Source organism: Prinia subflava, chromosome Z, assembly GCF_021018805.1.
Source record: "Prinia subflava isolate CZ2003 ecotype Zambia chromosome Z, Cam_Psub_1.2, whole genome shotgun sequence".
Lineage (NCBI taxonomy): Eukaryota > Metazoa > Chordata > Aves > Passeriformes > Cisticolidae > Prinia > Prinia subflava.
Genome location: NC_086283.1, coordinates 32,380,909 through 32,452,748, shown reverse-complemented (window position 1 = coordinate 32,452,748; position 71,840 = coordinate 32,380,909). Strand labels below are relative to the sequence as shown.

At 40.9% G+C, this 71,840-nt stretch overlaps 1 protein-coding gene across 3 annotated transcripts; it reads left to right on the top strand.

Annotated features, from left to right (window-relative positions):
• Positions 1-31,449: 31,449 nt before the first annotated feature.
• On the top strand, positions 31,450-63,323 carry LOC134564337 (3'-5' RNA helicase YTHDC2-like). 3 transcript variants are annotated; one of them, XM_063423135.1, is made up of 30 exons: positions 31,450-31,785; positions 32,440-32,530; positions 32,898-33,091; positions 34,687-34,886; positions 35,491-35,657; positions 38,086-38,188; positions 39,408-39,564; positions 41,736-41,843; positions 42,908-43,056; positions 43,463-43,598; positions 43,938-44,064; positions 45,087-45,152; positions 45,948-46,126; positions 46,298-46,394; positions 46,470-46,557; positions 46,662-46,742; positions 47,672-47,754; positions 48,683-48,788; positions 48,924-49,043; positions 49,844-50,116; positions 50,620-50,746; positions 51,213-51,418; positions 52,096-52,291; positions 53,387-53,496; positions 54,924-55,213; positions 55,611-55,788; positions 57,156-57,359; positions 59,226-59,408; positions 60,517-60,616; positions 62,707-63,323. In XM_063423135.1, exons 1-30 carry the CDS (start codon positions 31,611-31,613, stop codon positions 62,721-62,723), a joined length of 4,311 nt encoding a protein of 1,436 aa, XP_063279205.1. In that variant the 5' UTR covers positions 31,450-31,610; the 3' UTR covers positions 62,724-63,323. The 3 variants fall into 3 exon arrangements, with proteins under 3 accessions (XP_063279205.1, XP_063279206.1, XP_063279207.1); XM_063423136.1 differs by lacking the exons at positions 31,450-31,785; positions 32,440-32,530; positions 34,687-34,886 and having other exon boundaries at positions 32,939-33,091; XM_063423137.1 differs by lacking the exons at positions 31,450-31,785; positions 32,440-32,530; positions 32,898-33,091; positions 34,687-34,886; positions 35,491-35,657 and adding an exon at positions 35,664-37,624.
• Positions 63,324-71,840: the final 8,517 nt, after the last annotated feature.

Sequence of the window (71,840 nt, the reverse complement as noted above, 5' to 3'; positions counted from 1 at the left end):
ATACCTCAGGTCCCTTCAGAAACAAATAGATCTTCAGTGTCCTACCATCCTGGTGGTTTATCTTTTCTGCTCTGCGAGCAGTGAAGAAATCACATAATGTTTGGTTCACCAGCATAGCCTGGTAAAATTAGTCTTTACCAAACCAAAAATGCTGGCTGTATGGGCAGACTTGTATTTTTGGTAGGCATGTGTTTTTTTGTTGCAGAATACAAGCCATCTGGGCTGGGAGTTAGCTACTGGAACAAAAAGATGAAATGCCATTATCTTTCAGAACAGAGTGGCAGGGTGGCACGAGTAGCAGAACACAGACCAGAGAGCTTTGCAGGTGATAAAGGAAGATGTAGATAGCAAGAATTCTCAGTGCAGATGGGCAGGGTACACTATTCAGAGTGGTTTTTGTCAAGTGAATTGGTTAAAGTTGTTTTAAACAGCTTGGGTACAATTCACAAAGTGAAATTTTATGGGCTTATGGAATCTTTCATGTACCATCAAACTAAGCTGTCCTTTGTTATTCTTTAATATGCCATGTATTCATTCACTCCAGAAAGGGTTGTTTTAGCTTTCTTATTCTGCAATTAAAGTGTTACTTACATAATTTGAAAACTATTATGTGTGCTTATATTACCTGTCTAATACAAATATTGCACAATTAATTTATTTATGTTTACTTTCTGTCTAATTGTTGCAGTAACACCAACTCCCCAGCATGCTTATTACCTGGGAATTTTCGTGATAATTTTGTTTAACTTAACACAGAAATTTCATGCTTCTTCTTGTTCTAAGTGCAGCTGAACAGGGAAAAGCTACCATGGGATGTGTGTTGTTCTGCAAAGACTAATCTTAAACACAGATTTATTAACTATAGGTACTTAGTTACTAGGTCAGGTATCAGCCATCATATCTAATGTTTCCTTTTTCTGATTAGTATTGTAAGAGAAGGAATTGTATGTTAATTACCACAGGATACAAGAGTTGTCTGTCAATTCCTGGTTGAATTTTCAGTTACAAGTGGAATCTCAGTTTTGACTCCAGAGTTTCCATGCAAAGCTGAGATTTGAGAAGTGCATGATCCAGGACAGCATCTGAACAGCCAGAGCTCTGGAATCTGTTGGGAAAACAGTGGGCAAATTTAGGGATTAGGGTTAAACCCAAAATAAATTACTGGAAAAGCCTTCCAGTCACCTTCCCTTCCATTTTTAGTAGGTATATTTTAAATTAGGACTATTGACATGAACTTTTAAGAAAACTTTGGTTAAAAATACAGTCATAATACAGTAATAAAACTCCAGTGTTTCCTGATCCATCTATGACTGACAGGTGACTTCTGTGCCAGCTGAGTGTTCAGTCTAATAGTAGATAGTACAATCTATGAAGGACACTTGGGTCCTTCAACAGACAGAGCTGCTGTTGTTAATTGCATGAATATGGAAGCTCTTTTGCAGAACAATGAATTTTGAGTAATAGAAATGTAGTGCACATTCTCTGTAGAAACATGTGCTGTATTTAGCTCTGTGGAAAGAGGTGTATTTATATGATATAACCAGCTCTCTTAATTCTTTGGCTCTGCTTGCCTACAGAGGATTGTTTCCCGTGTTCTTGGCAGGCCTGGGAAGAGGCAGAACCAATACTCTGCCTCCCTCAGATGCCTGAGACATTTCAGTGCCTTCAGGTCTGTGAGCTGCTGATTTTTTGCTCTGTGTGTTCTGTAGCCACACGAGAGCAGAGATGCCCAATGTTGTATATAGCCACAATGCCCTGCCTGCTGTATAAAATATTGCTGGTACCAGTATCTCAGTGCAAGTCTGTTGGAAAGCTTGCAGCATGTAGCTAGATAAAGTACACTAGATGAAGTTGTGCACACTGTTGATGGGAAAGTCACTGAATTAATCTTTAATTAATCTCCCTCTACCAGTGGTAAAGAAACATGGTAATTATATCAGTATAAAATGTAATTATTATGCATTATTTTCTATTTAGATGTTTCAAGGCTGGACTATTTGCATTGCAGAAAGACAGGGAAACCAATTCCAGGTTTCCTAAATGTGCTTTTCATGCCTAACATCTTTACAGGGTGTTAGGGTGTTGACCTGAAACAACAGATCAGTTGCTGCCTTGCCGCCCTTCTGGCTGGTTTTCCACTTGTACTTTTGCTTATCAAACTTTTCTTGGCGGCGGGGAGATATTCTCCTAATAGTCCATGATGTAGTTTATTGTTTTTGCCTGGTAATGTACTGAATAAGTAATAACCTCTGATTAGTAAGCACTGCCTTAGAATGCTGATTAATATTTGAGAGAGAAAACCAGCTCAAAAAAAAGGAAAAATAATAGAATGGCATTACAGGTTATTACAAACTTAGGGTTTGATGATTGCGTGTTTGATTCAGAGTTTCAATCTAGTCTGTAGCTCTGAATTCTATTCTGACTTTTCTATTAACTAGAGTGTATGCTTGGACAAGCCGCTTATTTGTTTTTAATCTTCATTATACTAGAGATGAAATTTTACAGTTCTGCCCAGGGTTATTAAATAATCTAATGACTGCTCTGGATTATTTTGCCATAGGAAATGGTTGAATCTAAAACGTAACAAAATATTAATAGGAATGGGACGTTTGTAAGGGAATCAGAAGCAGTCAGGACAAAATGAGAAGCAGTTACGGACTAAATTAGAAATTTTTCTTCTACTTGTTTTATGGTTTAAGCCTATCTCTGTGCATAGGGAATTGGAAAGATTGTTCATGGGGAAACAGGAACCCTACAGCTTCATGATACAGAAACTTTCTCAAATTTCTTAAACTTTCTCAAAGCATTCATTGTTTGTCACTTGCCCTAAGATAGTATCCGTACACTCATTTCTAATGGAACACCTTGTGATTAATGTGTCTGAAACTTGAATTGAAATAAGCAATCTTGAGATAATAAAAAAGATAGTGGTAACATAAAAAATAACTATACAGCTAAAAGATTTACTGTTGGCATTCAGTAAACAAAACATTAAAGGTATTATGTGTTTCCTCTTTTGCTCTTTGATCTCTGCTGCTTTTCAATCTGACAAAAATTACTGATACTCATTCCGGGGTCCTTAGCTATTGTAAACTACACTGGTTTTGCAGTGTACTAAATAACACATGTAAATTCTTCCAGTTTTCCTTCTGAATCTTGTAATTCACCTATATGCACAGGAAATTTTACTGCTTTTTTTCCTCCTGATATTACCATCACATGCAAGATGTGCAGAAGTGGCAGTAGAGGTTTTGCTTTTTTTCTTTCTGGAATGATGGTCAGGGTTATTCATGTGTCAGCAGTGTGCCCTGGCAGCCAAAAGGACTCTGTCCTGGGGTGCATCAGTATCATCTGCCAGTCAAAGGAGGTGATGGTCCTAATTTACCCCGTGTTGTTGCTGCCCCACCCTAAGTACTGTGTGCATTTTTGGGTATCTTCTCAGTATGTGAAAGGCATCAGACTGTAGGAGTGTGTCCAGAGGAGAGAGGAGATCAAGATGGTAAAAGATTTCAAGGAGCAGCTGAGGTCACTGGGTTTGCTCAGCTTGGAGAAGAGAAGGCTGAGGGGTCACCTCGAGCTCTGAGGTCACTACCTAGTATCCTCGAGCATGGGGCCGCTGCTGAGCAGCGGCTCCTTGGAGCTCTCCTGAGGATTTGCGTTGCTACCCTCGAGCCCTGTCTCGCTGTTGCTGGCAGTGGTGTGCCTGGAGCTCTCCTGAGGGGGAATCTGCAGCGCGTCAGAGCAGACGCGAGCATTGCTGAAAGCACTGCCCGCACTACAGCTCTGAGTGAGACGTCCCCAGCATGGCAAGCCGAAGCTGGTGCTCTGAGGAGGGACGTGAAGCAGTGTCCACGCCAATGGGAGTGCCTGGCCAGCATTCCATGCCATTCGAGCTAAGGACCCTGCTTTGGTGACACACAGGTGAGAAAAAATCAGTCTAATAATGGGGCAAGCACACTCTACCGGTGATATATATCTTTATAAGCAACTAAAGCATTTATTGAACTCCAGTCAAAGTAAGTTACCAAAAGAAGAGCTAAAAAACGTCTTAGAATGGACTTTGATTAATTTCCCAAATGTTGACCGGTCAGCTGTATTCACCAAAGAATTTTGGGACACAGTTGGAATTAAGCTCTTTAATAATATTTCCCGCCGTGATTTCGCAGCCGGGGAGCTCGTCCCAGCCTGCAGGGCGCTTGTAGAGGTGCTTGCTGTGAAGGAGCAACCCGCGGTAGCTGCTTTGTGGAGCACCGTTCCCGCCGCGAGTTTTCAGCAGGACACTCCTATACCACCTTCCAGCCGAACCTCGTGGCTCCGGTACCCACTGTCCCGCTAGCCCCTGCCACCCCGTCCCCTCTCCCCGCGGCCCCTGGCATTCCACCTGCCCCCAAGACCCCCCCCCCCCACCCCGATCCGCGCCATCCCGCTGCCCCCTGCTATCCCGGCCCCCACAGTATCGGCCCCCAGTTCCACCAGCGCCGTCACAGTCCCCCTCGTCACTTCTGCCCCATCAACCCCGCCCACTGCCATTCCTGCGGCCCTATCCGTCCCCCTCAGCCCCACGGGGCTGGCCGCCACCACCGCGGGTCCCCCTCAGCGCCAAGCCGCTTCCCCTCCCTCGGCACTCCCCGTGCGCGCTGCCGCAGGAGCCTGGCCACCCTGCCCGCCTGTGCCAGTCCCCGAGCTGGTGGCTGTGGCACCACGGCCCCCCAGCCCCAGTGTCTCCTCCGGTGTGCATGTGCCCGTGGCTCCCTTTGTGCCCTCCGGGGCTCCAGCATGATTCCCTGGTCCAGGCGTTCCGGCACGGTTCCCCTGTCCCGGCATTCCATTGAGATTCCCCAGCCCCGGTGTTCCGATGACGTTCCCCAATCCCGGCGCCGCGGCACAGGACCTCATAGACGCTGCAGCTGCAGCCTCGGCCAGTGCTGCCGCACTCCGCCTGCCGCCCGCCCTGGTGCTCATCGCGGCTGTCCACGTGTTAGAGACGGCACCCTCCTCCCTTCCCGCCACCGCTCCAGCCCGACCCCCCGGTCCCGCCACCCCGGCGGCTCCGCTCACACAGACACCGATGCTTGTGGCCACCGCGCCCAGAGTCGTGCTTCCCTCCGTGCCCGCAGCAACAGCCCAGCCTCCCACCCCCAGTTGCCCTGGAGTGCCTCCGTTGTTCGCCGCGCTTCCGCTCGTCCCCTCAAGCCGGGCCGTGCTGGCTCCAACGCAGCCCCCCATGTCCGAACTGCTGTGGCGTGGCCCAGCCGCTTCTTACCACCGCAGATGCCACGTTCCAGCCCACAGCCGCAGCCGCATTGCCCCCCGTGCCCCCAGTCCCGGCTGTGGCACTGATGAACACAGACAGGCAACTCCAGCCTAGCACGTGCACCATGATGCCGCACCACACGGAACCACTGGGGCGGCCCACGCATGCGCACTTGTTGCTTCCCCGAAACCAGCAAGCTGCGCCTCCACCCCCCACAGCCTTGGCCGTGGCTCTGACACAGCCTCCCGGTCCTGACCCGCCGCCTGCCACGGTGCAGCCCCAGCTGGCATCCCTGTGCCCTGCCGCGCTGCTCCCGCTGCCCCCATGTCACATTGCACAACCGCCAATGCTGCTGCCGCTGCCCCAGAGCTGATATTCGCAATTCCAGAAGTGTATTCATCCACGCCACGAGCCCGGCCAGTTCCTGCTTCGACAGCCCCAGCTGCAGCCTCTCTGTAAATAATCCCTGCCACAGCTCGGCCCGCCATGCCACCACCACAGCACCAGCCCATGGTTCCCAAGCATCTGCATTCCCCCAGCCCCCGCGGAGTCTACACACAACACCACTACAGCTGATTCCTGCACCGCCTTGGATGCATCCTTCTGCACCAAACTCCCCGCGCTATGCTGGTGTCCCGGACACAACCACATCTTTCAGAGACCCCTCACCAGTGCACGACCCTGCCCAGCTAACAGCTGATGTGTCTTTGCTGTCAGCTCCTCTGCTCTGATGCCTGCTGCCCTACCCCAGCCACCAAATCTCCTCGGTCACCCAGCTGCGTTCCTGCCTTCTGCACCCCTAGCACCAAGTGGGACTTCATTGTATCACAACTCGTCCATACAGTCCCAGACAAACACACAAACTGTGCAACGAGGAGGGAGAGAGTGGAATACGACAGCTGCTTCAATAAATACAGGACAGACAGAGAACTATTTTGCCCCTGCAAATGACAACCCTTTGATCCAAATACCAGAGAACCCCAAAAAACAAATAAATCTGTTCCCAAACAGCTCTACAGGCCCCCCTGTGTTTGGGACAGACTTCTCAACCCAAAATGAGACATTAAGCCCTGAATATTCATTAACATCAATCTCAAAAGTACAAAACCCCCAAAAGTGTTTCGACAATTCCCAGTTCACAGACTGGCATGAAGTCAGACGCCAGATTTGCAAAGAGGAAAGTCTAAATCTTCTAGCTATGCCTGTGTTATTCAGCCAGCAAGCCGAAGGTCCAAGAACATGGGCAGCTATCCCACCTCATGAGATAAAAGAACTACGAAAAGCAGTGAAAGACAGTGGCATTTGCTCGCCATATTTTAAACAACTGCTGAAAAGTACCCTAGAACGACACACGCTGACACCAAATGACTGTGAAAATCTTGCCAGCATAATTCTCACAGATTCACAATATATGCTGTGGGAACACAAATGGAGAAGAATGCTTACGGGGGTTTTGGCTACTTACAGGCAAAGTACTGATGCAACCCTTCACACCCTTACCATATCTAAGTTGACTGGTGAACATCCTGATGATCAGAATGAAGATCAAGTGAACCTACCCAGAACAGTGTTTGATGACATTAAAAAAATGGCTCATAGAGCCTTTTTGCAGATTCAGCCTGCAGGAAGTTTTGAAAAAGCCTACAATCTGATTAGTCAAGAGTTGTCTGAACCATTTACTGCATTTGCAGACCGAGTGATACAAGCAACAGAAAGGCAATGCGGCGATGATATAGCTCGCCCAATTATGATAAGGGACATTTTTGAAAATAATGCCAATGCTGAATGTAAAAGGGTAATCAAAGCCCTAGGAAAAGAAAGACCCACAGTACCTGAAATGATTGAAGCCTGTAACAAAATTGGAAGTCCACAGCAAGTGGCAACTATCCAAGCAAATGAACTTGGAAAAACTTCAGGAGAAAAAATTGAGCGAGCTCTTACAGCTCAGGCAACACAGGCAGAGGCACGAGATCAAAAACTGACTGAAATCCTAGCTGCTTTGCACCTGAACTCCCAGCAACAAAACAACACTATGGCTGTTATGCAAATTGCTGTAACCTCAGCACCTTGCTACTTTTGTAAAAAACCCGGTCATATTGTGAGAAATTGCCCAGAAATTAAAAGGGGTGCACAAGCACCACATCGCTGCCATGCCTGCAAGAAAGGGAAACATCATGCCTGGCAATGTCGAGCTAGGCATGACACAAGGCAAACTCACCAAAAAACCCCAAAGCGAGCATGCAATGCCATTGCGTGACGAAACAAATAGTGGCATCCAAAGCACCCGAGGCAAAATTTATGAATGCCTTGACTCCACAACCCTCCGCTACGTTACCAGTCAGATCCCAGGTAATGACCGAGACCTACTATCCCCAGGATCCTGGCACACATTGGCAGCCTCCAAGCCAACAACATTTTTGAAGGACAATGGCTAAACTGTTCGTTTGATAGTTGGAGCTTTGCACCTTGGCTAAAAGAACTTTGTAAAATAGACCTGTTCACTTTAATAGTAATAGTTGTAGTTTTAGTAGCAGTTCCCTGCATACTTCAGTGTGTGCAGAAAATTATGAGTAAAGCAGTTTCTAGTATTTTAATTGTTCATCAGAACGGGGGAGATGTTGGGAAGGATGAAATAGAAAGGCCTTGTAAATATGATGGTTTAGATTCTGGGAGTATGAGTTCAACAAGCGAGATAGAAATGAAAGCAAGCTTTGAGATTTAGGGTGTGAGGTACAGGGCCATCAGCTAGTGAATAATGATGTGCCAAGCTGAGGGCCAGCTCCCTTGATTAAACAATACCCTTCTGCTTGCCTTAGGTAATGGGACATTTCTATTGGCTGTATGTAAATGTTGTTATCTTGTATTAGATTGGTTAGTCCAACTCATACTATTCAACTTGGAAAGATATTTATTGTACAGTATTCAGAACCTCCTTCTCTTATCCCCTCTTCCCTTTTCCCTGCTCTTATCCCCTCTTCTCTTTTGCCTTCCTCTCTTTTTCTCCTCTTCTCCTTTCCCTCTCTTTTCCCCCTCTGCTCCTTCTCTCCTGGCCTGGTTTAGCTGTGCCTAGCAGCTACAAGCAAGGCCCTCACAATAAACCATGTGCTACCTCTGCTACTTTGCTTATAGAGATACTTTGTCGCCGACTCTAGGTCTCGGAGATACTTCTTCAGGTACCTTCCAACTTGAGAGATTCTGTGTTTTCTTTATACACAGTGTATGTTAGAATGTTTTTATTTTTCTGCATTTTAGGTGCCTTATCAGGAGCCAAAGAAAGCTGGGATTGTGATTCAGGAATTAGAGACCTTCAGAGTCCAGACCTCCACACTAATTTTACACTACAAAAGGTGTTGGAGTATGGTGGAAATAATTTGACTCAACAGGCTGCACTGCAAAGACTTCTAGTTCAGGCCTCAAATTTTAGCAACTCTGTTGGAGGAAACTGCTTAGAACTTGCCAACACTGTAAGTGTGTGTTACATTTAAGTCTGCTTTTAAGTTTTGTAGCAGGACTTTTTTGTTGTTGTTTGGTTGGTTTGGTTTTGTTATTGAAGAAGCATATCTATTCCAGTCTTAGAGCCGTTATGGAACCAATTTTAACTTTATTTATCAGAAAACCAATGTGATTTTAGCAATAATGTAGTGTATAGTGTTTCCAAAGCTTGATAATAACCAAGTTGTGTCAAAAAAGGTAGGAATCTGTGAGTGGTCAAACTGAAATTCCTAATACAGTTAGGAATAGTTAATTTAACAGAAGATTAGTTTATAAAAATGTCCTCCCAAATAATTTTAAGTGTGTCAGATTGCTTGAAAGTGTTGAAAGCAGCAGAATTCTTTGTGTTATTTCATTATTACCCACTAAAGTACTTGGTACTTTCTTTAAGCCCTTGGTGTGCTTTTTTATTTCTGCAGGCAAATACTATTCTCCATTTTAAAAAGCCCATATAACTGTGTGTGCTGGTTTTGACTGGAGAAAGGTGAATTTGCTTCACAGTGACTATTGTGGAACTGTGATTTGGATGACACTTTTGAAGGAGTAAGATGTTATTTTTTGCTTCTTCCCCATTTCTATTGGGAACATGTTTGAGTTTTATTTTTAAACCAGGCATCCTAGAAAAGACTACCTATTCTGTAGCAAGTTTCTGGTTTATGTTGCACAGACGCTTTGGTGGAGAAGTAAAACATGCTAAAAAAAGTGAAAAATTTCTAATTAAAAAAAATTACTCTCCATTGGCATGCATGACCTTGATGAAATAGACTCCTAGTTCATGTATCATAAGATAATTCAAGCTGTAAGGGAAACCTCAGGAGGTTGTCTGGTCCAACATCGTACTCAAAATGGAAGGGATTGCTGACAACAGAGGAAAATCAATTGTTACTGTGTATGCGCGGTAACACAGTCCTAGAGAGTGGTGAGTGTCTCTGAGCCCAGAGCGTGCTGCTGTAATATTGCTGACAATAAGGTGAAGGGTTGGGTTCTCGTTTGGATATCTGAAGACTGTTTATTCAGAAACACAAACAGGGAATAGCGAAGGGGTCCAGGGAGGTTCAGGGACAAAAATAGTTTTGAATGGCGTCAGGAATGAGTATAGGATCGGGCCAAGGGCGCAGTTATATCGAGACAAAAGGGGCAGATCTGAGGATCAAGGGCCAATAGAGATAAAGAGAAGTTGTGCAGGGGGGTAGCTAGGAACAGGAGGAACCAACAAGGTGACAGAAGTGGTGTAGTGTGGCAAAATTAGGCCAATACGTGTTAAGGGAGGGAAGAATATTCTGGAAAGGGTACATGCGTGGTGAACAAGGGCTGAATAGGGGTGACATCAACTAACCAATAATTTAACAGAAGTTAAAAGAGATTATCAGGTGGCTGCAAAGGCCCATGAGTGGGAGGCTTTTCTCGCTATAATCTAGAAAGGTGTTTCTTCCCCTATTTGCATTGGTCCCTCCTGAGCTGAGGCATAAGTACCCTGGTGGCAGGCCCCTGGGCCTCCACAATTAAGGTCTTCATGCCACATTATTTAAAAAGAAAATTATAAGTATCTTGACAATGCTTGCAGAAGCGTACTTATTTTATCCAAGTTCCTAAACATGAGCTGATGTAGGACCTGTTTCCATATGCAGAGTAAAAACATGTAGATATTAAAACTTTCCTAAGAGGGAAAAGAATTTAAGGAAGTTGATAGTTTCTTAAAGGAATTGTGTCCTCATTTTTCCTAGGGAGGATAATAAGAGATCAGCTGTGGTTCAATCATAAACGCAGCCAGAAGCATATGGGAACTGTAATGAGCAGAAAATGAGCAGGCACACATGTATTATAAAGAGAATATGGGGGAATTGAGAGATTATAGGCCACTTAGCTGCTTTGTTTGTATGTTCCATTATTTGTGGGGAAATAAGAGCAGTTTCAAGTGAGAACAGAGAACATGTAGATTTGTAAAAAAATAATCAAGTTCATCCAATATACTACCTCCTTTAAGAGGAGATAGAAGACAATACACATCATGTTTCTCCAGTAAAACATCTAATCCTGCTTAGAATGATGTTCTCATCATCAAGGCAAGAAACATAATTTAAGTGTAACTCCTAATGGTTGTACAGTGATGGTTCAGAATTTTTACGCTGTTACACATTTACACAGATACGATATGAAGCCGCAGTGTGCAGTGTTACTCAGAATGCACAGTGTGATGGCTACTGCATTGCTATGACACATAGAAATCTGAAAAATAAAAATGCAGGAGCCTTATAAAAAATACAGACTTCTATGTTTCGTGGCTTTCTGAATCAGGGGAGGACATCAGGAAAAGGTTTTTCACCCCCAAGGTGGCTGAGCACTGGAAAAACTCCCCTGAACAGTGGTCACAGGACTGCCCTGACAAGAGTTCAAGAAGTGTTTGGACAATGCACTTGGGCACGTGGTGTGACTCTTGGGGTGTTTTGTGCAGGGTCAGTAATTGGATTCAATGATCCTGACTGGATCTCTGCCAGCTTAGGATATTCTATGACTTGGTGATCTCTAAATTCCTTCTATGTTTGCTATAATGAAAGATGCCTGATCTTGTTTTAATGTTATACTTCTGCTTTAGAATATTTCTTCTATGCTTTTCAAAACCACAGTAGTCTCATCAGTTTCTCATTTATATGTAGACGAATACAGTAACATCTTCATTTGACTCTTGATGAACACTGGTGTCATGGATCATGTAAATTTTTGCTTTGGCTTTATTAAAATGGAGAGAAAAAGGAGCTGGAGAAAATTGAGATAATAATTTACTTTGGGTTTCAGTATTTATTCATCTTTCCACAATTTTTAATACTATGCGGCATGCTTGCTGCTGTCTAAATTTAGGCTCTTCAAAGAGATAAACATAGCCTTCACAGAGCTGAGATTTAATATTGATTCTTCCTTCTGTGTCTCTTTCTCAGATCTTTTACTGAGCTGCATTTGCCACAACAACAAGCTGCTCCCTGGCATTCATTCTTAGAAATGACAGATCTCAGCTTTCCCATTCTTATAAGCTGAATTCAGTTAATTAATCAAGTGTCAATTCTTGTTATTAATGTCCTGGTTTACTTTCTGGCAACTTTTTTGGCCTCCTTTTGATTTTAAACTGTGCAGTTAGGCTAAAGACATCCTTGTGGTGATTATGTGCTCCTAGAGCATAGATTATACCCCTCAATCAAGACAGAGATCTCCATGCTGTCAGTAACATTTAGGTTTTTCATCTGCAAAAGCTAAACGAACATCAGTCCACTTTGCCTTGCTTTTATAAGGGGATTTTTTTTTTATGCATTTTTGTAACTTTGGGAACATGCACCTCTACAGCATTTGATCAAAACATAATGCCTGCTCTGAAGCATTATTCTTCATCACAGGAGTGATGCAATTTTAAAAACAGTGCTGTTTGAATTTTAACCATTTATACTCATTGCATATGTCTCTATCATTGTTCATTTTGCATCATTTTACTATAATTTGGTTTAAGTCATGTTCAGATTCAGCTTTGTTTTGCCTGAATAATTTATTCTGTAATCTTTATAGGGTGGTAATCTTGTCCAGCATTTTCCAGATTTGTGTTTTTATTCTTAAATATTTAGAATGTGTTCCTCTTTATAGGTCTTTGCCTTGGTACCAACATTTATGACTAAAATATTAACCTTTTACATGACTTGTCACCACTTACTGATGATGTACCTATTTGTGCCAATCGGAGTACTCGTGTGTTTGTGTTTGGGTGTTGTAAATGATTTAAATCTCCTTCATGGACAGAAAAAATGAAAGGATTTCAAAGGATTTTTTTGTCCATGTGGATGTTTGGGGGCAACTATGGGATCTCAGTGTGCACCCTGCAGTTCCACAAGGAGGGATGCAATTCTGTTTCAGGAGATGAAGTATCGGTGTTCTCTGAAAACATCACATGGACAATATCTCAATATGATAGGCGTAGTTCACATTACAATTCCACTGAAATTACATAAGCAGAAGCCATAAGATTTGCTTTAATTCCCTTTTCATGTTCTCCTTGCCTGTGATTAGAATACACTTGATTTTTGTTAGCAGAACATGTGCATATAAGTGGTAGTGCATGTATGTGTGCTTAACGTTGATGTCTCTTGCCTAAATTCAGTGTGAAGATGAATGTATTTGTTGTCAGAAGTAATTACATTTACATAAATAAAAACCCATTGGGTCTGTTTCATATGTCATGATGATAAGATCTCTGTTATTTTAGTTGAAAATACATCTGGTCTGCTGAGAAAAGTCTCTGCACCAAGATCTTACATCTTTAAAATGTGACTCCAAGTATGTTGATAGTGGTGGTTTTTAAACTATCCATTCGCTGGTCTGATGAGATCCAGAACACTTTGATCTCTTTGATTTTTCCATCCAAAGACACTCTAGCTGTATTAGAACCTCTTTGACTGCACCTTCCTTGCCAGGGGTTTTTTACTTGGAAAAGATTTGATGAGAATATGGTTGACTTGCAGAGGGGAAGGGTACAGCTGTATTTCTGAGAAAAGTGTGGTAGAATTTCATTATGACCATCATTTAGGAGGCTGTGTTGCTATTTCCCCCTCAAAGCAGCCATGCCACAGATGTGGTTATTCTTAGTCAGAGAGAAAGGCTTATTTACAGAGTTGCCAGAATTACTTCCTGCAGCGTCTCACTCTTCTGGCCAACCACAAAGTGTGCATAATCCTGCTTTTTATCTTGTGCAGGGCTGTGAATGCAAGATAGATGTGTCTAGGTGGGAGGGTGTTGGTGCAGACTGTTCTACCTGCCAAATCTGCACTTCTCATCTCAGGAACTGTTTTCTGGGATGTCTCCATCAAGAACAAGCAGCAAAGTAGTACAAAAATGTTCTTCATGCTTCTTCTTGTAACTGATCTGGTATATACTCTTTCTTATCTCCCTCTGTCTGATGTGCATGTATCTGTACCTCATCTGGAGGTAGTAAAGATACTATTGGGCTTGAGAATGGAGTGTTTATTTGCGTCTGTGTGACAAAGTATGCTTTATGTACAGCAGAATTGAAGCAACTAAACTGGATTTAGTTCTGGCTATAGACTCTCTGTATCAAATGCGGATACCATCTCTATTGGGTACACAGCCCAAAAGTTTGTAAAGTACAAAGTTAAACTGAAAATACATGTAAAAAATCAACATATAGTTGTGTTAGCATTAGTTTCTCAGCAAGATCACTAGCAGATGAGAATTCAATGTCTTTGTTTTAGGAAGCTGACAATGGATATTCTTACTACAAAGCCTCTTCATTAGTCAGACTCAGTGAATGTTTGCCTTGCTAATTTTTCTTCCCGAAGAGCATTCAGCTGCAAGTTATGACATTCAGAACCACCATTTTGAGAAGGCTATTCTTTTTAGTTGGCATAGTTTATACTGAGAAATAGTATAACAAATAACTTCACTGCTTAGAAGCCAGGTGGATGGTAACTTTGAAAGGGATCAAAACATTTCACATTAGTATTTTCAAGTGAATTACTGTTTGGTCAGTTTTTGCACAGTACAATCTATCTGGACAACAAAGTCCTAGGAAAGAAAATACAAAGTAATACCATGTAACAACAAACTTGAGATATATACTTCTGTCTCCTTTACCAGACTAGTAATGCCAATGAGGAAAGAAAAAGGCAATATATAAAATACACCAAGTAACTTCACTAAATTTAAAACTTTAACAGCTCCAGCTGAAACACCCTTCAGGTGTCTGATGTTTACATAAAAAGTGGACTGTCAACCAATTAAAAATATAGTATGTTCAGAAAATTCAAGTTTGAATACATTCCTTAGACTGTGTACCAGTTGTAAGAAATATAGACCTTGAAATGCATAATCCCTTAATGAATGTTGATTCTTGGTATTCACTATTTTTAACAAAGGGGATACCTTTTTCTTCATCCTAAACTAAACATGTCTCTCTGGCTTTTCATATACATCCACCCTCCTGGCCTTCCCTGTAACTTATTCCTTTTTTAGTTATGATGTTCCAGGAGGACCTGTGGAAGACAAAGTTGGACTAAACCCCCAGAAAATTCTATACATCTGTGGAATCATTGACTAAGGCAAGTCCCAGGAGAAACAGAAAACACAGACTATAATCATATGAGAAACAGCACAGTGCTTCCAGTCACCTTTTTAGTTGGCATAGAGTATGTATTGTGCTGTATCCATATAAAAGCAATCATTCAGTTACATGCATGGATCACAAATCCTGTGACAGCCTCCTAATGGAGATGGATGAAGACTAAAATTAAGTCTAGGAACAGAATTTGGGAGCTGAAACTGTTTTCAATACAAACTAAAGCAATAGTGCAGGGACAACATGCATTTTACCAGGGTTTGGGGAGGAGGGGAGGGGGGGTGTGGTTTGGGAGTTTTGGAGATTTGGGAATTTTTTCTTGCCCCTGGAATTTCTAAAACTGAGCTGAATTAAAGAAAACACAGATCAAAAAGTCCAGACCTCAAGTGAGAATAAAATTCTATATTGAGGTCTTAACTTTCTTAGCTTCATGATAAGAACAGCCCAGCTATATGAAGAGCCAGACTGAAAGCAAGGACTAAGCAAAGCTTTATCCCAGTCTTGCTGACATTTTGCAGAGTACCTCTGTCATGGGTTGGCACTGGCTAGATGCTAATGCATCTATGAATAATATGTTTTTCTTAACAACTACAGTGGGATGTGATCAGGAACAGAGCAGAGCAGGCTTAAAACTTGAAAACAGAAAGAAAACTTTATTAAACTACATAAGAACTGAAATAGAAAAGAAAAAAAATCTAAACACACAAAAAAACCAGAAATGAAAACTTCCCAGAATATTTCTTCTCTTCCCCCAATTTTCACTCTTTACACGTTACTTTCCATAAACTCTGGGTTTTAAATCAAACAATTACCACTCAAAAAACCCTAATCTTCAATTTAGCAAGGGAGAGAGGTGTCTCTCTCACACTATAGACTGCCCTCTAGAAAACACAGATCTACTCTTTATGTGTTTCTATGTCACCCATGGCACTACCTGGAGAAGTCTGCCGTGGTGACACTCTCTTTTCTATGTCTGGTGCTCTCACTACTGTCTATGGGCCAAAGCTGCATATAGGGCTCTTTTAAGGATGTTTGCATGCTGGGCTCTCTCTGTCTTTCTCTTGGGGCTGAGGGTTTTTAAGAACAGAGATCTTCTCTGAGGGCAGAGGGCCCTACTACACCTTTTTCTTCTCTTCTCTGTTTGCTCTACTTTTACAGTGCTAGTCACTGCAGCAAAGTCGAGCCGGCTGCATCCACCCAAATACAATTTATGTTCAATAGACTCAAGTTCAGTTTATGAAAGTCTAGCCTAAAAAGCCACTCTTCTTCATCACTGCCCATCTGGGATTCTTTTCATCTTCCTTTGTCATCTCAGTCCTAGGCTGTCTCTCTCTCTCTTCTTACAAACTACCAGTCACAAGAATTAATGTCTAGAAAAGTTTTCTTCTGCCAAGAAAGAGTTAACAGTTTCTGGCTCCCAGCAGGGTCACGGGCTCAGCGCATCGCATCTCTACACAGCCGGGGACATTTTTTCGCTGCCAGCTGCTGCCAGTATCAATTCTGAAGCTCTGAAGTGGCAGTATCTCTCTTGCGGGGGGGGGGGGGGGGCGGGTGGGATGGGCGGGGAACGGGGATGGAGGGCACTTCCACAGTTTTCTACTTTTCTATCTTGAAGAGGCTCTGCATGGCTTTTCCCCTCCCCCACCCAGCCCCGCAAGCTGGGGGGAAGGGGAGAGATGTGTGCTCACTTTGCAACTGAAAACAAAAAGGGACAATCCCTCTGAAGTCCTTGCTTTTAACTCCATGTGTTCTCAGAGGTGTGTCCAACTTCACAGTGGCTACTCTAGGTGCCAGCAAAAACCTGACCACTGATTGGTTTGCCCACAATTTCCTGCAAAACTCACCCCCCTCAACCACGACAGCCTCTAAATGATGTCTTCTTGTTAGACAGCTGGATTGAGGCCAGACTTAGGACTGTACAGTATTGGGATCAAAATTCTTTTGACATTTGAAATCCCAGTAGCTGCAAAACTAGCAGAATAAATATTACTTCTCTCACAACACTTCAAAAGCAATTTTTATTTCCACCTGTTCTGTTAGAGTTGACATTTTATAAACCTCTTGCTTGTAGGATAAAAGGCTTGATCACTCCCTAGCCTGCTGATATTTGAGCACTCACAACAGCTTGTTCCTGATACTGCTTTCAACCCACACAGAATGCCCTGCAGAGACTAGAAAGCCCCTACATGCAGAATATTAACTCATGCTCAAAGCAAGTTTTCGGAGATCCTGACTGAATTGGTTCACATGACTTAATATATGGCCATCTTATGGATTAAACACGTTTTACCAACATCGGTAACTTGACTGGTCACAGAAAACTCACACTGATTTTGCCGCTTCATTTTATCTAATGTACTTCAGTAAGTATCTCTTTAAATGTTAAGCAGAGAAGTTGATGCACATTAGCAAAATCAAACGCTTGGAGAAAAAGTTGGATGAAGTGGTAATGACTGCTGTGGAGAGTAACAGAGACTATAGAAGAATAAATCTCCTCCCTTAAAAAGACAATGAATAAATTAATACTTAGTCTTTTTGAAAATACTGGGTTTTCTCCTCTACTAGCATGCAGATGCAGCCAGTAGATGCAGAAACAAGAGTGGGGGGGTGGTGCCAAAATACCCAGCAAGAAAGCTGTGAATGTCCTACTACTGTGACAACCCATTAAAAAGGGAAGGATCAGCCTGTACTTGCAAAGGTTTTGAGCTCCCAAAGCTATGTATCACTAAAACCACTCAGGTAACAAATCAAATCTAATTAGCTCCTTTTAACTGTTCTGTGCAGGGCTAGAGAAGGCAGTCATTCAGCATGTCCTCTTAACAGGCTGTACAAGCTCATTACAAAGTTAGTAGGTTTATTGGGTTTTTAACATCTTATTCTACTTTTACCAAGACTTTCTGTAAGACATTGACCTGGTGTAAAAAAAAATTGTGTACATAGACAACACCATTTTTAAACAAACTCTACAAACAAAATTAATTCCACTATTGTTAATGTGATAAAGTTCTGGCTGAACTAAACACTAGTTCTACCTTTTTTCTTCACAATCCTAAAATTATTTATCCATGTTTAAACGTTAAAACTGGAAAGCTAGCATATTTGTAGCTTAATAATGAAATTAATTTTTTCTTCACCCATTATTTCCACAGCTCATACCTTCATTTTTTAAAAGCAAACGTATTTCCTGCAGATTCAAAGTTATCTTTACACTTTGCAGTGTTACAGTAGAGTAATCCAAAACCATTTTAGTGACTTCCGCTGTGAAGATGAAATTGATTATGTGCTAAATGGAATTTCAGTACAGTCCACATATAATAAAGCTGCAAGGCAATTAAGTTTCAGAAGAAGATATTAATCCAGCTTGTCACCCATAAAACCCCAGCGTTCAAGGCTACATATGCAGACAGCACCAAAAAGAAAAAAGGAAAAAAAGCACACGTGTCCTCCACAATTCACAATTCACAAACCCTCTGAAACTGGAAGTGTTTATAACTGTAACATCAGATTTTGAAACTTTTCAAAGTAAACAGAATAAAACAAAGGAAAACAATTACTGTTTTTTCAGTTAACAGCTTTTTGTTAACTGTAGCAGGAGCATGATGTGTTATGGAATGAAGTTTTAGCTATCCCAAACTGGGCCTCAGATTTGGGCCTGCTAGGCCTCAGATTTGGGCCTGTGTAGAAGTAGGTAAGCTTGTGGTGCAGTTAGAAATTAGGCTAAGGTGTGTGTATAGACTGGATAGGACAATTAGAGTAGAATCACGGTAGCTGACTTAAACTGAGATAGTTTACATATTTGTTCACGCTGAATGCCAATAAAAATTCACCTGCAACTGTAAATTATTTTGCACTGTATAAAACCAGCCATTTCAAGAATAAAGGAGAGAACGTATGTTTTAACCATATTGGTTGTATCTAGCATTGATCTGTTCCAGCTTCCATATAGAGACCCTGAGTTCAGTTAGCAACAACACAATCCAGTTACAGCTGCAAAACTGAAGTTCTGCTGTAAACGGTGTTTAAGGCTGCATTCTGCTCTTGCAGTGCTCATCCAGCTGATCTCAAGCATTCAGAAACCACCCTTAATTGTGGACTGCTTTGCAACTGAGTTTGGAGGGGGTTGTATGAGGGGGGAGTACTGGTTGGTTGGTTGGTTGATTGGTTGGTTGGTTGGTTTTTGTGAAATTACCTCTTGTTGTAGAAGTATCAGAAGAATGCCAAACATTTGCAAGATGTTAAATTATTAAGTAACAAATATTAACCCCAAAAGAATCAAAAGCCATTTCAGTGCAAGACAACAAGTTAAAACTCTGGAGCTTTCTTAATACTTTTCTCTGGCTGGATGCTGCAAAATTTCAATATCCACATGTCAATGCTCAGAGATACTGGTTTAACATTTCATATCCAATAGTTCAGTGTCTTCTGGATTACAACCACCAAAGGTATATGCTAAATTATGCTTTATTGTTTTTATATCATCCTATTAAGAGCCTGAAAATTAATCAATATCTCAGGGGAGAGCCTGAAAATTAATCAGTAAATCAGGACATGCTTCTCCTCTCCATCTGTGCCTATACTTCCCTGCTACTATTTGAAGAGTTTTATTACAGTTTGATATACGGCAAAGCATTTGCACAGCTGAGACACCATGTTATTTCATTAGGAATGCAAACATCTCTTTTCCTCCTGCAATATGAACTAAATAAACACACGCTCACAAAATGCCTGCCTTTGCTGCAAGTATAAAGATCTTCTTTCCCTTAATGGCTTTGGAACTGGAAAAAAAGAAATCTTATACACAAACTGCTGCATGCTAGGCAAAGAAATTACTGATGAAGCTTCAAGCCTGCAAATAGAAGGGATACTAATTTTCAAAGACGAAAGTTATACTCAGTAGCAGCTGCAGAACTGCAAATTTCAGCCCCATTGCATTGAAAATAAGCTAGTTTTTAAAAAGAAGCTCATGCTAGTAATAGGTCATAGATCACAGCCAAGTCTAGTTCTAGTACACATGAAGGAGATGATTTTACAGTGCTAGCTTCTGTGTTTTCAGTTCTTTATACAGATGCCTGGGCATTTATTGCCATGTTTAACCTGCTGTGAAAGACATCATGACATGCAGAAGTCAGCTTCCAATCTCCACTGAGGCTGCAAGAAAGACAAAATAATTGTTGGCCACACTGATGAGCAAAGAGAAGTCCAAACAAGGCAAGAAGGAACAGGAAAAACAAGCAACTGGCCCGTATGAAATAACAACAAAAAATTCCTACAACCAACCAGACACAGAAGCCAGACAAACAGTACACAGAAAATGGCAAGATGAAATCTAGTGTAAAAGCAGCTGTAACTTTTTATCATTATTTTGTTACATTATAAAGGATGCAGTTACGTAAACACTAGGGCTCTAAACAACAATAAATCCCCAGCAGCTGTACTTTTAACAGGGACACTGTGAGTCCATAAAACTGACAGTTGTCTGTAATACTGTAATGTGGTGGTACATACTATAAAGACATCCAAATCCAACTGGACAAGCCTCCTCCTGCATAAGCCACTGCCATAAAAGAGATTATAAGCAAAACTGAGGAACTACAGAAAGCAAGAAAGGCATTCCATTTCTACAACTCATCACCCAGACTAGCAAATGAAGTAAAGTCATGTCAAAGATCATTTCTTAAATATTCCTTCACTACTTTGCCACATATACAGAGATGTAAAGGAAGACAGTAATGTATAACACCATGTTCTCTGATAAAGGCCACAGCAGTTCTGCCTCGAAGGCACAACTCCCTTCTGAAGCAAAATATTAGCAACCTTCAGCAATAAACTCACCATCTCCTGAAGGATTCTGAACCACTACCCAGGCCCTGGGCTTTATTGCCATTTCCTCATGAAATCCAGTGTGCTTACTCAGACAGATCCTGGTGTTTTCAACACTGTAGTTCAAGCAACCCTCTGAAACACCCACTTTGAAGAACATAGAATACAAATCTGGGACAAAACTTAGGGAATGTGGACTAGTGAATCAGAAATTAGAAGCTTGAGTCATGGTAACATCTCTCAATTGTCAGTATGAAACAGTAAAACATTAACATTCCCCAAGTAAGGTTTTTAAATTATAAATACACAGAGAGTTTACATGGTAGAAAAACACAACAGTACAGAAGAGCAAGTGTGTTCTGAGGAGACAGTGCACACTTTACAGGAACATCACAAATTTTCAGACATCAGACAAAATTCCATGAAGACTGTAAAAAAATGGAAAGAGAAGTAGTCTTAGCACAGTGGTTGGAAAGTACACATTTTCAAAGTTTATATTTCAAAATCACAACTGTCAAAATAATCATTAGACTGAGTGGGGGTGAAAGAGTGTTCAGGGAGCTGTTTAGATAAGCAAATCACAACCCTTGAACTTTCTTTTTAAAGTGACTGACAGTTATTACAGATTTTCAACAACTTAACTTTCTGGCTCCAAGGAGATGGCAGTGGGGATTGAAGTTTACTTAGCCTTTCTGTGGGGTCATATTTGTAGGTTACAGGTGTGAAAAATGAAAGTTCAATTTCAGAATATTTTTCAAAAGTTAAGTAAGGGAATAAAAAAGAACAATGTCCAGCGCTCGGGTGTTCCTGGTTATCAGTGCATGCACACACCAGTACATTAAGATAGTGTTACCTATATACTGTTACTTTACTAAGGTACATACATGTTCATAAGTTTCATGCATTATTCAAACATCCTTGGGAGCTTTTGACGTTGTAGAAACTTTTCTTTGTTCTGGCTTATCGACATGACATCCAGCAGATCGGGTCAAAAGATTTTTATTCCTTCTTGTGGCTTCATCTTGTTGTTTTACATTTCCTGGATAACAAATAGTAAACAAATTCTTCTCTAATTTTCCTCTGGTGCTCTAGTTTGTGTCACCCTTATCACTTGGAGAGGTCAGTCAGCAGATGTGGAAAAACAATCTAATTACTTTATACAGTTCTCGCTGTTACACAGAAGTATTTTAACACTTTATATTTTACTAAGGCCTACAGTAAAATACATTCACCACATTATTAGTTTTATAAGCTATAAGGTGTATTGGCGATTGATTGAGAGACAGGAAGACTGATTCTGTAATCAGAATTAGATTTTACTCAGATTTCTTAAAAGCTTATATACAATTTCAGAAAGATTAATAATTTTCCACTACAATAATCAAGTTAAAAATCATACAGACAACTCATACATTTTACAACTCTTTGCTTGCAGAAGTTGATTGATTCTCTCTTTCCATAAGCGGATTTAATCCCATCTTCTGTAATCTTCAAACTCTGTTTGTTCCTGCCATGGCATCTTGGTTATCAAACCAGCTATGCTAATCAAGTCTGTTTGACTCTGTCTTGTGTAATCCCACAAAGGTGTATACATCAACATAGTATAGTCACCACACTACTATTTCTATGAGCTACATGGTGCAAACTTGTAATGAGAAATTAGGTTATATTAGAAAGCAGCTAAAAAGGATTATAAATCGTGCTATATTACAATCAATACCACATATAAAGACTAATACACAAATATGGAAACCAATATTATAGGATCACTTTTAACAGAGGTTAAATGGCAGACTTACGAAATTCCCTCACTGTCCCAATTCTCTAGAAGCACTTACTAATTGCAAGCAATAGCATACGTTTCATTTTGTAAACGCAACTTTCCACAACCTCTGGCAAATCCTGCCTTTTGAAGTTCAGGAGTTTTTAAATTATGGCCTGAGAGCTCAGAAATACCATTGCCACAAAACCAACTCCTGATCAAAACACACTGCCAGTGGTTCCAGATACATTCACATTCCACTGTGGCTTATTTCCAATTATCTACTGCAAATGTACAAGCTCACCCTTTGCCACCAAAATCCATCAGCAGGGGTGATGCTTCTCAAACTCTCTGAGGATCAGCAGAGGAATTTAAACGAAACTGTGTAACAATAATATTGATTATGTGAAAAATATGGGATGTCAATTCGTGTTCTTATGGGTTATGGTATGTTAGAAATTCTAAAAACCACTGTATATATGTTATATGAGAATATAACCTTAGTTTCAGTCTGCCTTGGAATTCACTGAGACGGAGGCAGGCACTACCCTGGAATTTCCATTTAGAAGAGAGACAAAGGATTAATGGGAAGCCCTGGCCTTCTCTTTGGCATCAGAAAGAAGAACACCTTAAGCTAAGCAATCAGTCCTTCCCCCATGGGCAGCAGAGTCATCAGAGCACCGTCAGAATCATCATAGCGCCATCATCGTCCAAATCTCCGGAGAAGAACTCTTTCCATTCATAAACTTTGGTGTCCATTCACTCACGGGAAACCAGAAATTGACACCTTGCAACAGAGGAGGAAGCTCTTTTCAACTAAGCTGGAGATGACTATGAATTCGAATAACCAGCCCTGGAAACAAAAGGACTATGGGGAAATTTTGTGCCAAAGGCAGAATAAAGTGTATAAAATCTAAGCCCCAAACAAGGCCAATTTGTGAACTCTGGGGGACGGCAGAGTGCCAGATACTATGTCCCAGTTCACCCATTGACAAAAGGTATATTGTCAACGTAACTCTGCTGGGGGGCGTTTTGCCGAAATTCTGTAATTCAATCCTTTTTAATAAACCAAAAATCCTATTTCTAATTGGACTACTGTATTGGCATTTATAACAATTTTGGTGCCCTAAGCGCTGGGCCAGTTTTGGGAGATCTGCAGATCCCCTGTTTCTGACCAAGAGGTGCCCCGCTGTCACACGCGGCTCGGCAGATCAGGGTAAGTCCAGCAGAGCCAACTGGCCAACAAGAACCCATAAGAAAACAAAAAGAAACCCCAACAGCAGAGGGTAGGACAAGCTACCTTGGGGAAGGGCTCTGGGAACTCAGCAGGGACTCAAAAGGGGGTCTCTGGAACTGTGGTATTTTTGGTTTTCACTCGTAAAAATCAACGTGCACGAAGAACCCACGCGAGAAAAGGAGACTGTGAGTATCGTGTGGTTGGGTGGGGTGACCAAGTGTATGAAATGTGTGTGTGTGTGAATGAGACATGATATAATCATGGAGCGAGTGTGGACCTTAAAGACGCGGTTCCATTGTCCCGCGAGGGTCGTGGCCGGCTGCGAGGGAAGCGTGTGAATACCAGTGTGAGTGTTCTCCGGCAGGGGGTGTTGGTCACAAGGGGGCTGCAAGGAAAAGAACGTCCATTAGAGTTCAGGGACTGGTAAGCCTTCTAGACCGCGACCAGTAAAGATCCGCTTAATTTTTCTGTTGCATTAGTAGTTTGAGAGCCTGCCGTTAAAGGAATCTCCACAGGATGGTCCCCCGCTGGAGTAGTAGGTTAATGGCACCGAGTTGCTAAACTCGGGATTTTAGGTCTAATTTGTGTGGTGACCCGTGACTTCTCTGTTGCATTAAGGATGGAGTTGAATCTTAGCAAAAATCAGGACGATCTCTCAGGGGAAGCCTTGGCGCAGGCAGCTGCGAAGATCCCGTGGGGAAGCCCCTTGGGAAGGTTGTGGCAAGGTTGGCAGGATTGCCCGGTCAGGGGAAGGACATCTAGGGATCAGAGGGTTTATCTGTGCATGGTTTGGGGAGGAAAGGAAGTGAGATTGAATCTTATATGGCCTGTGTTTGGTACCTTTGATGAATGGGCTTGGGAGGCTCTGTGTATATATGTAGCAAATAAGGAAAGAGCCGAATGAGTTGGAATATGTTCTGTTGTGGAATAGGGCACAAATTATGATGTATCATGAGAAAAATGATGAGAAAAAGAAGCAGGATCCCTTGAGGAGCCCTCCTCTCGCTGCCCAGTGGCCATCCCTTTGTCTGTCCCTACCCCCACTCCTTCCTTGGGATCCACACAGGATCCAACCTCGTCCTCGGCCACCTTGGTGGCAGCGTTAGTGCAGCCTTCCGAGAACTATGCAAAACCTCGAGCTCTGCAGCCGCCCCAAACCCTCTCTTGCCCAAAGGGACCTCCGAAAGGGAACACTGTCCCCTTTTTGGGTCCTGAACAACACACCCATACCAACCCTGTATCCTGGCCTCCGACACAAACTTCTAGGGAAAAAGAAAAGAAGGATAAGAAAAGGGAAGGAGGGAGGAATAAATTCAATAGTCATCCACAGTTGGAGCTCTTGCTGGCACTTGGACCCTTGAAAAAGGTCCAAGGAAACCGGAAAGAGATTCCGGGTGGGACAGCTGGCACATTAGAAAAAGTGGTCCGGGGGGAAACAGGTGGAAAAAGAAACCCTCCAATGAAAAACAAAAGTATTTTTCCTTTACTTTGGATGGAAAACCATTACAATAACCATTAGGGGAAGTGAAAAGGGGACCTGGTAAGAAAAGAGTTCCATTTATGTTAGACAGTGGAGCAAAACGGGATGTGTTGTTGGAACAAAAGGTGAATTGGGGTGCATTGGAAAATGAAAGGTGGTGTTGGTACTTGCACAAGCCGGAGTGGGAGGAGAGTTCACGCGAGTTGGCTAAGGGAGGAAAAAGACAGGAACAAGGATTAAAGAAATAATTTTTCTCACTCTCTCTTCTCTCTGGTGGTGGTAGACGTATACCTTTTCTCTCGAACCGAGTACACTTGAAACCCCTAGCATTGTTTACTTAATTTTAAGGAAATTTCTTTATCCTCTGGAGGGGATCAGTGGAACGTTTTTTTTTGTTTGTTTATTTTGTATCTTATTGGAATGATCTTGGGGATCCCTGAAGGCAACAATCTAATATAATACCTCTGCCTTGGAAAAAGTTTTTTTGCTAGTACGGGAAAAAGGGAATTAAGCCTCCATGAAAAAGGGACAACTTGTTTAAGAACAGTGAGCAGCGGCGGCACGGCAACTGAGTCTAGTTCCTTGTTGCCAGGCAACAGTGAGCAGTGGCGGCGAGCACAGAGCGAGGGGAGGGGGGCTCTGGGTGGCGGCAGCGGCCGTGCGGCAGGGCACAGCGGGGCAGGCGGCGTTCCCTCTCTCTTTCCATGGCGGCGCGGTGCTGCCTAAGGCAGATGAAAAGTATGGAGTGTCCCACCATCCCTTGGCGCAGCGCAGGGGTAGCGGTGTAGGGGTCCGGAAAAAGAGCAGTATAGTATGGAGAGACAAAAACGGATAAAGACTGGGAAAACAGGACCAGAAATAAAACTGTGATTTACTAGAAAGGATATTAGGAGTTTTTAAAGGCTGTGGCTAGGCTGTGTGGGTTTTTTGTGTATTGTGATATTGCTGCGGACTGGATAGAATGGGTAAAACCCAAGAATGTAGGAAAGATTAAAAGGGAATATTGGTCTAAGCTCCTGTTTTTAGCTTTTGGGTTATCTGTGGATGGTAGCAAGTGTACAATGCCTGGAGTGCTAAATGAAGATTTAGAAGTCAGAAAATTAGTGGAATTAATATAAATAAATTATTGGATTTTGGAAGTAAAGGCTAGTGGTTGCATAGGTGACTCACAGATGCTAGGTTGCTAAACATATTTGGTTTTTGTGGGAAATAGGGAAGAGATGTAACCCTGATTGTTTGAAGGTAGTGAGACTGCAGAAAGATGTGACCAGACTTAGAAGATGCAGAGCTAAAAAGCAGGCAAGGAATGCTTTTGAAAATAGTTCAGTGAGAGAAACAGTAATCTGAAGAAGTAGTTGAATGAGGATAATGGAATGTTGGTAAGTCAGAACAGGACTGCAAGCCACACACAGTTTTACAGGCATTGAAGGCATCAGATTGTTTAAGGTGGTACATACTCTTTGAGGAAATTTTATGAAGGATGAAAAATGAATAAATAAATAAGAAGGTAAGAGGAATTGATTAATCAGGCATTTATGGAAAAGCATTTTAACAGTGGTAAAACCTTTTTAAAACAGTTGTAGCGCCCATGAAGGGATAACGGATAAAGGAATTAGAAATAAAATTATTTACAACACCCTGGTTATTTTTATTTTTTGTAGCCCGAATTTTTCAGGTCGCAGCCCAGGTTAGGATTGATTTGTGTACACTTTTTAAAAGGGTGCAGATTGGCTTTTCAGGGATGGCTCACTCTCCCCTCTTTCTGTTATTTCCTGTAAATTTGGCTGTTGCCCAAAGTCAGCCACCAAAAGTCACATCTATGCACAGATAATTTTTTTTTCATCTGCTTAACATGAATCATTTGCTGTGATGTCAATGTGTTAGTAGCTAAAAGCTTTCTGCTTTCCCCGCAGTCCTTAGTCTGTTTTCAATGTTTTCTGTCTGGTGGCAACACTGGTTTTATTTTTGATTACTGATTTCTCATGAGCAAATAGTTAATGCTATTCTTTTGGATATTATGCCTCCTTTCCCTGCCCCTCACCTTGGAGAATGCACACCTTAAGAATATACATAATATATATATGCCCACTATGTTTTCAGGCCCTATGGGAGAAAAAGGCAGCATAATTATTTTTTCTCTTATTGAGGCACTGTCATTTAAGCATAAGCCTGAAATAGCCTATAATTGGAATTCAGGCTTTATAAGATGAAAGCAGGACAGAAAGTGTCAGATTGCTGTGGAATAATATATGTTATATTATGTGGAATATGGAACATATATGTTAATTATGTGGAATAATATATGAAAATAACTTCTGGAGAGGCAGAATATAAATGGCATGCTTTATCCATCTTTCTTAGTAAAAAGGCTGCAGTTAAATTTGTTTTGAGGTAGCAGGTCCAGTAAATACCATTGCTCATCTTGTTTAATTTTGCAAGGGTATGGGTGCCAACTACTAGTAGTGTCACGAAGTATGTTCAGGATTGTTTTGATACCTGTATTTATAAAATGGGGGGGGATTAATTTCTGTTAAGCAGCTCCTGTGTTACATGTATTGGACATGGCAAATATTTGTTTACAGTCTTTTAAACCATGCATTTAAGTTTTAGTGAAACAAAAGGAAATGGATGGATATGTGACTGAGATTAAAGTTAGTCTTAAAATATAAATGTGAGAAGTGTCTGAGGCTGTGCCATTTCTATAATAATTACGTAATATATATACAGTAACTGGCAGAAGTAGAAAACCAAACATAATATAGCTGCTGGTGTTATGTGCACCTTTTGATCTTAACACTTCTGTATGCTTGGTTTACTTGAGAGGTCAAGATATTCCATATGTTGTAGAGGAGTAAGTTCTGTCATCTGTGGTATCATTTCTTTCGCTTCTCTATGCCTTATTAAAATATCCCCCAGGATTATGGTTGACGTCTTAAATTTCATCTCATTTTAAATACTAATCTTACCTAGTTGGCTCTTCTCCATTAGAATCTTATTACCTGGAGCTAGTCTGTGGGATCTAAGGTTATTTTTAGTGTTTATTGTTTACTGTCTGTGCAAAAACCCCAGTACAGGTGGGCACTTTCAGATGTATCTATAGTATATATACAAAAGTATTGTTGGTCTGTATTATCCTAAACCTTATTTAACAGTAGGTAGAATCCCTTCCTGTTGTCAGGCATCCACAGGGATGTGGGAGCCCTGTTCTGGCACCCTCAAGGCTGGTCAAGGATCATGGCCAGGGTTTGGGTTTGTTTTCTTTTTCCCTGCAGTAGTATAGAAAGCAGTTTTGAATTGTGTGTTGAGTTTGAAGCATTTATGGGTAATGTGGAGCTTCTGCCTCCAAGGGTAGCAGGTGCTGGACCCCTGATAGAAGGCTGGCACAGGTTTTAGCCGTCTGTTTCTTTTCTGTCCACAGCAGCAACAAAAATCAGAGAAAGGTGTTTTTAACCCCTCAGTTGGAGGGTTCCCTTTTTTGTGCCCCTTTTACAACAGGTGCCATTGTGAGGGCACCTAAGACAAAGTGGACTCGTGCCCCAAAGATAAGGAGGAAGAATCACATCCCCAGGAGACCAGAAGACGGAACTACACAGATGGCAGAGGAGGCTTCAGTTTGCTGCCCAGAGCCTGGGTGTCCCTGCAATCCCTATATCCATTTCAAGTGCAACTACTGTCTTGAGATTTGGGTGGTTCATTGTAAATAGAGCGGAGACCATTGGGGTTGTGTCGAAGGTGTTAGCACAGGATCATTCAGCTCTCCCTCCTGTTCTCTGTCATTTGCTCATCCTGGAAACTAGAGTTTCTCAATTTAGGAGTAAAGAGTACTAGAGAAAGCTGTGGGAAGAACCGGGGCATATCTAACCCTGGTGGGAATCATGATCTTCCCAGTCTTTATTCTGGATCCATTGCTGAACTCTATGGATGCCTTGAGCTACAATGAAGGGTTGCATTTTTCCCCTGGAAGTTCAACAGCCCAAGCTCTGTAGTAAGGCAAGGGAGGACCTGAGAGAGGTTGTTTTACGAAGGACAGAACTGATTGAAAGGCTTTTCCCCTGATGTCTGAAAAATAAATAAAAATTGAAGTAAGGGAAGTGGAAAAGAATGATAAATAAGAAATTATGTGTCAGTAGATGACAGGAGAGGCTACAAAAATGGGGCGGTGGCAATCACCCCGATAGAGCCCACACCCGCAGCCAAAGGTCTGGGGAACTATCAGTATACACAGTAGTATATTGATAGTTCCCCAGTATCAGTATACAGTAGTGTACAGTAAAGCAAGAGATGCTCATTTTCACTGCAGTTAATTTATTAAAACAATACCTCTCAATATAATTTGACATCAGTCTTGCTTCCCTAAATGTGTGCAAACACATGACTTACTTGATGGGATCATTAATAATCACAGCAACCAACAGCTGTCTGGTTATAAATTTACTATGATGCTTGAAAAAAACCTACATACTGGAATTCTTTGTCTTTTTTTGTAATCAAGGAACTGAAAAGAGAAATAAATCTTGTGCTCTTCCGTTAACTTGATCTTGAAGGCTCAAGAGGCTCAGCAGTGATCCTTGCATCATATTTCAACAGCTAATATGTCTTACAACACTTAAAATCTTTAAAAAGTCACAAATGACAACCTGAAAGACTATTTTGCAGTCAAATCTGACACAATCTAGCACAGCACAAAAGAGATAATACTGTTTCACCAACTTCAATTGCAGTTCTTTTTCTCTTAGAACTAGCATCTTTTGAGGAACCTAAGAGTGTAGAATGAGAGAGAAAATACTTTGCAAACTGAAAAGAAGTCAGCAAAAGTGCATCTATAGAGGGTAAAATAAGAATATCTAATTGTATTTAAACAGGCAGATATATTTTTGCATAAAACTGCTGCCTCTTAATTATTCTTATAAAAAATATATGGGCATTTGGATATATGTTAATAAAAGGAAATAATTCTTATTCCAGGGGTTAGTTGTTTTGAGCAAACATTAGCCAGAAGGTATTTCTGAGGCCAATCATGAAAACAGAAGTTTTGAAGACCTACAGGTCGTTAGTTCTCATATGCAAATCCACTGCTAGTAATTCTCATTACAAGAATACATATAAAGAATAAAACCTCCATGTCTAAGAGCTTAGGTAAGCACAATTCTGCTTCTGGTCATGTTTTTTCATATGCTGAGTGCAGACTGCAACTCTGTCTTTAGCAGGACTGCAGCAGGCAGTGCATGGGTGACTACACCCTCTTGTATTTTCACCCTTCTAATAGCATTGGAGAGTCAAAAAAACAGTGAAAGAAGAAAGGCATGTATTAAGGAATTTGTTATGCAGAATGCACTCAGGCTTCACCTCACTCTTAGCCATATAGATGAGACCTAACCCAACAGATCTCTGTGCATTGCTGTATTTACAGGCTTGTAAATTAAGAGCAGAATCGAGCCTGAGGAATCATTTTTCAGAATCATGAGGGGTTTTTCTGCAGGAAGGCAAGATCATGCTGTTAAGAGGCAGAAACTCTTAAGAGATCTGGGTTCATAATTAAAGATTTCTGACGTGACTCTTTCAAATGAGTTATGAGCTCTCACTTTTTTTACTGTTGATACCAAGGATGATAAAAGAAACCCTGATCTTATTCAGCTGAATTTTCCACAATAACCATGATGCACTCTGAGGTGGCAGTACTGAATGTTACAGGAACAGCTATGAGGAACTAGAATTATGTACTTGGATTGAAGATACATAGGCAGATACCCGAACTGAAAAACTGAAAAAGCTTTAAAAGTATCCTTAGAATAGATGAATCGTTCAGCTCCAGTGGGACCTCTCAGTGCAGAATTAGGCTGAAGTGAGCCTTGTACACAACTTTGGCAGAGGTCTCTAAAGAGCTATTTTTCAGCCAGCTGCATCAGACAGTGAGTGTTTATTTTCCATTTATTTAATTCTTCACTTCAGTTCACAACTGAGGAGTAGTTTATTCTTCTTCCAAGTACTCTCCTTCTGACCTAATGACGTTTCCAAAGCAGCAGCCTTCGACACTGAGCCTTGTGTCATACCCAAGAGGTTTGGGTTTAGTTTTTATCTCATGTCTTCGGCGTGGAGTCAGAGGCCAGCAGGAAAAGACACTCTAAAATCAAGGGCAAGTAGCACTTTACAGAGTGAGGAGGCTGTGACCCGAGATGACCCTCGCCACACCTACGTTTAATGTCATTCAATTAAAACACGTAATTTATGACCAGACGGGGTAACACTGACGTTTTTGGCCACGGCCATACACATACCTCAGTACATAGGCAGGCTTCGACACCCTAACGGCAGGAAAACAGCCTATTTCCTCCCGTTCGGGGGCCATTCCGGCTCTGGGTGACCTCCCGCAGGCCCCGCCCCGCCCCCCTGCCAGCGTCGCCCCTCGGGCCAAGGAGGGGCGGCCTCGGATCGTGCCGGTGTCCGGGCTGTGTCGGGGCCATGTCGCGACACAGACGGGTCCCGCGGCGGCAGCCCAGCGGGGCCGCAGGGGGTTCGGCTGCCACCGCCGCGGTGCGCGCCCGGGCCGAGGCCCTCAGGGAGGTCGGCGTGGACGAGGAGGTGGAGATGGCGGTGCAGCTCGCCCTGGAGCGGTTCCGGAGTGGGGACGAGGCGGGTGCGCGGCACAGCCCGGCCCAGGGGGAACCTGCGGGTGTTAGGAGGGCGCTGGCAGCGGGTCAGGGAGGGGATCCTGCCCCTCTGCCCACCGCTAGTGAGGCGCAGCTGGGGTGCTGTGTCCAGCTCTGGGCTTCTCAGCACAGAGACAGGGAGCTACTGGAGGGGGTCCAACAGAGGTCACTGAGGTGAGGATCTGGGGCATCTCTTATCAGGAGAGGTGTGGGAGCTCGGCCTGTTTAGCCTAGAGAAGATAGAGAGGGGATCTCATTCATGCATATGAATACCTCCAAGGTGAGTCCCAGGATGGCGGTGCAGATTTTTGGTGACAGGACAAGAAGCAATGGCCGTAAATTAAAACACAAGAAGTTGCACCTCAACACGAGGGAGAACTTCTTTCCATGGAGGGTGGCAGAATACTGTAACTTCGGCCCAGGGAGAGCGTGGAGTTTCCGCATCTGAAGACATCCGAAACGCATTTGGATGTGTTCCTATGGCACCTTTTCCAGGGTGACTGCCTTGGCAGGGGGCCTGCACTGGGTGAGCGCTCCCTTGCAATCCTAACAATTCAGTGATTCTGTAACATTGAGCTAATACGTCAAGATTATTGCCTGTTGCATTGTTACTGTTTTTTAATGATTATTTCTCTTTCTAGAGATGGAATTTCCTTCTAGTTTCACTAGTACTGAAAGAGCGTTTGTTCACCGGCTCTGTCAGTCTCTTGGACTGGTATCTAAAAGCAAAGGGTGAGTTGGGGTACAATTTTCAGGTTTTTGGTGCAGACAAATGGAATTTCATGACTAAAGATAGCCTGATTGATGTTTTCAACATACCCTACTGTGTTGCAAGGAATAGTATTAGAGAAAAAATGTAAAGTAGACATAGAAATATCTTTGTTCATTGCTGTATGTATGCTTGGAAAAACTTGTTACATGCTTTTTGGGAGGGCTTGCTTTTATATGCTGTGGATTAAATGGGTCCATTAAAAAGACTTCTCACTGTGATCTCTGGGTTTTTTTTTTTCAAAGTTTTTGCATAGAACCTCATAACTTGACTGATAAAAGTTAACCTAGAGTAGGTTACTTGTTCATAAAATATTTTCCCCCCTCACAGAAAAGGAGCCAATCGATACCTGACTGTAAGGAAAAAGGATGTATCAGAGACACATGCAGTCATGACTTGTGACTTGGCTCTCCATACAAAACACGCCGTTTGGAGTCTAATTCAGAGCTTTCCTGTCACAAATAAGGAACGCACAGAACTCCTGCCAAGGACAGAGCGAGGAAATGCCTGTGCTGTTGAATCTGGTATGTTGGGTGTGTCTTCTGATTTGGACTTGTCCATTGACACCACTTGAAATAACCACCTGCAACCAAGGACAAAACAAACCCCCTTCTGTTCTGTCCCCTCTTATGTCCTATCAGACATCTTTAAACAAACAGATGAATTTCCCTTACTTTTAAGGTCTTTTATAACTGGTGTTGTGAGGAATTTGGGCAGTCGTATCATGCACATTGCGATGTCTACCTTGTGCTCAGTTAGTTTAGAATCTTTGAGCTGGTTCTAGCCAAATCTTTTCAGAGGCACGTTTGTGAAATGTGGCTTCATACAAGTGGGATTGAAGAATCAGGGTGTTACCATGATGCCATAAGAACACCCTTATGAGAAATTGAAGTTGGCTGTTCTGCTTACAGAAATTCATGTCCTTGATAAATCAAGAAGTTTGGTGTTTGTTTCTTCATCTCTACAAAAAAGATTTGGTCCTTAAGACACTACAGTCCAGACTTCTTGATTTCTATATGAAAGAATTCACTGAAAGACAGACTTTTGATAAAATGTTGTTGTTGTTTTTATTTAAAGCATTACTTTCATCTAGATTATAGCTTTAGCAGCTACAAGTGGAAGAGTTACATCTGCAGAGGTGGATGTAGTGAACAGAAAACACTTGTACCGATATGCCTTGTTTAATTGCCCATTTCTGATACATGGTGTCTGTTCTTGAAGTGCTTCCTTTGCTGATTTTTTTAATTGTTTCAGTTGTTTAACAGGATTGTTTAGTGAACAGAGGGAAGCTATAATAAAAGTATTGAAACACAATGTCATACGAATGTAAGGGATCAATTTATGAACAGTCTAATATTTGTCTTTCTCTGCTTCTCAAGAATGTATTTTTAGTTATCCTGATCTCTTAGTCTGTGTTTGTCTTGGTACAACAGAGCTTGTAATTTAGAATATGAATCTGTTAATCACATTAAACATGTATAATTGAATTTACAGCAAGCTTTTCATTCTTCTGGAAAATAATTATCAAGGAATAACAGAGGAGCACTTGCAATGCTGGATTTGAAGTAGCTCCCTCAGAAGACGTGGATGTTTTTTGGCTACTTATGCACTGCTTTCCAACACATCACACTGCTGTGTGGGGTCCATGATTCTTGATACAGCATGCTTTAATTAGTATGATTTCAGGCAAATGCATGTAATAGATTAAAGGTTTAATTCTGAAAGTGTGTATTTCTAGGGAAAACTGCAGATGTGAAATGTGGGCATGGATACAAAGGCCACCAAAATACACCAGGCTGTTTTTCTCTGGTTTAGTTTCCCTTTTTCTGCTCGTTGTAGGCTTTTTTTGACTTTGAACAATGGTCTGGAAGAGTCTAGTTTTCTTCAAAATACCTATGAAAGTAATAACAGTTTTAAAAAATATCTATTTCAAGCACCACAAGAGGACATGTTGCTATAAGTATGACTTCCAGCTGTGTGACAGGTTTGTCACTTTACCTGCAGGGATGCATAAAAAGTCAGCAATGTTAATTTTTAATTGTTAAGAACAATTTTTGAGCAGTGTTTTAGTGATCTTCCTCTATATCTGTATAAATAAACGTTTAACTTCTCTTCACAGAAAACAAAGAAGTGAACAAGACAGGTGGTCGACTTAATGACGGTATCCCCCAGGTCCCAGTGAAAAGAGGGGAATCAGAGTTTGATTCCTTCAGGCAATCACTACCAATTCTTGAAAAACAGGAAGAAATTGTCCGAATAATAAAGGACAATAAAATTGTTTTGATTATAGGAGAGACTGGATCAGGAAAAACTACTCAAGTATGTTTCTTCAATGAAATAAAAAGATAACAGTATTTACACTAAACTAAAGCTAGTTGTGTAACATTTATGATAAGGGACATTTTTATTCTATTTTAAGGCTTTTCTTTTCCTGTATGATTGAAAATCTTGTGTTTCAATTCACTTTCTTGCTTTTGATATACTAAGCCAGCAGACAGGTACTAGAAGCATAAACAGTTCCTCATAATTTTCTGATAGTTACAATTTTTTCATTAAAATAATTCAAAATACTGAAGGGAAAGTAGCTATGATGTTTGTATAGCCCTTTTTCTTCTAAGGCTAGTTCTGTTCTTAGTACCCAGAGTAATATATTTTTTGTGTTAAAATAAGAGATTGTCTTCAAGGCTTTTTTTTAAATAGATTTCTCTGAAGCAGGAGAGAGACACTGCAAGTTTTTTCTTTAAAGAAACCTAAAGAGGTTATACTTAGAAATTTATTTTCTGCTGATTCAGGTATGTTTGCACTGATAATCTTACTGAAAAGTCTTTTGCAATGTGTAATACTGAGATGCAGTTAAATTGTTTTCCTGTGCTAAGAAAGCTGTGACATTCTCAAGAAGTAAATTTGAACCAATTCTTTACAGATCCCTCAGTTTATCCTTGATGACTGCTCCAAGAATGGAACTCCCTGTCGTGTGTTTTGTACTCAGCCAAGACGTTTAGCAGCTGTTGCTGTGGCTGAAAGAGTGGCTGCAGAAAGAAAAGAGAAGATTGGCCAGACAATCGGTTACCAGATCCGGTTAGAAAGCAGGTACTAATGGTATTTCTAAGTGTCAGTTGGTCTTGTGTTGGTATCATGAATCTTATGTACATTTAAACAGCAGTATGTTTGGGATGCAACCCCATAAAGTGTAGCTGGCCTACGGTATTGCAGGTAAGGAATACTTAAGAGTGAAAAGGACAACTTTCTTCTTGTGTTTTGCAGTTTCATGTAGTAGGTTGCCTTATAGAACTGAATTTCAAGTGCTTTCTATTGATTCCTTCTGTGGAGAGTGTGGATGTAAATTCTTGTCTGATTTTCAGATCAAATCTACATTTTCCTCTTGTTTTCTTTTTCTACTCACTACTTTTAACATGTGTGGATCCAAAAGTTCTGCAAGTGTTGAAGGTAGGTGGGAAGACCAGCATGTGGCAACAAATGTTATGTAGTGTGAGTTGATAGGGGTCATAAAAGGGAAAACAACAAGAATTGGAAAGTGACTGATGAAACTGAGCATTATTTACCAGTCTAGTTAGGGCTAAATTTACTCTGCTTCAGCTTTACTGTTTAAAACATGAAGTGATGTAAAGAAGACATTACAGTATCACTTGGGTGAATTTTTCTGTAGAGCAGAGCATGGATAGATTGTGTGGGGTTTTTACATCTTTGCACTGTGTAGCCAGTGACATTTTAGGGAAGGGGCAACGATTGGGATAGGAGTGACCAGAAGATGGCAAAAGGTTATGTTGGCTTGAATAAACAAAGATAACACATAGCTAATGAAAATGAAAGCACTTGAACAACAAAGCCACAATAAGAATTGAAATGTTTTTGTGAAAGCTCACAAGGCTGTTAAGGGATTACAAGAGCTAATGAAGATGTATCACAACTAAGCTGGATGATTAATGTGTGGGAGTACTACGCAGGCAGAAGAGCAAAGTCACATCAAAGTGGAAGAATTACTGGAGGCAGTGGAGAGAATCCAGCTTGAGAAGAATCAATACATTTACTCCAGAGAAGCACTAAAAGGGGGAGATGACAATATTTTGAGCTGTGGACAAAAAAAGGCTGGAGTGGAGATTTTTAGAGGTGTTTATAGTAACACAGAAGTCTAATTTTTAAAGTTTTCTTAACTGTCTTCCAGAGAACAGATGTAAAGTACAGTGCAAAGGAACTTTTCCGCTCCTTTAGAATGGTAGTACTCGAGGAAATAGTGACAGATCTGTTTATATTGGAACAGCTAACTCTGCCCCCGGTATAGAATAGTACTATTTCAGTATTTTGACCTCCTGAAAAATCAGAGGATCATCTGATTAGTGTGTGGTTTAGTCAGCTGTAGTGTATTGGATTTGCAAGGCAAGACTTTGGGAGCTTTTGTGAGAAGACGCCAGAAGCCTCTCCCATGTCTGACAGAGCCGGTGTCAACCAACACAGACCTGACTCTGGCCAAGGCTTAGCCCATCTGTGATGGTGGTAGTGCCTCTGGGACAGTGGGAAATGGCGGAGAAAAACCTGCACAACAGAGGCAGCAGTTCAAGGGGATCAGTGAGATAAGTCTATGTGAGAGAAGCATCTCTGCAGACAAGAAGGTCAGTGCAGGAGGAGAGCAGGTGTTCCAGGTGCCAGAGCAGGCCATAGTCCATGGTGAGGCAGCTGTGCCCCTGCAGCCCATGGAGGTCCATGGTGCAGCAGGGATCCCCCTATGCAGGACTCCATGTTGAAGCAGCTGGATACTTGAAGGAGGCTGTGGTCCTCTGGGAAGTCCATGCTGAAATAGGGTCCTGACAGAACCTGTGGACCTGTGGAGGGAGCCCACCCAGAAGCATGTTTGCTGTCAGTATTGTGATGCTGTGGGGATTCCATGCTGGAGCAGGCTGTTCCTGAAGCACTACAGCCTGTGGAAGGGGACTTGTTCTGCAAGAGTTCATGAGGAACTGCAGCCCATGGGAAGGACTCATGCTGGAGAAGCTCATGGAGGACTGTTGCCTGTGGGAGAGACCCACGACTCTCTTAACCCTGTGAGTTTTTCATTGTGTTTCCTCTCCCCTGCCCATGGAGAAGATAGAGTGGCTTGGGTAAGCTCCTGGCATCCAGCCAGGCTCATCCTAGCACATGTAGGCAAATACAAAGGCTACATCCAAACATATGCTGCGGAATTGGAACCCATTTTTCCACATGGAGTTTTCTAGTAAATTGATTGACAGGCAGAGTTTCTCACGGTTCTCTTTAACTTGCATTTTTATTACAGTTTGAATCTTATTTTTTCAATTAATGTATTGTCCAAAATTTTAGGGTGCAAGCACTAGGAAATGTCTGGGAAAAGGCACAGTTTAAAAACAAGTGGTGTGCATGAGTCTTCTGGGGAGAGAACTGTAATTCCTCTTGTGGTCAGCAGCTGCTTTAAATTTTGAGCCATGGAAAGCTAGCAGCCTTTAAATGGTGCAAACCCCACAGTTTGTCTCTGTGATCTGTTCCATAGGGTTTCTCCAAGGACACTGGTAACATTCTGCACTAATGACATGCTCCTTCGCACGCTGATGGCAGGAGACAGCACCCTCTCCACCGTGACCCATGTTATTGTGGTGAGCATCCTGTAGTCTTTCCTGTGGGGTGGAGCAATATGTATTGCTTTGGAAAATTAGGTCCTCGTTCGTTTTATTTAAATTTGCTGAGCATTTTAGGTGTTTTTGTTTGGTAGAATCTGAATTAACTTTAAAGACTTCCTGAGTATGTAGAGTAGCATGTGTGTTTTGTGGATTTTGGTGCTTTTCTGTGTGTTTGTGGTTTTTTTCCTGTAAAAATATCTTACTTTATTTTCATGCCAATAATTAGTTGTCGAATCAGGAGGAGTTGAGAACAGCAGAAATGTAAATTTTTCTGAACTTCCCCTGTCAGCAGAAAAGCCTTTGGGGGGGGTTACATTGATGTGGTTCAATGTGATCATGTCAGAATTTCTGTTATCATGTATTTGTTTTAGCAGTACCATGTTTTCAGTCCATTTGTTTGCCCAGTGTTCTCAAGATAATGTGCAGTCTATTTGCTAGCAAATTATTCAGGTGTGATCATTTATGATTATATTAATACTCCTATTGAGGAATTTAATAAGTAATGGCTACTAGAATATTTCTGGCAAGATTTAAGTACTGAAGATTAAAAGAAATCACTGTAAGTTTAGGTGCCTACCTGTTTATCCAAGTTAAAAAAGCATGAGAATGATCTATACATTCTTGATGTCAGCCTATAAAGCTTGTATTTGAGGCATTGTTTCATTTATTCATAATACAAAACAAAAGAGAAGAATGACAAAGATGGTTAATCAGTTATGTGCCTTCATCTATAGGCTTTGTGTATGACTTGTCTAAGCAATCTATATTATTTTTTCTGATTACGTGGTGTCATACATTTCTTTAAATGTTTATCAGTGGTGAAGTGAGAATTCATTAAAATAAGATTTGTAGGATTTGTGGTTTGTGGCCTTTTCTCGAAACTGGGCTTTAAACACAAAATTAGAGCAGTTTCAGATATTCACTTTGGCTTCTGAAGTTAAGGTGTCTACAGCTTCAGCACTGCAATGCACTTCGATCTGTTAAAAACTTTTTGAAGTATTTTTTGAAGTATTTTTTGGTTTATGGATTTTTTTTTTAACTCTGTTACTTAAACTGGGCTTACACATTCTAAGGCTTCTGTAAAATGTCACTAAATCATATATTTTACTTTTTTAAAAAAAGGTTGTATTTGTCAGAAGTTGGGATTTTGAGTCTGTGATGTTTGTTTCTCTCTTTTTTGTCCCTTTTGTTACAGGATGAAGTACATGAGAGGGATAGGTTCAGCGACTTCTTGCTAATAAAACTGAGAGATGTGCTGCAAAGCCACAATAATTTGAAACTAGTTATTTCTAGTGCTGCTCTAGATGCAAATCTCTTTATTAGGTATTTTGGAAGCTGCCCAGTAATACATAGTAAGTATTTATCTTAACTCTTAAGTCTGAGTATACCTGCCCTGAGACACACAGATCTTATTAAACTGTAGCAAACTATTCTGAGTAAAGGCACATGATGAATAAACTGAGAGTTACAGGAATCATTGTTCTTTGTGTATTCAGGTTTCTTGTTCTTTAACTATTTGCACTTACTTCAGAGTGAAGTGTTTTAATCTGTAAATGCAGGTATGTCTTGCCCCCCTCCGGTGTTAATTCAAGAAGTAGGAAAAGGTTATTGAAGTGTTGTCTTCATGCTGATGCAGGACTTAGGAACTACATGAGTGTGATCTAGATTAATACATTCCAGTGGATTCTAATTCTTCAAGCCTCATAAAGATTGTTACTGGTTACTGGATAAAACACAGATAACTGTACCTGTTCAGTTCAGAAATACAGACTTAGGCAGATTGGGTTTCATGCTTGAATCACATGATTCTTTGATTTAAATGAATTTAGTAGCCATTCAGCTAGGTAAATATTCAGAAAAGGCATCCAGTTTTTCTTAATTTCTGTTCAGACTCAGTTACCTGCAATTAAATTACATTCAGAGGCAAAGAAAGGTTACTATTACAGCTGTTTTAATTTCATTTGACTGATCTTTAGTAGAGGCAAAATAGATGTGTTGGAGATGGGGGGGTTTTGTGGGTTTGTTTTTCTTTCCCCACTCTCCTGGCTTACAGGTTTTCTGCACGGGCGACCTCCTCTGGCACATTGCAATTCTCTTACTTTTTAAACAATGATGTCCAAATTTAATGTCATCTGAAAAGTAGCTTTTAAGATAAATGGTTTATTTGACAATCAGGTAGACTGTCTGCATGTCAGCCTTTTTAAAAAAAAATCTCAACAGTTTTAGGAAATGGGTGAGATTGCTTACTGGTTTATTTCAGCAAATGTTTGTGAAAAGGAAACTTCTTTTTGCTTTTTTTGAGATAGAAGAGCTTATTTCTAGTTTCCAGTTTTGAATTTCAGCCTAGTGAAATAAGGCTTGCAACTTGTTGGAGACAGGAATCTGGAAATTACACATAATTTCTTGTTCTCTGAATTTTTTTTGCAAGGGAAAGCATCAGTTGTGATTGTTGTGTGGCTTTCCAGTTTACTCTTTTTGCAGCTTCCTGTTCTTTTAGATGGGTATATTTGTGTTGGAAATTCTGATGACAATCTCTCCAGCTTACCCCAGTGCTTATGCTGGTTATGTAATAGGCCATTAATAATTGAAAAGTTGTGGGGGGATTTTTGCTTTGGTTTCTTATTTGTTTGTTTGTTTTAATTTAAGAATTAAAAGAAGTGGCTTTGTTTGTTAATGTAATGAAAAAGATTGATTCTCCTTCAGCAATATGGCTGACAAAATCCTGACCACTGAAACCAACATTTTGTAGTTGTGGATTTCTGTAGTTCCCAGAGTTTGTGATCAGTGTTGGAAGAGTTCCTCCTTGACAGCCTCTAAAAATATGTGAATTGTGGATTGTTCTTTCTGAAGGAAAATCCTGAGTGGTCTAAAATCAGTTTAAGGTACAAGAAATCAAAATACAGAGATTTTAATTCTTCATGCAAAAATATCCTTTAATGTCCACCGATAAGGTTGAGAAAAGTCATGTTGAAAAAGAAATCAGGATAAATTATTAAAATGTAAAAACCACTGGGATGTCTCATCTGTCAAGAAGTATTCAGTAAAGAAAGCCCAGCTTTGCTGAATTACTTGAAGACATGGAGATAAATCTATCTCCTCACATACTTCCCCATGAAAAGAAAGCAGTTCAATACAAAGGTGTTGGGTCTCCTTGTGGAACCTTGCTGTATTAATTGTGGAACAAAGCTGTATTAATTGCTTTTAATTGACTACATTTTTAATCCAGGTGACAGGCTTACATGGCAAGTTCTTATTTGTAACCCTAAACAAAAAAGGCTGTTTTCTTCTTCTCGTTTTAAAAAATTTGTAGTTAATCTGTCAGTCTTATGAACATCTCTTGGTATAACACCTGATAAAATTGAAGAAGTTGATGAGAAATAAGGTGGCATTTTACTTTGGAAATTTTTTGTTTTGTATAATTTTGAGAAAAATAAACCCAGCGAAGGTATTTTTTTAAAAAATAAATGCTGTAAGTGAAGCTAGTGAATATCTAATATTTTTGTGGATTTTTTTATACTTCTAGTCCAAGGAAGACCTTTTGAAGTTCAAGAGATGTTTCTGGAGGACATTTTACGAAGCACTGGCTATACAAACAAAGAGATGGTAAAGTACAAAAAAGAGAAACAGCAAGGTTCGTGGACTTCTTAATTGGAGGGGTTGGCAGTGAGAATCACTGATTGATTGAACAAACAATTAACAGGATTATTTTCTGTTAAAATTCCAAAGTCAGGAGATTGAATGAGATGTGATTATATGACAGCAAGTATCTTTAAGCTCTCACTATTTACATTATTGAAATAGTTTATGCAATTAAAGAAAAAAATCACTTTGATTCAATGGTTGTGTTCTTTTTGCTTTCAGTTGATAAATGCCATGTTTTTTTCTAATTATTATGGTGTAGAGTTACATATAATTGGGGGCTCAGCCCACATGAACACTAAAGAAACATAGGATGCTCTGTACCTTTGGTTGCAAATTAAAGCCAGTAGATTTTATATATCTTGCACAAAATGTACAAGTTGTTCCCTTTAACATTTTTCACTGTGTTCTTCAGTCATGGATGTAATTTTTAGAAGTGTTAACACTCGAGCAAAACATAATTGGTTTTCAGTTGATGAAATAGATACTACTTTAGAAGTTTTCCTGGCAGCTGGAAGGAATGGTTCCAGTGATTATTTAAAGAAAAAAAATGCAATCTCCAAAGCTATAACATACAGTCCTAACTGTATCATCACAGTGCTCAGATCTGATCACTGGAGAGAGAGAAGTTCAGTTAAGACACTGGTGTTTTCTACTGTTTCTTCCACTTGTGTACAAAAATAAGTTGTTACCTGCAGGGAATGTATCATTTGTCTTTAGCATTCCACTTCTGGAGAAAGGTCTGGGCTGAGATTGTGTAAAACTTAATGACTTAGGAAGCTCCTTTGAATGCAGTAGTTTGGAATAATGGAGGCTTTGGGGGTTAAACACCAACATGGTGGTTTTTGCCTTCTTGTTGTAGCCCTTGTTCGCAGTGGTGCACTTTGGGTACCCTTAAACATGTCATTTATTTTGGACTGGATTTATTTAATTCTAGATTAAATAAAAGAAGTTGAATTGGTAAAACTTTGACCTGCTGTAACTGTTTTTTTAGTAGAAAACAATGGATAGTAAAGGTGACTCTAAAACATTCTTGGGGAATACTTTGCATTCTAGAAGAGAAACAGAAGAAGACTCTTGCTGAGTGGTGTTCAGCACAAGAAAACACTAACAAACTGGCATCTCGGAGACAAAAATCAGTTCCAAGGGCAAATGAAGAGTACAAATGGTTGGATAATGGTGGTGACACAGTATTTAGTCAACTGGTAAGTTTTTGCTTTTGTTGGAAAAGACATTTCTGTTTGTGTTGTATTACTAGCCATTTAAAATCTGTTTTCTAAGGATAGTGCTTCTGTAGACTCACAGGATATTAACGTATTTTAGAGGTTACTTTATTAGGATGAGCTGCTGTAGCTGAAGTGTGCTCTTCAGTTATTGTGGTTGTACACAACTTTTCCTCAGATCAAATGGCTCGACTGCCATGGTGTGAGTAGTCAGTGACAGTAGTGAGTAGTTGCATGTGACACAATCAGTGCATTAACTGATGCCTGAGTGCGGGATTTCTGATTGTTGCTGAGAAAACTAACCATGCAAATTCTTTGTGTGTAATGTATGAGAATAAAGACAACTCTTGCAAGAGATTAATCTTTCAATATTGTTTTTTATCTTCAGACTGAAAAAGATGTGAATTGCCTTGAACCATGGGTAGTAAAAGAAATGGATTCCTGTCTTGCTGACATCTGGTTGCATAAAGATATTGATTCTTTTGCTCACATTATCCATCTTATTTTAACTGAAAATGTCAGTGGTAAGTTTCTTGTGTTATACATAAGAAAAAAGCAACCTCAAATTTACTTATATTTCTATGGCTACTTTTATCTCCAGTTTCAAATGTTATCTTTGCATTTTGATACCTACTGAAAAAACAGATAGGACTAGCAGAATTAATGAGTTATTTAGTTGTTGTTTTGAAATATTTACAGAAGCGTGTTTCTACAACAGTGTGGAATTCACATGAACTGACTGCAGAGCTAAAGTGAGGAAATAAGTTCTCTTTGGGCTGGAATTTGAAAGCAGTATTTATACTATATTTAGATGAAGAAGTAACATTTCTGTTGGGTTTGCTGATTTTTTTTTTACTTCTCAGTTGATTATAGGCACAGTGAAACCAGTGCGACTGCTCTGATGATTTCTTCAGGGAGAGGCTTTTTGAGTCAAGTAGAACAGCTGATCAGTATGGGAGCAAATATCCACCTCAAGTCATCCAATGGCTGGTAAAAACAGAGAAACCAAAAGACAGATTTATTTGTCAATAGATCTATTTCTGTCTGTCTTAGGAGAGAGGAAGAAAATTCTGTAACACCTAAATTAATTTGCTAACTTATCACACTGCTGTAAGAACTATAGATTTTGACAGCCTAAACAGTTTCTACCTCCTGTAAATCACTGTATTTTCTGTAAATTCTAAACTGAATTCTTAATTACCTGGCCTTGATTATGGGCTATAAACTTGGTTTCAATAGGTCTTATTAAGACACTGCTGTAGCAGAAAAACTGTAATATACTGGATTGGACCAAAATGTTTGACAATTCTTATTTTCTTGGAGTTACCTATATAGAAGATTTTTATGTTATGTTTCTAAATATGTTGTAGCATGTAAAAATATTTGTGAATCTCTAAAAACTCAAGTTTTGTGGTCATGAAGTGTGTCTTCATATAAACAGGGAAGTACAGTAAATAGTTGTAGTATGGGAGGATAAGAATTAGGATTCCAAGGATCTAATATTTGGTACTAGCACTTGAAAAACTTGGGAAGGAATGCAGTTTAAAGCTGAAAGAGTGAACTGCATTGTGAGGAGGACAGCTTCTGAAAGACATGAAATAGCCCAAAGTTTTCCCACATTTTGATGAAAAACACTTGGGGTGTGACTTTTTGGGATGACTTAAAGGGTACTACTGCAAAGGGGCAGGTCTGATCTCTGTGCTTTGTTGGGGGCTTTTTAAAGGAATGGCACATTCTTCCTCCTCATTTCCTTGTGCATGTTTGCAGGTACTCCTGTGTAAAACTGCCATTTTTTGTGAAAAAGAACTGCAGTTATCTAAAAATCAGATAGCTGTTAACACCTATTCACAAACTCTCAAATGGGAAGTTGTAGATCCAGCAATAACAGTACTGATCACAATACAGAAATGGATACAAAAATCTAGTGTCAGTTGTCTCCTTGCCTGATGTACTATTCATATTAGTCTTTTGAAGTGAAAAATCTAATAAAAATACTTACACAACTCTTTCAGGATGGCTGTGGACTGGGCTAGGCACTTTGGACAGACAGATGTTGTTGATCTGTTGGAATCCTACAGGTAAGCTGTAACTGCTCTGCAGAAAGAATTGCATAGCATGTTGAAGTGAAATTGGAGGTTTGTGTTTTAATTTAATCACAACAGGTTTTATTTAATCAGAACAGGTTTTAGCTTTTCATCATGTAAAATCTGGACTAAATAGCAGTACCTCTTTTGAGAATAGGAATATTTCAAAAACAAAAAAGTTTGTACTCAGTATCACATTATGTTTGCAGAACTTGCTGATTCTATACTGTGTACCATTTTATTTTCATGTGCTTTGGAAACAAATCTGTTATGTGTTTTGATCTGTATATTGTTTATACACAATAGACATATTAAAGAAATTTTACAGAAGTAACATTACACTAGGCCATTCAAGAATGGTTTTTTGATTAACTTACATTTATCATAGTTGAGGTAGTGTTTTGTAAAGATTATACTTACTATAATTTCTCTTAGCATCGTTTCTGCTAGTGGGAAATTTTTGGAGAATATTTATCTTTTAAGTTTTTTTCCTTGAACAGATAAATGAGGAGTATTGTTATATTTCCATCTGCTTATGGTTGTGTTCCAATGAAGTTTAAGAAAACTAAAGTTAACAGTGAAAAATAATGTGGCATGCTTTGTTGGTTAACATTTAAATCAGTGAACAGTTACAGTATAGTGAGTCTCTTCTGCTCCACTTAAAAATTAGAATTCAAGTCATGTTGGTCAAGTCATAATCATGTTTGTCTTGATCGAAGTTTGAGTTGATGGCTGAATGCAAACCGAAAGGGGGCAGCCTTGACTCTGGTCTGTGTTTTTGTATTACAGTGCTTCATTCGGATTTGGAAATCTGGATGAAAGTTCCCTGGTCCAAAAAAGTGGTAGTGACCTTAGTGCAGAGGACAGAGAACTACTGACAGCTTATCATCACAGTTTTGACGATGAAAAAGTGGATCTGGATCTGATAATGCACTTACTTCACAGCATCTGTCATAGTTGTGATGCAGGTAGGTAAATACCCACACTCCCAGTGAATTGCTGTGGATTTGGCTCTGATGAATCTTGCTCTTTTTTCAGAAATCCTCAGAAGTTTAAACGTTATGAGTGCTAGTCTATATGGCACTGACATGTATTTGAATTTTCTCTGTTTAACTTTGCAAACCCACTTCCATTTTTAGGAGCAATTTTAATATTTCTTCCTGGATATGATGAGATAGTGAGCCTGAGGGACCGCATTCTTTTTGATGACAAGAGATTTGCTGATAATGCTCACAGGTAAAATTTTCCTTTCTGTGGCTTTTCATTGCTTCTTTTTAGGATTCTTAAAATGTGCTTTCTGGCTTGCGTTAGATACCAAGTCTTCATGCTTCATTCGAGTGTGCAGACTTTGGATCAGAAGAAAGTGCTTGAAACTCCACCTTCCGGCATCCGCAAAATTGCAAGTATCAGAAGACTTTTGTCAGATGCTACAATGATCTATTTTGTCTTTGCTTTTACAATTACTATAGTTTTGCTGGTTTGGGTTTTTCTTTTCCATTGCAGATTCTTTCTACTAATATTGCAGAAACCAGCGTAACAGTCAATGATGTTGTGTTTGTGATTGACTCAGGCAAGCTGAAAGAGGTATGACTGCCTTAAATTTTCCTAGTGCAATTCTAAAACACACAGTTTATAAATTTTGGAGAACTTTTTGTTTTACTTTACAGTAGGCTGAGAGCTAGTGCCTGTCAGGCAACAGACCTCACTGAAAAGTTTCGGCATCCATTTGTTTTTAAGACAATTACTGTAAATAGCTAGCTGTCGAAAAACCCTGTAAAAGCTAATGTAAGCTGATGTATCTTTTTCTTTTGTAATTTAGTATTTCTGTTGGATTTTTAAAATAAGTCCTCAGTTTAGACCACCACCTTCCTGAGATGTTAGAAAGAACTGGTATTTCCTTTTGTCCTACTGCTGTATCAAGTCCAAAAATAATCCATTAAGGTTTTAAGCTTTTTTGTTGTTGTTGTGTTGAGTATGCATTCCCAAATTATTTGTTCAAGAAAAGTGAGATAACTTAATGAGGCAATTTAAGATCTAGTTCAAGGCTTGGAAAATGAAATTGGATTTCATAGGTGATAGGGACACCAAATTTCTGAAGTTCTCATAAAACAAACATTTTTTGTAATTTTACATCAGTCTAAGAAAATCAATGACCTAAGTAGGTAATTTCCAAGTGAGATAAAAAGGAAAACTTTATTCAGTATAATAATGTATTTTTGCTTGCTTTGTGATATCTCAGAACACAGATCTGACATATCTTTTATTGACTTGCAATTACCCGTTGACTAGAAAAAGTTTAATTTTGGAAACTGTGTAGCACAAAGATACTGCAAAGAAGATACCATAGTAAATTCACTTGAAACTGAGAAGATACCATTGTACCAGAAGCTGCCGTATATATTACTGTTTCATACTTTTTAAAAAAGTTCTATTGGTAATGTAATTAACTAGTAACTTTTATTTCATGTACCTTATTCAGTGTTCAATTTATGTTCCTTTCTTTGTTTTCATAGAAGTCTTTTGATGCATTGAGTCGTGTTACAGTGCTAAAAATGGGGTGGATTTCAAAAGCCAGTGCTATCCAGAGAAAAGGCAGGTAATAAATGCCTCATACTGGATTTCATTTTGCAGATTTCCACTATCCTGTATGTTAAGAATAAAGCACACAACATAATAACTGTTTCTAGGCTAGTCCAGTGTCGTGTTGGACAATGGCCAACGCTCTTTCTCTGCAGACAAGTAGGGTATGCAGGCAAGTCAGTATGTATTTCCCAAGTTGTAGAAAAGTGATGCTCAGGCATTTCCCAGAGGTTTAGGTTGTTTTCCTGCCCTTAATTTGTTCTCCTTCCTCTTTCTCCCATGTAGCACCAGCAGTCATAGTGTCCAGTGGGATGTTTCCACACCTTGTTTGTGGGCAGAGGACTGCCTATTTCACTTTCTCCAAATTATCCATGACTTAACAAGCCATGATTATATTCTTCCCAGCACTGTGGGTGAGGGCTCAGAAGTTTATGTAGCAACAAATGCCTATTTAATCAATCATATTGACACTAAGCTACAGGTATTTGTGCATGAATGTGAGAATTTGCTGTCTCTGTCCCTTCACTCACAAGTTACTTAATCTTTATTCTATCTTTTACTGCAAGGACCTCTTCCGTTTGAGGGATGTGAGGAGACGAAATGATGTTTGTAACTTAGATTGCTTACTACAAAGGATGATTGAGATTTGGACTGGTCTTAGGTTAGCAAAACACCCACAGCACTTTACTTAGATAAGCCTTGTTTTTCTTTCTCCAGATTTCTCAGTGTTGGGTTAAAATTACAGTAAAAAATTGCCACACTCTCAGAAATAATCCATGATTGGAAAACTCTCACTTTTTGTGTGTCTTACACTTAACAACACTTTTGTTCATAGAATTGTTTCTACTTTTCCATTTTAAGTTTCTATGTCTGTTCGTTGGCTTTTGGTTTTGTTTTTAGAAAGAAATCCTGAATTTCATAACTTTCCATATTTTACTTTCAAGGGCTGGACGCCATCAGCCTGGAGTCTGTTTTCGTCTCTTCAGCAGGCTCCGATTTCAGAATATGTTGGAATTTCAATCTCCAGAGCTTCTACGAATGCCGCTTCAGGTGTGTGTTCAGTTAGAAATTAGAACTTTAAAAATGTAATGTCATCAAAGCATACTATTAATTGCTACAAGTCCTGTGTTTTGGGATGGTTTCCAAATCTTGGTAATCTTTTTTGTTCCGCCTTTTAACTCGCAGGAGATTTGTTTGTACACAAAACTTCTGGCTCCAATTAATTGTCCAGTTGTAGACTTTCTTACGAAAGCTCCTGATCCTCCGCCTGCTGTAACTGTGAGAAGTTCTGTGCATATGCTTAAGGTCAGAAAATGAACAGGTTTAGATGGGAATTGTGTTTGATTCCAGATTTGTGGTGCAGCAGTTTATCTTACTGACTTCAGTTTGTACTGAAGCTGGTTTTAATCATTTAAGGATGTTTTGAATTTTTGGTTATTGTCTCTTGTCATGGCAGGGCTCGCGTTAGGGATTGAAATGAGTCAAGACACACACTTGTTTATCGGTGTGAAAAGGGTTCTGGGTAATTCTTCTTCACAACTCAGCCATTCTGACTCCAGCTACAGCGAGCTCCCTCTGTAGCCTTCCATTGCAGAGGGAAGCCTTGCACCTTCCCTTCCTCTGACTGCAGGAATTTCCTGCTAGCTAGACTCTGCTGACTCCAACCGCAGGTTCTAACTGCAGACTCTGACCTCACAGCAGAGCATTTGCAGCAGCAATTCTCTCTCCTGTTTGGCCAGTCCTCCAGTCCTTCTGAATCATTACTTCAGTTCCTCCTTCCTCAGGATCCTCCCCTGACTAGCCAACCTACCCTTTTATCACACTGATCCTTATCAGATAAAGCTGTGATTCATCAGGTGCGAGGTCACCTGTAATCCCTTCTCCTACTGTCTGTTTTCATTTTTTGTGTGGGGGGTGTGTTTTTCCATGTCAAGACAAGAGAGTTCTTCAGAGTCTTGTCTCTTTTAATAGTTTGACTTGCTTTTTAAGTGTTTAAAAACAAGTCTAGGTAATGTCCAGTATTCATATTCTTTCTGCTTTCACTGTAAATTGTATTTGTCCACTGTCCTTATCCCCCTCTCCATTGTTTGTTTGTGTATAAACAGACCATAGATGCCATGGACCCTTGGGAAGATCTCACTGAGCTTGGTTATTACCTCACTGAATTACCTGTAGAGCCACACCTCGGTAAAATGGTGTTGTATGCTGTAGTTCTGAAGTGCCTGGATCCTGTTCTGACCATTGCCTGTGCTCTTGCCTACCAAGACCCTTTTGTGCTGCCCACGGTTGCCTCCCAAAAGCGTGCAGCCATGCTGTGCAGGAGGCGTTTTGCTGCAGGGACATTCAGTGACCACATGGCCCTGCTCAGGGCTTTCCAGGTAGTATTTCATTTCAGAGAGTACTGATCACAGTAGATCACCCAATCAAGTCAAATAATGTGCTAGTCTACTTGGATGTAGAGTGGTAGACTGTGATTAAGCCCTTGGAGAAGACTTTATTTTAGCCTAGTGGCTTTCCTATGTGTTAGACTCATAAATTTGTGATGGAACACTTTTTGTGGTATGTTTTGTTGATATTTTCAAACCTTACAAAATACTGAATGTTCCAACAATGTGCCTCTTTACCTTCTACTACACAGAGACCTTCAAATCATGATCTTAATGTAATGATCTTTATTAAAGTAATAATTTTAACTGGATATAATGATCATTGTAGTGACCAGAATTAGATTTTTGAAGAGAAAATATAATCTAGTTTGATACATTTACTTTCAGGGTGAATTTTGTGTTCATTTCATTGACGTAAATGTAATTTTTTTTAAAAAATGCAGTTTTTTGTTTTAGTTTATCAAATCAGTAGGCAAATGTAAAAACGTTTTCAGGCATGGCAGAAGGCACGCAGTGATGGCTGGGAGAGAGCCTTCTGTGAAAGGAACTTCCTGTCCCAAGCCACAATGGAAATCATCGTAGGAATGAGAACACAGTTGCTTGGCCAGCTTAGAGCATCAGGTAAAGAACTTTGAAAAATTTTAACCTTGTTTTAAAGTCAAGCATATAGAAATTATAACAAAAATTGTGTTCACCGGTGTAATTTTCCTTACTTAATTTGAAATACACCTTCATGTACACATTCATGCAGGCTATGATGTAGATGAAGAAATGTGGCTGATCTAACTGAAAGTACCCTCATCTTCACATCCCACTGCATTTCAGTGTTGAGATGAATTTCTTTGGACTTTTATGTTTTAGTCAATTACTCCCATAGGAAATGTCTTTGTATTGTAGAAAATAATTGTATTCTATGTTAGTATGAAACCCCTTATCAGGAAAGATTTCAGTGTAAGATTTCTTCTTGGTGCTGTTAAGGTTGGCAGTAGTGAAAAATGCAACAAATAAGTTGTTTATTTCACCTTTATTTTCCAACTGCATTTGAGAACCAAACACAAGCTAACATGGCACCATTTTGTCCTGTTAGGTTTTGTGAGAGCCAGAGGAGGAGCTGATATTAGAGATGTTAATACTAACTCTGAGAACTGGGCTGTAATTAAAGCTGCCTTAGTGGCTGGGATGTATCCCAATGTTGTGCATGTAGACAGAGAAAGCCTGGTGTTGACTGAACCAAAGGAGAAGAAAGTACGATTTCATCCTACCTCTGTTCTTGGTCAATCTCAGTATAAGAAGGTAAAACCACTTTGAATGTATAGTTCACAAAAAAGAACACTAAAATCTATCACGTTTTAGAAGTGCCTTTTCGTAGTTGTTAGTACTTTAAAAGCAACATGGGCACTTAACACTACAGCTTTAGAAAATACTTTTCTAACCAGCTGATAGAATTGGATTTGGTTCACTTTTCCATTGTTTCAATTAGCCCTTTCTGTAGATGGAACAAGGCAGAACTGCAAAAAAATTCCACTAGTTATAAAATTGCTTTAAACATATAATGATTCCTACTCTTAAAAGCAAGAAGTTCTGCTCTGAATTTTTTTTAACATTTCTTTTTAAAGCAAAATACTTTGTTTTATTATGGTGGGATAATTTGTGAATCTGGTTGAATTCTCTCACACTTTTTTATTTGCATGTATATTTTTATATGTATATAATTATACCTGCATTTATTTCCTAAAATACAGAGTGATAGAATGGTTTGGGTTGGAAGGGGCCTTAAAGCTTATCTCATTCCAACCCCCTGCCATGGTCAGGGACACTTTCCACTAGTCCAGGTTGCTCAGAGCCCCACCCAGCCTGGCCTTGAACACTGCTAGGCTGAGGCATCCACAATGTCTCTGGATAAAATGGGAGCTATGTTAAAATTTACAGGTAGAGGGTATAATAGCTTAGTCTTACCTGCTCTTGCACAGATTGTCCCAGCAAATGGACAAGCTGCAGCCATCCAAGCCCTCCCGACAGACTGGCTTATATATGATGAAATGACAAAAGCTCACAAGACAGCAAACATCAGGTGCTGTTCTGTTGTGACACCTGTCACTGTGTCCCTCTTCTGTGGACCAGCCAGACTGCCAAGTAACGCCTTGCAGGCATCTTCATCCTTTCAAGGTACACCGAGACTGGGTTTGGAATGTTTCCATTGGTATACACTAGTGTTTGACATGGAAAGCTTCTTTTTCAGTAATACTTAATACATATATTGGCTGATTCTGAAAATAACGGTGTTACAATTCCTGTAGCTATTCAGGAATAGTTTGTAGGTTCTGTAACAAATTTCTCAGTTTTGGGGTTTTTACACATTCATGTCCATAAATTATGGACATGTCCAGTTCTGTGGTCTCAGAAATTACAGTATAGTTTTAGGGGAAGAATGTAACCACAATTTCTAATAATAATACTGGTACTGAGAATTGTAGTGTGTGTGTTCTTTTTCTAGAGACCACTTTATTTGATATTTTGAACCAGATTATTCAAACTGAGTAATTTAGAAACAATCAATATGGCAAACAAATCATGTTGCTTCTAGATGACATATGCATTTTCAAGATACATTCTACTGTTGACATTTTTTAATGTCAATTATCTGTACTATTAACTGTAAGTAATAGACAATATATAGAAATTTCCATTTTTTTCTTACTTGAGTCCTGTTGGAATGGAAGCAAAAATAACTGCTGCTAGTTCTCATAGTTTGAATCAAACTAAAAGTCCAACTTATTTCTGAAGCTTTCCTTTCTTGCTTTTAAACTGTTAACCGTAGAATAATGTTCATGCTGATTGAATTGCACTCTAGAAAAATAGATTCCTAATTAATAGCCATATGTATATATAATTTTTTTCTTATAGATCATTAAATCTGCTGTTTCACTAGGAAATAGAGCCCACATGTGGTTTTACAAACAGCTTTAGGCAAAAGTTGGATAGTGGCTTCATCAGTGAATACTGATGAAGGTACATGAGTTGAGTCAGATCACATCAGTAGAGGTTTTTACATGGCTGGCTGGCTACTTGATTGCTGCTATCCGGAGCAAAGACTTTTCAGTGTATTTGCAGAAAAGAAGAAGTAGTTTCATAAGTCTTTACATTTTAAAGTCAAATTTAGAAGGAAAAATATTTATTGCTGGTAATACAGTAGTGTTCAGGTTTTTTTATATAAGTAGAAATAATATAGAAAAGCTAATGCACCTTTTGTCTTTAATTCAGGGGGAGGGGTATCTAATGATAGCAGTGACAGTGAGATGGAGGACAAAACAACGGCTAATCTGGCACTACTGAAGCTGGATGAATGGCTCCATCTCAAACTGGACCCTGAAGTAAGTAAGAAATCACTGCTGGGTTTGCTTTATGTAGAAGAATTGTAAAAAGGTGTGAAAAGGTTTTTGTACATTTGAGTAGCCAAGAATTTTTTCTAAGTATGTCATGATCTGTTTGGGTTTCTCAAACTACATACTCTGTGATTTAACCTTTATTTCATGAGCTCATCAAGAATTAAACGGCTTCCATCCCCTTTGGCCCAGAGTTGTCTGTCACATGAATTCTTGTATTCAATACCCAAGTTGCAAGGATTCATAACCTATCACCCATACCTTTCAATTCTTTTACCTGTGACCAAAAAGAAAAAAAAAAATTAGTCACCTAAGTCAACAGTGAGAGTGCTCATCCCTCTTCCTCCATCTTGATGTGGCTGTCCTGTCTATCACATGAGGGAGCAGGAAAGCCTCAGCAGTCCACATGCTGTTGGATCTGCTTCAAGAACTTTCTGGGCAGGATGATGTTTCATATGTCTGAGCTTGGCAGTTTTGTCCCTTTCCACAAGTTGGCAGATTCCAAAGAGATGCCAGACAAAAGATAATGGCTGCAGGGACAGTGGCTCCATAATGGCTTTTCTGGTCCTTCTGGCCTCCTTTCCTGCCTGCATGGTGCTCCATCAGGCCATAGCATGATCTGGGATAGCCAAAATCTGAACAGGAGCTGAGAGAACAGTCACATTAGCATATTGTGTTTTACCTTCTCTGAGAGAGTAACCAAAATCAGATCAAAAAAGGAGCACTTGAAGCTGGAGTTGCTGAAAGAAAGTTGCTGTCAGATTTTGGAAGGATAAATAAAAACCTCTTTGAAATAGAAGTCTTTAAGTCACTGAGAAGCTGTGGCTGTGGTAGGAGGTAGTTTATGGGTCATGAAGCACTTGACCCTAGCAGCTCTAATAATAATAATCCTGTCTTTTCTAGACATGTGCAAAAGAGTGAGTTTTAAAAAATATTTTAATGGAAGCATTGCTAATGACATGGGAATTAGACTATAGTCTTCTGAATTTAGTCATCAAATTGACCAGAAGTTTGTGGAAGAAAAATGTCACTTAGAGCTCTTTTCCTTCAGGTATGACTGAAGAGTGCATGAGTATAGACTGATTTGAGAGGAAGGGCATGAAGCATGAAAAGATTGGATTTTCTGCAAAGATAAAAAGGAAAAAAAAGTCTATGGACTTACAGTACAATGTTAAGTTTAGCACAGAGCTAAATGAAATGCTTCAAAAATTACCTTTCACCCAAGGAAAAGAACATACTTTTACATCTTAGTTTAAATATTAATTATTCCCCCTCCCCAAGGCTTTAGTCATATTGGGCCCTGTCTCTATTAGAATGCCAGGTGCTGCTTGATAGGAAAGAGATAGGGTTCTCTTACCCTAACACTCTCTGATCTAATTTTCATCAGTCTTTAACAGAATTGGAATTCATTACAGGCTGCTGGTATGCTGTTGCAACTCAGGCAGAAGTGGCACAGTTTGTTCCTGCGTCGTATGCGAGCTCCTTCTAAACCGTGGTCTCAGGTTGATGAAACAACTGTAAGAGCAATTACAGCTGTTCTGAGTGCTGAAGAACAGTCTGCAGGTCTGCAGCAGCCTTCAGGAATTGGCCAGAGACCAAGACCTGTGACTTGTGAAGAACTTCCTTTGGCATCTACCTGGAAGTCAACCAGCAGTCGAAAAAGCTCAACAGAAACTGCATTGTCTGACTCCTCTAATGTGGAAAAGTAAGATGTTGAGGTCTTCTGTTCTCTGTAGGTTGCAATTTATGTATACAAGCATCACTTAAATTTCTGCTAGTAATAAGGAGGTGGAAACAGTGGAATTACAGTTGAAAGGTTATACTGTTGTATGCTGCATTGTAATCCCACTGAGAAGTATTTCATACAGGGGCCTGCTGTTTGAGAGAGCACTCAGGAATATTGTCCATGAACTGTGGTCTTTGAGAAGTAGCAGAAGAGGTTTAACAGTAGCATTAAAAGCAACACATGATCCGTATGGGTTTTTAGTTAGGGTTTAATATATTTTGTAGTTGCTGTAATACATGTGGTCATGCAGTAGGCTGAGAGGTTGATGTAAATTGTTCTGTGACTGCTTGGGAAACTCAAGGTATGTCCTTCTTAGGGTTTCAGTGAAATCTCCATCTCCTGCACTCCACCAGCCAAAGAAGTACAAAGAAAAAGACATTTTGCTCTGCAAACGAACCTCGGATGACAGATCAGCTCAGTCATCAGTGAAGTCTGCAGACAGCAGTAGCTATCCCAGCCCCTGTGCTAGTCCTTCTTCGCCAGTATCCGCAAAGGTAGAGTTCTCAAACATACCATCCTGCTCTTCAAAATTTCTTGCTGTTATCATTCTGCAACTATCAGGTATTTTACTGATAAATTAGGAACCTAACTTAATTTTTCATTTATAACAGCTGTGTAATACTTCCTTCTGGAACTTAAAATTTAGACTAAATATCCTTGTTACACTAGTTCAATACAGTAAAAATAATATTTGTGGACTGCTGAGGTAAAGCTATCCACAGTAGAAAAAAATGAGTTTTTTTAAAAAACTTGTAATAAACAGCAAAAGTGTATTAATATTTCCAAGTAAATTAGTATATTGTATTCACACTCCTGAAGTTTTTGGATTCTGCCTTTCCCTGTTTCTATAGCAGCATAAATTGATACTGATTCTCTTAAAGTATTGTGTTGTCTGTGTTATCTGCCTTATTATGACTGCTTGGGTGTTACGTTAGGGGTTGTTGGTTGGAGATAGACACACAGCAGAGCTCTCCAAGGGTCATCAACAGCCAAGATTTATTATGGCGACTTCCTTATATAGGAGGTTCAAATTTCATGGGTTTGGTAGCTCTCTGGCCAGTGATATGTCTGCAATTAGGATCAAACGGAATTGGCTGAGGATCCCCTGTGTAGGTTTGATTCCAACCGATCCTTACCATACCTGAGGACTAGTTTTTCTTCTAGGCAGGTTGAGTTTGGGGGCCAAATTTATCTGGCAGCTACAGACTAGCTGCACTGTGACACTTGGGTTTTTTTGTGATGGTTATTTTAACAAAGCACACATTTTTAATGAGATTATTGTCATAGTTGTCCCTATATACTTGAATAGTAAACTGCAGTAACACTAAAGAGATCACGGAGAGGGAAACTTAATGGACCCGTTGGAGGATTTAGTAATTCCTCTTGAGTCTTTCAGCTTTTAAATTCTGACACTGTAAAAGGAAGAAAAAGTGTTTCCTGAAGGTAGAAGTGCGAGTACTGTGCTGTGGGCTGCAGTCTAGGATGATTAATTTAGGTGTCATCTCAAAGTGTGTCAGACTTAAACCAATTATAGTTAATCACTAGATTTTTAGTCCTGTTCTGCTCCACTTGTTTTCTGCCCCTCATGGATGAATTTCTGTTTTGAAAAGTGCTTTAAAAATGTAAAACAGATGTGAAATACATTAGAAGCCATTTCAGACAGGACCAGCTGATAGATTTTATGTTTCTAACCTTTCTGGAGGAGAAAGGGAGGAGCACAGTCAAAGAATTTCTATTTTCATGTGTGTAAAACTTCAGCAATAAGGCCTGTTTAATTTTATTTGTTAATTTGTACTGTTAATTTGATTAACAATATTTGTTAATTTGATTTCTTTTTGTTAATTTGATTTCTTTTCTCCAGGGTTGCAAATCTCCTTCACCAAGACAAAATATGCCAGTTCGGTACTTTATAATGAAAAGTAGCAACCTGCAAAACATTGATATTTCTCAACAGAAGGGAATATGGTCCACTACACCAAGTAATGAACGGAAACTGAATGGAGCCTTTTGGGAGAGCAGCATGGTTTACTTAATATTTTCTGTTCAAGGGTCTGGATGCTTTCAGGTGAGTCTTAATCTAAAACTAAATATTAGCAGTGGTTGATGGTTTAGGAGGGTGCAGCAAATGACGTGTGTGTAGCGTGGACAGCTTTGCCTATGACTTCTGACTTTCTGAGAAGCAGAGCAATGCACAAATGTCTGTGCTTGCTTGAAGAAAGAGTATTTCATTCTCCTCTGAAATATGTCCCTCAAAAGCTGAGAAGGATTTGCCTCCAAACATCATGAGTCAAAAATGTTTGTGCCCTACAGTAATCCTCTAAAACAACAACAGCCAGAAAAAAAATCCTAACAAAGTAAAAGACTGCTACTGTTTGCATGCCAAGTCAAATCACAGCTTTCTAAAGCCAAGAAAGTCATAGATTTTGTTACTAAAGTTTTGATAAAAACTGGTTTTATTGACTTCCAGTTAGGAAGCTGGCCATGATTCTTCCAGAACTGTCTTGACATCATATTCAGTGAGATACTTGTCTACAGTTTGTTGGTCAAATCTGTGGTCAGTTTGAAGTTAAAAACTTGACCTGGTAGTTTAAACTTGCAGGTCAGCTGTGAGCAAGCTAAATTCAGTTGTTTCAGGTAGAGAAAGTTCAACTTACTTCTTCATATACAACCTATTTGTAAAAGTCAGCTGAACTTAAAATCTCATAAGCCAACCAAAACACAGCTGTCTTGGCAATACCACTGAAGGACTGCAGTGACATATTACAATGTAATTAATTACATATGTATGTATTACATATGTGGTACATATAATACATATATTGTATTACATATGTATATACATTGTATGTAATGTAATTACATATGATGGTTTGGCAAATGGGAAAAATACTGGAAAGTAATTTTCAGGAAGTCAGTTGATACTGAAAATGGACTGTTGCACTGGTGCTCTCAGACAAGGAAGTGGGGAAGGGAAGACACACTCAAGTCAGGAGTGTAGGTGGTTGACCTTGCCCTGCCCTTCCAGTATTGACAGTGCACTGCACCCTCATGGGAATGTGCTTAACTTTCCTATTGATCGTCTCTTGCCCCAACTGTCTCTTTCTATTCCACATGTATTTTTTCCTCTATTCCTTTTATTAAGTCTCATTTAAATCTGGCTTGAGCTATACAGGACTGCTTGTCTTACAACAGCAGTGTATGCTGGTAATTTACACGGTGAACTGCATCTTTTGGACTGTTAAGTCCTAAATGGCATAAATTCACCTGAACAGTTGATATGTTGTGGGTGGGGTTGGGTTTGCTTGGTATATGGGTAAATTGGGGTGTCCTTAAGTAAGTTAGATGCTGTCTTGGGTTTGGGGTTTCTTTCATTTTCTTTTTGAATATTTGTCATGCTGGAAATTCATCCAGCTTCACTAAAGAAGGAAATAAAAGCAACTTTGATTTCTTTCTTTGAAGAACAGCTACACTCCCCTAATTCTGTGTGAAAATTTGTTAGCATAGAGAGAACATGAGAAGGAACAAATTAATTTCTGCAAAAATTACCTGCAAGTAACAAAGAATATGGATATCTAATAGACTGTACTGTAGTAGAATATTCATCTTATTTCCTTCTGCTTCGGGTGGTTATGCAACAGCTTTTTAATCTGTTACAAAACTCAAAAAACCTTTAGTGATAATTTTGTCACTGAGAGACAATCCTTATGGTCAAACCCTACAAGGCTTATTTGAAGTGGAGGAAGAAATGATACTTCTAACTTTCTATATGTAAACATTTTGGAAGCTCCAGCTCCATGGTAGAGAGTGTGTGAATCACTTTGTACCTACTTTTGAAGTTTCATAGGAAGTTCAGTTACTTATCTCATCCTACCATAGACAGATACGCTCTCATTATGTCTGTTCTTTCATCATATTTCAATTTTTTTCCCAGGGTTTTGCCAGAATGGGTTCAGCGATTGGGTGTGAGAAAAGTCAGGACTGGGGATCTGCTGGTTTTGGAGGTGTATTTAAGGTGGACTGGATCCGAAAAGAAAGCATTCCTTTTCAGTTTGCACACCACTTGCTCAACCCGTGGAATGACAGTAAGAAAGTACAGATAAGTAGAGACGGCCAGGTAATGTTACTCTCTTCTAAAGTTTTCTTCACTTGGTAGAATTGCGTATTTTTTATTAGCTTGTTCAGACCTGACATTTATATCCACTTGTTTGTGTATCTGCTAATCTGAATTCACAGTTCATCAGTGTATTGTACCTTCAGCTAATGCAGAATTACTGCTGAAGTAATGGAGCTGTTTTGATAAAATCAAAACAGTTTCTTGCTTATGTGTTTAAAAAATTACTTGAAGATGGATGCTTCCAAAAAGAAGTTCTTTGGTTTGTTTTTTAGTTTGTAATTTAGTTCTGGAGGTTTGTGCCCTGTTTGGTTGAGATGTGTTCTCTTAGATAGTCTGTTACACCCAAATTACTGTTCATAATTACAACTTTTTTTCTGTTAAGCCTGAAGAGAATCTTGAGGTTTGAGGCAGAATAAAGCTTAGGACCGTTCTTGTATTTGTTAAAGTTCTAAATGCAACTACAAAAAGCCAAAGAACAGGAACAAAATTCCTGTGTGGCAGTTTCTGCCCTCTCCCTATCCCCTCCCAAAACATCTCCTTGATGATTCAAGAGCTAAAGTTTTTGTATCACCTTGTCTGCTTCAAAACCTCTCTCCAGCTGTAAGAAACTGGCGGAAAGGAGAAGTACAAGGAAAGGATGACCACTGTATTTCCTGTGACCTCTCTTTCCACATTCTCCAGCACACTTGATGGAATCCAACTTAAAAGATGTGGAACATAATGATCTTTAGTTAGTAGGTGACTGATCTGTGGGAGGTGCAAAGTATCTGGTGCGTCTGTTCTTGTGTATGGTGGTAGTGTGTTCACTGGGAATTACTTGTGAGGACTCACTGTGAATGCAAACACCCCAACAGCCTGTAGGCCAGGGTGGTTTGTGAAAATTTTTATCTCCTGCTGAGCCCTAGTAAGAAAACTAGGACTAGTTTCTAACTAACTAACTCTGCTGGGAGTTCTCATGTTTGTTCCATTCCAGCAAAAGGGATGAGCTCTGCTAGAAAGGTTGAAAGCAATCATCAGCAACCTCATCTAACAATTCAGTAATAAATAGTTTCTGTATGCTCAATAGTAGCAGTGCAGGTAACTTCCCTGATTTCCCAATTATTTCTAGGAGCTGGAACCACAAGTTGGAGAGCAGTTGCTGCAGCTTTGGGACCATATTCCTTTGGCAGGAAAAAAACTGCCTGAGCATGCCAAGTCATACGACAGAGGTAGTTATTGATGCATTTGTGCTAGGTTTGTTCGTAACTGGGCAGAAACACCAATTTCATGTAGTGGTTTCACATTCACTCGTCTTTGTTGGCCATATTTAGTGCTGTGATTTAAGTGTCTAAGTGTTTTTTCTGCTGTGAGATGGAATTATGAGAAAAAGACAAAACAGGCCTAACTTAAACAGATAGATTTATTAACACACACATTAGAAGAAAAGAATGAGAAAAATCAAAATTGAACTTTCAAAACACTCTTCCTCCCACCACAAGTGTTCACTTTCTCACAAAGAGCATTAAAAAGACAAACCCTATGATTTTCAGTCAGTTTCACCATTTTAAAAAACAATCTTTTATCAGTTCTGTGGGGGAGGAGTCCCATGGAGACATTGCCACAAGAGAAACAGTCCTGCAATGGCTCCCATGTCACGAATCTGCAGCTGCCCAAAAGAAACTTCTACAAACTGTGAAATCCTACCCATTAGCAGCCTTTCCTATGGCTTCATATGGACTTATCAGCTTATTAGGGGTACTGTTTAAGGATGCCTCTTCTAGTATAAAAAAAGGATTCTCTTCTTCCACCTCAAAAATCATCGTCATCTCTAAAACTGGAGATCTTTTTTTCCCTAGGACCAAAGGGGTTCATATCACTTTTCTTCTTCTATCTCTAAAATCATCTTCATCTCTGAAACTAGATATCTCCTTTTATTCCTTGGAGCAAAAGGCTTCATATCACTTTTAATTAGAGCCATGCATTCCCTGCCCCCCTCGCCCCCCCCCCCCCCCCCCAGCAATATTCATACAGTACAGGAAATAGTCTGTTCTCCATGGTTTCACAAGAAAAAGTCCAGCCAAACGAGGCCACTTGTCCTCCTTTTTCCCACTTAGGACTTTCACTCTCTCTTCACTGACTTCATGCTGTATCTTCTCTGTGTTCAATCACTTTGTCCTTTTTTTTTTACTCAAAAGGAGGGTCAGAGTTTTAAAAGTCTTAATCTGTACTAAGAAAGAGTGAGCATTCTTGCCCAGACCTGCAGATGGTCACATGATCTTGCAGGGCAGCAGTCTCTAGGTTTTTCAAAAGCTGAAGGGATGGGAGGAAAGAACTTCAGGCCAAGGGATCTCGGAGCAGCCTGGCTGGTGGATGCCTCCCCCTCTACCTCTTGGTCTCATCCGGGTGGCCTAAGCTCGGAGCTGCTCTTTGGGGCCCCCAGGGCCGGGAAAACATTCCTCCTGGGCCTAGCCAGCTCAGGGGTAGGTTTTAAAGTTTGCTAGATGTTAAGCTGCAGCCTCCCCTTCTCCCACCAGCAGCTGATGGGGGCCAGGAGGCACAGCCAGACCAAGGCCGGCTTCCCCCACACAGAGGGGAAGTGGTGGGGCCTGGCTGGCCTGGGCCACTTCACAGAGTGGTATTACTTGCTCCTCCAGCTGGAAGGAAAAGGGCCACCTTCGACACAATCAGGGTTTTATATGGGTATTACCAAAAGTCGGATTCCGTTTCCTTAGTGGTTAAAGCATATGTCAGTATCTAAGAATTGGGTTCTGATAGGTTCCTGTCTGTTGCCATGAGGTTTTTTTCCTGGTTTGCCGAGCGTTCATATTAAAGGAGAAATGTGCAGTTTCTCGCGCTCGTGAATGTAAACACAGGACCATGTCTTGTAAACACTGCCCTTGTTATGAAGTCCTTCTCAAGGAGAAGGGGAGGTTGAATGACAGCCTCCTTGGCCAATGTGGTGGGGAGGTGGGAATTCCATCCTCCAATCCACAGGCCTCATAGGAAATGTATAAAGGTGGGTTTTTGTAAATAAACTGGGTCTTCCTGCCCTGCATGCTCGATGAACCCAGATCTGTCCGGCCCCGCGGTGATACGTGTCCTTTCCAAAACAATTCTAAGGTCCTGACAAGGAACTATTTCCACTTTAACTAAAAACCAAGCTGGGTTAACCCCTAACAGTGTTGCTTGCTGGTTTTGTGGTAATGGAAAAGCTGTGCCCATACAGTGTATCATCACAGTACTGTCTTTCCTTTGTAACTTGTGGAGGAATAGATACGCTTGGTACTAAATACTCTATTAATTTTGATTTTTTTTTCAGCTGGTTTAGGTTGTTGAAACATCAGCCATGAGAACTAGCAGCACGTCTACAACAAAGATGAGGAAGAAGGTGATACAACAAACTCCTGACATTCTTCATCATGCTGTGCAGCTAGAAGTGGAAAAATAAGAGGGAATTGTGTTGGTTTCAGTGTTTATTTGCCAGTCTGTTTTTTGACTGAGTTATTTTTCTTACAGTATTGTGCAGTTGATACTTAAAAATACAGTTAAGTTCAAAACAAAGTTTGAAACAGTGGACCTCGTGTAAGTTGTCTGAGTTTAAAATAGCATAGCAGTCAGTTTAAATATGCAGTTTACAGTTAAAGTTTTCTCAACCCAGTAAAAAGTATGAGAATGTAAAAGTCTTGCAGTTCAGTTAAAAAGACCCCTAACTCCAAATATGTTCATTAATATTGAATTTAATTATTTTAAATTATTATAATTTCAAAGAAAAATTGTGTTTCCGGTTTCAGTTATTTTTCACCTCATTTAAGACGTGACTCACACCTTGAGAAGCTGAAGCAGCCTTTCAGAGGCCTGCGGCCAAATGATACTTCAATAGTTCACTAATTTAGGCACTGCTGGAAGATTTGTATTTCTTTTAAAAAGAATAAAAATCATTACCAGTAGAACTTCCTTGATCATTTAACACAGTCTTCATGCTTTCTTTCAAGCTGTTTCTTTTACTTCCATACCACTGCTGTCTTGGTTTATTTGGCTTTTTCTTAGTCCTGAACATACTGTACTCTAAGGCTGGTATAAATGGGTGTGATCACTGTCTGCACTGTTTGTGGTCATCCTGAGGTTAAACCAAGACTCTTTTCTGCTTCTGAGTCTCTGCCTGTTTTCTCATGTCTGTTCAAGATATTACGCCATGCATTCATTTTGCATTCTGTGTGGTGACTTCCACACATGAACCATCAGTGTGACCTTTGCCAAGACTAACTGGATGCCTGTAAGGCTTTTACTGCCCTATACCTTGTTTCTCAAGAGGGTGCATACAAGAGAGGCATGAGGCTCTTCCTGCCTTTACAGTACTTCAAGGCCTTTGCCCACACAGGAATGTGGGGCAGTACTGCCTTGCACAGATTTATGGGGCCCTGTGCGCTCCAGAGACAGAGCTGGCAGAGAGAAGGAGTACGGGTGAGTGTAATGTTTGGTTAACCAGCCAAATAGTACTTCTGCAGCTTGATGGTAAAAAGGACGGTCCAGCCATGGAATTTGCATTCCACAAGGCCACGGGCCAGTCTAGGTCACTTGTGTGGAGAAGAGATTGTACCCTGCTGCCTGCCTGACAGACATGGTCATGTAAGTCTGTATGCCCAGATGTTAGATGCAGCCCAGTCATGGTGAATTACATAGTATTATTACCCAAATAACTGTGCTGCTGACCTGTATTTTCTCATGCATTGTATTTAGATGTGGACTGTTTATCCCGTAAGCTGTTGCTCTGGTGTCTGTAACCATCTCCTTTCAGCAGGGCTGCCTAAACCCCTTACATGCTGGTAGCAGAAGTGGATTGCCACTTTCTGTGATGATACCAACGGTATCATCAGCCTGCAGAAGAACTCCAGCACTGCAGCACAATTTTTAGAGACAGTCAGCCTGCCTGATCATGACTGAGTGTGATCATTACAACCTGAAGAAAAAAATTAAAGCAGGATGAAGGGCTGAATCTGTCTGAAAAATAACAAGGCAGCAACAGCCAGCAAGTCAACATGCATTGATGACAACAAATGGGAGAAACAGCCCATCACCATCTCCTCAGCAACAGTAAAATTCCCATTTTCAAGGTGGTTCTGTGTTAAGAATGAATGGAGTTCTTGCAAGCTAGACCATTGTCCGTAACTAGAGTGTGAAGGAAGGGAACATAAAGAGGGCTCAGAGAGATAGTCACAGTTTTGCAAAGTTTGTTCATGTGTACATGTGTACATGAACAAAACCTACCTGAGCAATGCTGGTTCAGGACAACTCCAGTCATGTTCCTCAACACAGTACGAGCTTTGTCAATGTCTCACAAGAAAATGCTGAGCTGTGCTGCCTCCTCAGGAACATATTCCTGAAACCAGGAAACGGTGGCAAGCCGTTTTGCCACAGACAGTACCTTTTTTGTTAAATACCAAAATATAAAATTGCTGATTTGTTGCAACTATTTCTTTCAATATTTGCTTTACTACATTTTTTTCCCCACTATTGGACTGGCATAATTTCTGCTCCATCATCACATCTATGAAGACACTGTGGGCTTAATGCTACTCAGGGATTTTTTTTTTTTGTAGCTTCCATTTTAAATGCTTCATACTGGCTGTTGCAGAAATTAAGAAATTAAATCACAGCTCATACCTGGCAGGCCCACCACAGAGTTGTGGTTGGATTAGTTCATAGTTATCGCCAGGCATTTTGTCTTTAAAAGAATTAAGAGTGTTTTTTGCAGCTACCAATTCCAACTTTTCTTTTTGTGAAATGGTGCTGTATTGATTGCTGCAGAGCAGCTGCTTTTCTAGGTGTATTCAGTCATGGGTTTCACTATCTGGAAAACATTAGCAGTTAGTCTCCTGTTGCTCTATATCTTCCTGCTCACACTTAGCTCCTCTGTTTTCCTTCCCTGTGGATCATGCTGCACTGCTCTCAGCTGTCACTCCTGCTGCCTTTGTTGCATCTTCTGACAGGAACCACAGTGCACCAAGGAGGTGATGCTGCTGTGGATTAAAAGCTTTATGGGCTATTTTCTTTTGGCAGATGTTGAAATGGGTTTCCTAAACAGGAAGTGTAAGCCTGGGTGAGAGGAAAGATGTGTGCTAAGGTCTTTACAAACAATTTAATGGGTGAAGATATGGGTGTTAAAGCCTTGCAAATAGCTCTTAATGTGTCTACTAAATTTGGGCAGATGGTTTGTGACCCAGCCCAGGAGAAAGCAGGAGCACAGCAACCAAAAGCTGAATGCACTGTTCTGTCTGAAAAACAAAGCTTTCTGATCTATATGCCACTTAGATTGAAATCAAGGAAAGAATCCAGCAAAACCTTTGCTCATGCTGCTGCAGACATGGAAAACACCAACTGGTGCAGAATCTCAGGCAGTGCTGAAAAAGGCAGGAAAGTGTCCTGAGCAGCTTCTTTGCTTGCTGGGAACATAGAAAAGAAACAGGGCTTGTACATCAAGCAACCGAAGAAAGCAGGAGCAGAGCAACTGAAAGCTGACTGAAATGTTCTGTCTTCAAAACAAAGCTTTGTGCTCTACACAGCATTTGCACAGAAATAAAGCAAAAAAGGCAGTAACACTTTTGCAGACTCCTGCAGACATGGAAACCACCAATTTTATCAGAATCTGACCCAGTGCTGGAAAAGGCGGAAAAGTGTCTTCAGCAGTTTCTTTGCTTGCTGGGAAGAGAGAAAACCAACAGGGCTTGTTCATCGAGGAACCCGAGAAAGCAGGAGCACACTAACTCAAACCTGGCTGTAGTGTTCTCAGTGCAAAATGTAGCTCTGCCTTCACTAGAGCTCTGAAAGAGAAAAGTAGCAAAATAGCGAGCCACGCCTTCCTATAGCTGCTGCAGACATTGAAAACACCAATTTTATCAGAATCTCAACCAGTGATGGAAAAATCAGGAAAGTGTCGGCAGCAGCTTCATTGCTTGCTGGCAAGAGAGAAAACCATCAGGGCTTGTTCGTTGAGCAACCTGAGAAAGCAGGAGCACACCAGCTGAAAGCTGACTGCAGTTTAATCTGTGCGAAATGTAGCTGTCTTTAATTCCACTCTGAAAGAGAAAAGTAGCAAAATAGCCAGCCACACCCTTGCTCTTACTGCTGCAGACATGGAAAACACCAACTGTATCAAAATCTCACCAAGTGCTTGAAAAGGCAGGTAAATTGCTGCAAAGCTTCTTTGCTTGCTGGGAAAACAGAAAACCAGGAGGTCTTGTGCTTTCAAACAATCCACACCAGTCCATACCACAGGAGACACTTCAAAAGCAGAGGTGTATGAATACAAACTGCAACCAATACGAGAGGTGACTAAGGTATGCAAGTCTTAATTTCATGTTAATGGTCAATCTCTCCAGAACCAGGGAAATGGGAAATCGAGTGTTAGAGGTAAACGTGTGATGACACAAGTACTTCCCTACTCTCCGGTACAAGCCTGTGTGACCAGCTCACATCGAGGACAAGAGGATCAGCTGGCATGAATGTATCCATCTCAATCCAAATAACCATAAACTCATTACAGGTACATAAAGTCACTCTTGAGGCCCAGGGGCCCATAGGGAACGGACTGAGTGCACTGCTTCTAGGAAGATCCAGTGCCACACTGCAAGGCATCTTTGTGCACCCTGGTGTCATAGATACCAACTTTACAGGACAAATACAAGCCATGGTATCAACCCCTACTCCCCTACCCCATGACTATCCGTGCTAAAACCAGCATTGCTCAACTCATTCTTTTTAAGTCTTCTGTCCCCAAAGCAGATTCTGCGGAGCAAGGAGACCCAGGCTTTGGAACAACAGGACAGCCTCAGCTGTGCTGGACTCAGGTCATGGGTGATCAAAGACCTAATATGGTTTGTACTGTTAAAATGACTCAAAGTAAAGCCTTTGCAGATAAAGGTCAGTGGGATGATTAAAACAGGGGCATATGTCACTGTCATCTCTGCCCACCCTTGGCCTCCATTGTAGCCCGCCAAGCCTGTGGGATCCACTGTTGCTGGCCTCAGAGGGACCACAAAGCTGTTTGGACAGCAAACCTCTTTTGGTAAAAAATCCTGAAGAATAAACAGCTACAATTCAGCCATACATCCCTGCTGCACCTCTTAAACTATGGCGAAGGGATGTTCTATCTGCATGGGGAGTCTAGGTGGAGAATGATTTTTAACAGAGGCCACTATATTGGAGAGTGTAAAGTGTCCCACACTATCTCTAAAATTCAACCCTAGATATAGACATATATCTAGGCCAGAGATCTGGGCAGTGCAGAGATCCCAACCAATTGCCTATCCAAACCCAGGAAATTCAAATCCCCTATAAAAAGAAGCTCTGAACAATACAACGGGCTGTTTGCTGATGATGGGATAAAACAAGAGGTTCAAGAGGAGATGTGGGGTAGACGGTTCAGGAAGACTACCTTCTTAGTGCCTTAGCCACTGGGGAAAGGAAGAGGGCAACATACAGCTGGGAGCTTAGGATAAAGGGAGTGCACCCTCTGAAACCTCGAGAGAGAAGACCCTGCAGTCATATGCCCCAGTCGAGTCTATGCCTTTATTCAAATAAAGTTGAAAGAATCCTCTCTCCTTTTTTACCCATAAACCTCTGGCATTTGTGGATTTTCCCAACATATTATTTATAACGTTAAAATAACTCTGCTATAATTTGAAAAATGAGTTTCACTTTTCTAGTTAAATTTAAAAGATTTAATAAAAAGACAATAAGACACAAAACTAAAAAAAACCAAAATTACAGCCGAGTGCTTGGCATTCAGCCAAGAGCACACCACTAACTCAGAAAAGCTTCTTTAAATGCATAAGCATGTTGGATATTCATAGACCTTGTATGCATTATTCAAACATTCCTTTGAATTTAGATGTTCTTTTCCTTGGTTTCAACTCCTGACCTGCCTCAGTTCCATCCTGCAGATCAGCATTTTATTTCTCCTTGTGGCTCCATCCTTCATATCCACACTCCCTGATAATGGAGGGTCAATAAATTCCTCCCCTGGGGCTCTGGTATCTGTCACCACCATCTTCATCTGGATAGGATAATCCTAGAATGTGAGGAGTTTCCTGATTACTATTCTCTGAGTTAGCTACATGAACAAAAGCATTCTACATCACATAGTCTTCGTTTTAATATCATGCTGTAGCCCAAGAAATACATGTATTTATCACATTACTATTTCTAAGTTTTATTAATGGCAGAAATAAACTATATTCATACAGCAAAGTTTTCCAACATTATACATGTAGCATTTATTTTAATATTTGTGAAAAGCCAATAATATAATAGGTACTTTTAACAATAAGGATATAGGGGTTTATTAGACATAGTAGTGAAATAGCTGATATATAGTTACCATTGTAATTGAACTTTCTGTTTAGTTGGGATAACATCCAGTGAATATATGGTGACAACCCAGCCACTGATATGCCAACTATTAGCATCTGCCATCTGAAAAAAGTATAAACCACAGCCCAAACTGGAAGGGATAATAAAACTACAGACAAAAAAAACGCCTGCTCTAAAAAGGCAGACCTAAAGAACAGCAATACTAAACGGTTCTTTAAAAAGTATGAATATGCATAATAGTCTATATGCAACAAGCTGATGTAATAGAAAAAGTATTTAAGGAATTTCTCCAAAGGTAGTAAGTGTGCTCTTGGCTGAATGCCAAGCATTTGTCCATTTAACCCTTTGCTTTATTTCTATGTCTTTCTGTCTTTTTATTAAACTTTTTAAATTTTACCAAAAAAGTAAGACTCATTTTTCACATTTCTAAGGAAAGCAGATTGTGGGTTGTATTACATTGGAGAATAGTCCTGAAAACACTAAAAAACATGTTTCATTGTCAAATCACGCAAACTAGAGCAAGTTGTATTGCGTCGAGCCAAGAAGGAATTTTAAAGCTGATTTGATACCATGCGGGTGTAAAATTACTAATCTTTGCCTTGTGCTGTATCATGCACAGCTCTGAGATTTAAGGCCTCAGCTCTCTGACTTTGCAGACGTAAGTAATCATACTGTGTTTGGTACTGCTGGGGTGAAGGTTGTAGCACAAAGCTCCTAAATAATCTACCATTTCATTCTATCCATAGGGAATGTCTGGTGAATCCTGGCACCAGTCATGTAAGATCAAGGAACAGAGAACAAAACACAGCTGCCAAAGTTCCTTGAGTATAAGAGCAAAACCCCATCAGTGGAGACCACCAGGCCAGCACCCCCTGCCCTGCCTTCAGTGCTGTGCAGAGCCATGCGGCACCTCAGTCAGGGCACAGGCAGCCACAAGCGTGGCTGTGGCACAGGGGCTCCTGAGAGCCTGTGTGATGGTGGGACAAGCTGCCCCAGCCCTGGCCCTGGCCCTCTCCAAGGTGTGGGCAGCAGCACAGGCTCCCTGCCCTGCACAGTTATTTGCACCAGGGTGCCCTGCACCAGCAGGTGCCCTTGCCCATCCATGTGATGTCTTCCCTCAGGGTGCCACTCCTGCATGGCCACACTCAGGGTGCAAGTGAGTACATCTCAGCCAGAGCAGGAGGTTGCCTTTGCTTCCCAAACTCACCTGAGAAGTGAGCAGCAAAGTTGTCCTCCCTTACTGGAGGAGACCATGGCAAGACCTTGCTTGGTATCAGCCTGCAAGAAGCCAGCTGCACTCACAGAGCAGCCCCACAGCACAAAGGGTCAACAGCCAGCTGCCACCCAACCCCAGCAGCCTGAGCGTGGCACACAGCCTCTGGTCTGCGAGCCTCTCTGGCCTGCGCAAGAGCGGTCCTGCCAGTGGCAGCAGCAAGGACAAGCCGGCATTGCCGTTGGCTCCCCAAAGCCTCTGCTTGCTGAGTAGCACCATAGACCCTTCCTCCTAACCACACATCCCTGGCACCCCAGCACAGGCAGAGATGGGTGAAAGGCAGCTGTTCTCACATTTGCCAGGTCCTTAATCAGCCTCCCCAGCCTCCTGGCTCTCAATGTCCTCCTCAGGGCAAGAGAGAAGTGGGAAAAGATGAGCAGTGATGCCTCTGTGGCTTGGCTGAGGGAGCAGCACTCAGGCACAGAGCCCAGAGTGGAGACAGACTCATTGCACAGCAGTGGCTCAACTCCTTCTCCAGGGCTTTGATGGATGGGACACAGATCACTCAGGCTCCCTTGGTCCTGTGAAGAGGGAGAGAGCTGCATGACCCCCAAGCCACCTCTTCTCTCCTGTCATGCAGCTCTACCTGAGAGCTGCCCACAGCTTCAGGGCCAGCTCTCCGCAGCTGGGGAGTGGTGCTCCTCTGCTCCTGAGCATGCCCTGTCTGGCTGCTCCTGAAGCACTCCCCAGATTACTCCTGGAGGGGGCCCACCCGTAGATCCTTTAGCACCTGAGAGTCCCAAAAAGAGACGAGCACAGGCCCTGCTGCCCCACAGCCTGAGGGCAGACGTGCACCTGCCCAGCCCTGTGGGTAGGACACAGAGGCAGGATGAAGCCCCATGGTTGGGGTAGGTCAGAGTTGCTGCTCAAGCCCTGCTACCATCTGATGTGCCCTGAGCAGAGGCTTTTACCCTTTCCCTTCTGGGGACCGAAGAGTGACCAGGAGGTGAGGGACAATGGAAGGACAACTGCCCCCATCCACTCCCTGCCCAGGCTCTGCAGGGAGGGCAGAGGTCATTCCCAGGGTGGTGTGTGCATGCCTGGAAACCTCTCCTGCCCTGCCATGGCACATGGCACCACAACTCACCCAAAAGTGGTAGTACTGGAGCTGGTGGGACAGGTGAGGATGTTGGAGCTGCCATGTTCATTGCTGCCTTCCTGCTGCTCCTCCTCTTTTCTCTCCCTCACTGCTGCTCAGCACCCACAGCTGATCCAGGGCCAGGCAGAGCTGTGGACGCAGGGTGGTTCGAGCTCAGAAAGCAGAGGCAAGCAGTGAGTTGCACATAGCCTCCCTAGCACTCCCTGGGGCAGGGCCCTGCCATTCTGCCCTGCTGATGTTGGGATGACACTGGTGTAGTGTGTCTTTGTCCTGGCTCCAGAGCCAGGGGGTAAGGCAAAGGCAGCTGGGCTCTGAAGGTTTTACTGCAGCTTGGCAACCACCAGTTCCTCTTGGAGAAGGAGAAGGTGCCTCTCGCTGGTCTTTGGGCTGTGGCTCAGAGCCACGGCCGCGCTTAGCACCACCTTGTCATCACTGAGAACCTTCCTGCAGAGCAGAGAGTGGTTGCTGTGAGGAAGGCAGCCCCTTCTGCTGTAGGACCTGGCCATGGCCGTGTGTCCCAGAGCTGTGGGGGAGCCCACCTGGAGCCAAAGCAGCTCCAGGCCTGGGACAGGAGGGCCCTGGCCTTGCTGCAAGGACACGGGCCAGTCACTGACATCAAGGATGGGAAGCAGGATGGCAGGGCTGAGTTGGTGTTGCTTGCCCAGACCCTGCCTTCTCTCAGTGCTTCTGCCCAGACCCTGCCTTCTCTCTG

Bases quoted from the DNA above. Each gene is read 5' to 3' on its own strand.
- LOC134564337 (XM_063423135.1), top strand. From the start codon at position 31,611: ATGTCGCGACACAGACGGGTCCCGCGGCGGCAGCCCAGCGGGGCCGCA. The intron at 52,292-53,386 runs GTACACCGAGAC...TCTTTAATTCAG, and splicing joins GGCATCTTCATCCTTTCAAG to GGGGAGGGGTATCTAATGAT. The intron at 55,214-55,610 runs GTAAGATGTTGA...TGTCCTTCTTAG, and splicing joins GACTCCTCTAATGTGGAAAA to GGTTTCAGTGAAATCTCCAT.